Source organism: Capricornis sumatraensis, chromosome 3 (genome assembly GCF_032405125.1).
Source record: "Capricornis sumatraensis isolate serow.1 chromosome 3, serow.2, whole genome shotgun sequence".
NCBI classification, from domain to species: Eukaryota; Metazoa; Chordata; class Mammalia; order Artiodactyla; family Bovidae; genus Capricornis; species Capricornis sumatraensis.
In genome coordinates this window covers 26,789,846-26,861,934 of record NC_091071.1, presented here as the reverse complement: position 1 = coordinate 26,861,934, position 72,089 = coordinate 26,789,846, and the positions used below count along the sequence as shown (strand labels likewise).

Here is a 72,089-nt window from a genome sequence, read left to right as displayed (position 1 = left end):
CCTATTAGACACAGTAACCATGAACTCTAATTATTCATCATGATTCAAACAGAGAGGGGAAACGGAGCCAAAAGTCTATGATCATCACCCACAGGTGTGCCTGTGATGTCTACTGGGGTTGTTTTGTCTTTTGAAATTCCAAAGACACTGGCTTCTCCTTCATCCCACACAGGGTGGAAGGGCCACTGACCCTTTCCGTCTCTCTCGAGGACTCTCACAGGCCTGATTTGGATCAGCTCTATGCTTCTCTGATCACTCTCCTGTGTGTCTTTCTTCATGGAATTAGATTAGCTTAGGGAGTACCTCTGGTGGCTCAAGTGTAAAGAATCTGCCTTCAGTACAGGAGATGTGCAAGAGACCTAAGGTTCAATCCCTGGGTCAGGAAGATCCCCTGAAGAAGGGCCTGGCAACCCGCTCCAGTATTCTTGCCTCGAGAATTCCATGGACAGAGGAACCTAGTGGGCTATGTTCCATAGAATCACAAAGAGCTTGACATGACTAAAGTGACTGAACACACAGGGAGTACCTCATTGTCTGGCAAGCTCTGTCCACAAAAAGTAAAACCTCAGTTTTTTTCACTTCCTCCAATCCACGAGACAAAGTTGTGTTCATCAGATTGTTGGTGAATCTTTAAGGCAGCCGAGGATGTTCATGTGGCAATTTTTCCAAATCCATGCTGGAAAATTACACATTCCTGCTCCTAAATAATGCCCTCTGACCCCTTGCCATTGGGAACGTATCACTGACATATTTCTCAGCTTCCCTGAGAGCTCAGTTGGTAAAGAATCTGCCTGCAATGCAGGAGACCCCAGTTCAATTCCTGGGTTGGGAAGATCCACTGGAAAAGGGATAGGCTACCCACTCCAGTATTCTTGGTCTTCCCCTGTGGCTCAGCTGATAAAGAATCTGCCTGCAATGCAGGAAACCTGGGTTCGATCCCTGGTTTGGGTAGATCCCCTGGAGAAGGGAAAGGCTACCCACTCTAGTATTCTGGCCTGGAGAATTCCATGAACTGTATATTCCATGAACTGTATAGTCCATGGAGTCACAAAGAGTCAGACACGACTGAAGGACTTTCGCATGTTTCTCAGCAGGCTCCATTTTCCCACCTGTTACTCAGTACCCTTTGCTTCTTTCTCCCTCTTTTTCTCTACATATTCATCTCGCTCATCCCACATGGAGGACTTCCCACACAAAAGCAGCCCATTAAGTATTTTCCTAATCAAACATGGTTCCAACATATGAGGGTCTCTGGTGCCCACTGTTAAAAACAGTTCTTATTCCACAAAGTGGAGGAAACTCAGAAGTACAAAGGTCTTTCAGACTCCAGGTCAAGCCCACCATATAAGGTTTATGAGTTGTGCAGTGCACAAAGGTGTCTGGCTGAGAAAGTAAGTAGGGGCCAAAAGGTAGCCAGTTCTCCACTCTCCAAGCTGTGTGTCCCATGATGTTGGGGTACTTCTCCCTAAGTCAACCACTGAGGTAGAAATAGCTGTTTCTAATTTTCTCCCTGGGTGGGGACGATGGGTAGGTGGAAATTGTTGTGGTGTATTCTTTTAAGTTATCAGTCTCGAGGGGCTCCATTTTCTCATTCTCACAAAGGTCCATGTTAGCAGTGGCCTTGCTTGAAGTCAGGACATTGGTGATCAAGTTGGGTAAGTCAGAGTCCAGGATTGAAGTAGAGCAGTGTCAGTAACTGAGTGAAACGGCGGCGGGGCTGTGTCATTTTGAGGGAAAGACATCTGCAGTTCTCCCCAAGCTGTCACTGGGAGGTATCATTTGCATATTAAACAAATATTTAAAATTAGTGATGCAGCAAACAATCAGAAGCTGCCTTTACAGACATCACTCCTTCAAAGCAACAGCAGGCAAAGAAATATACCTCTAGGTGTGCTCATCTGGATGGTGGTGGTGTGACTTAAGCCTGGATAAAGTTCTATGACAGGTGACATTTTCAAGTATGAAAGGGAAAATAAAATGAAATAAAATGACATAAAAACCATAAAATAAATAAAACATCAACTCCTTTATACTCCAATGGCTATGTTGTTGATCAGCCATTAAATCATGTCCAACTCTTTGCAACCCCTGAATGGCAACATGCCAGGCTCCTCTGTCTTCCACTGTCTCCCAAAGTTTGCTCAAATTCACGTCCATTGAGTCAGAGATGCTAGCTGACCATCTCATACACATCCACAACTGAATGTCATTTCCACTTTGGCCCAGGTGCTTCATTCTTTTCTGGAACTATTAGGAATTGCCCTCCACTCTTCCCCAGTAGCATACTGGACACCTTCAGAACTGGGGGAGCTCATCTTCCAGTGTCATATCTTTTTGCTTTTTCATACTATTCATGGGGTTCTTGTGGCAAGAATACTGGAGCAGGTTGCTATTCACTCCTCCTGTGGACCACAGTTTGTCAGAGCTCTTCACTATGACCTGCCTGTCTTGGTGGCCCTGCACAGCATGACTCATAGCTTCCCTGAGTTACAAAAGCCCCTTGGCCACAAGGCTATGATCCATGAAGGGGATCTTGGTTGAGAGTTAAATGTGGTGATGAATTTAGAATAGTGGCTAACCATGGTAAATACTCAATAATGTGAGTCAACACTCATTATTCCAGAGGTGACAGCCAACATACTTGTAAATGGACCAATCAGAATGGATGACACCTGTGGAAAATCAAATTTGGCCTTGAAGTACAAAATGAAGCAGGTAAAGGCTAACAGAGTTTTGCCAAGAGAATGCACTGGTCATAGCAAACACCCTCTTCCAACAACACAAGAGAAGACTCTACAAATGGACATCACCAGATGGTCAACACTGAAATCAGATTAATTATATTCTTTGCAATCAAAGATGGAGAAGCTCTATACAGGCAGCAAAAACAAGACCAGGAGCTGACTGTGGCTCAGATTATGAACTCCTTATTGCCAAATTCAGACTTAAATTGAAGAAAGTAGGGAAAACCACTAGACCATTCAGGTATGACCTAAACCAAATCCCTTATGATTATACCATGGAAGTGAGAAATAGATTTAAGGGATTAGATCTGATAGACAGAGTGCCTGATGAACTGTGGACATAGGTTTGTGACATTGTACAGGAGACAGGGATCAAGACCATCCCCATGGAAAAGAAATGCAAAAAGGCAAAATGGTTGTCTGAGGAGGCCTTACAAATAGCTGAGAAAAGAAGAGAAGCAAAAAGCAAAGGAGAAAAGGAAAGATATAAGTATCTGAATGCAGAGTTCCAAAGAATAGCAAGGAAAGATAAGAAAGCCTTCCTTAGCGATCAATGCAAAGAAACAGAGGAAAACAACAGAATGGGAAAGACTAGAGATCTCTTCAAGAAAATTAGAGATACCAAAGGAAGATTTCATGCAAAGATGGGCTCGATAAAGGATAAAAATGGTATGGACCTAACAGAAGCAGAAGATATTAAGAAGAGGTGGCAAGAATACACAGAAGAACTATACAAAAAAGATCTTAATGATCCAGATAATCACAATGGTGTGATCATTCACCTAGAGACAGACATCCTGGAATGCGAAGTCAGTTGGGCCTAGAAAGCATCACTACGAACAAAGTTAGAGGAGGTGATGGAATTCCAGTTGAGCTATTTCAAATCCTAAAAGATGATGCTGTGAAAGTGCTGCACTCAATATGCCAGCAAAGTTGGAAAACTCAGCAGTGGCCACAAGACTGGAAAACCTTAGTTTTCATTCCAATTCAAAAGAAAGGCAATGCAAAGAATGTTCAAATTACCACACTATTGCACTCATCTTACATGCTAGTAAAGTAATGCTCAAAATTCTTCAAGCCAGGCTTCAGCAATACGTGAACTGTGAACTTCCAGATGTTCAAGCTGGTTTTAGAAAAGGCAGAGGAACCAGAGATCAAATTGCCAACATCCGATGGATCATGGAAAAAGCAAGAGAGTTCCAGAAAAACATCTATTTCTGCTTTATTGACTATGCCAAAGTCTTTGACTGTGTGGATCACAATAAACTGTGGAAAATTCTTAAAGATATAGGAATACCAGACCTCCTTACCTGCCTCCTGAGAAACCTGTATGCAGGTCAAGAAACAACTGTCAGAACAGGACATGGTATAACAGACTGGTTCCAAATTGGGAAAGGAGTACGTCAAGGCTGACGTACTTATATAAGTACGCACCCTGCTTATTTAACTTATATGCAGAGTACATCATGAGAAACGCTGGACTGAATGAAGCACAAGCTGGAATCAAGATTGCCAGGAGAAATATCAATAACCTCAGATATGCAGATGATACCACCTTTTTGGCAGAAAGTGAAGAACTAAACAGCCTCTTGATGAAAGTGAAAGAGGAGAGTGAAAAAGTTGGGTTAAACCTCAACATTCAGAAAACTAAGATCATGGCATCCCATCCCATCACTTCATGGGAAATAGATGGGGAAACAATGGAAACAGTGACAGACTTTATTTTGGGGGGCTCCAAAATCACTGCAGATAGTGACTACAGCCATGAAATTAAAAGATGCTTGCTCCTTGGAAGAAAAGCTATGACCAACCTAGACAGCATATTAAGAAACAGAGGCATTACTTTGCTGACAAACGTCCATCTAGTCAAAGCTATGAGCTTTCCAGTAGTCATGTATGGATGTGAGAGTTGGACTATAAAGAAAGCTCAGTGCCAAAGAATTCATGCTTTTGAACTGTGGTGTTGGAGAAGACTCTTGAGAGTCCCTTGGACTGCAAGGAGATCCAACCCGTCCATCCTAAAGGAGATCAGTCCTAGGTGTTCATTGGAAGGACTGATGCTGCAGCTGAAACTCCAATACTTTGTTCACCTGACGTGAAGAACTGACTCTTTGGGAAAGACCCTGATGCTGAGAAAGATTGAAGGCAGGAGGAAAAGGCGATGACAGAGGATGAAATGGTTGGATGGCATAATCTACTCGATGGATATATTTGAGTAAGCTCTGGGAGTTGGTGATGGACAGGGAAGCCTGGCATGCTGCAGTCCACGGGGTTGCAGAGTCGACACGACTGAGTGACTGGACTGGACTGAACTGAATGGAAAATCAGATTTAGTCACTATTTGACCTGATTTTTCCCACTTGATCAAAATGTATAATTCAAATAATAGTTCAGTGATTTTTGAGTAGGCTAAAAGTGTTACACATTTCATTTTATTTAATACTTGTGATAACCTCATGTAGCAGGGAATAGCATTATCCCCACATTACAGGTGAGGAAACCAAGGCAAGGCGAAATTAAACAAGTTGGCCAAAGTCACACCTCCAGCATTGAACCTCACACCACAGCTTGTTCCCATGACCATCTGCCATACTGTTCCTGTCATTCCATTCCATTCTGCTCAAGGCACTGTATAGGAACACGTCCATCTTCTTTGATTTAGCAGGTAAGGCTTTTTGGTGATGTAGTCACTGTGCACAAATAAGGTTTTTAACCACTCTATGCTTTTCTCTATTTTCCAGTTTCCCACAGTTGTTCTAGTATGTTTATAATAGGACAAAGAGTGGTAAATAAAAGCAAATGGTAGTTAAATTTAAAGGAGAAGATAAATTTATGCTTCCCACTCAACCAAAGGGACTATGGATTTGTGTCATTAATTAAAATGCTTTCTTCAACACAGATACTGCATCCCCATTAGCTCATCTTGTCTTCACACTCTGTGGGAGGGGGAGCTTATATCCATCTTGGAGTGAGATCAAACATCCCAGAGGGAAGTGGATGCAGAGAATGTAGTGACAGGCAGCCTGGATACTGGAGCCCCAATCCTCTAGGGCCTAAATCATTCATGTTGGCCGTGTTCAGATGCCCCTCATATATAGGCAGAGCAGGTACAAGCCACTTCTGTGATCTGAGACTACTGTTTATGCTTTCTCCAACTAGAACAACATTTGGTTTTAATTTACTGAGCATGAGAATTATGCAAGGGTACTTGTTAAAAGTGTAGACTCTCCCACTAAGAAATATTACTTTATTCCAGCAAGAGCAATTCCAGGACCCTTCATCCCCAAGAAATACTTTAGAAGGTTCAGCTGAGAGCATTCCTTCCACTTTGCTTTGGGTGGGAAGTGGTTATGGCCATGGGACACTTTCTCTGGGTCATGTCTGGACTAAGCATTTCAAAAACACGTTCTCATTTCATCCTCATAACCACCGTCTTTAGCACCATTTTACAAATGAGTAAACTGAGACTTAGAGAGTTTAACCCAGACTTATCAGTCCCCAATACTTTGGCCCCTTGAGCTGACTCACTGGAAAAAACCTTGATGCTGGGAAAGACTGAGGGCAGGCAAAGAATGGGGTGACAGAGGATGAGATAGTTGGATGGCATCACTGACTCAATGGACATGAGTTTGAGTAAGCTCCAGGAGATAGTGAAGGACAGAGAAGCCTGGAATGCTGCAGTCCAGGGGTCACAAAGAGTCAGACACAACAATAAATCAGCCCCCAGGGCCCTCCCTCTTGTCCAGCATACTAACAACCATTTCCAGATCCAGGTCTACCAGCTGGTCCCATCATGGTCACTAAGATTTTTGTTAAAATACATATTCCCAGGTTCACCCTAGAATCACTGAAGCAGAACCCGAATTAAGGGCCCAGATTCTGAATTTTTAGTAAGTATTCCAGGAGGTGTGTGATGTGCAGACAGGCTTACACTCTCTATTTCTGTCCACGCAGGGCTGCTGGTGTACCCTGGCACACTAACCTAAGTCGGTGAAACATCAGTGCCTCTCCATCCTGATTGGTAGAAGTGTGCTCACCCCAATCTCTGGTGCCCCAGCCTCCTCCTGCACCATTCCAGCCACTCAACCAGAACTCCAGCTAGTAGAGGGCTGTTCCCAGCTCACTCAGGGTCTTCAAGGGTCTGCTCCAACGCTGAAGCCATTGCATGTCCTAATTTGTGGTGATTGAACATACAACAAATTAGGTGTTATCAAGGATTTTGAATATCACCATGTACATGAATACATCTCCCTCTTGAGATCATCTGCCCTGGAAGTCAGGAAAGATGACTGACATGTCTTTCCATTTTAAACGGGACCCTATGCATAGTCAAATATTCATTGAATTGAGTTTCGTGTTTTTTTTTAATCCCAACTGTATGAGTTTTATTCTCATATGTGTTGGAAGAAGGAGCCTACACAGACAGGAAACAGAGTAGATATGACCCAGAACCAATTCCTGGAGGTGGTGCAGCAGGGTGGACTTTGGGAAGTCTGGGACCAACTTCCAGGGACTCAGGAAGACAAGAAATCACTGCCATTGCAGAAAGAAAAAACGGGGTGCTCAGCAGACTGGGTCCTCTAAGAGACATTTGTTCAATGTTAGGTGAGTGAACATAACAAGAGAATTGCAACTAGGCTCATTTTTCACATAATCTAAAGAGAAGAAAGGACCCGCGGGTAGAAGTATGTCATTTTCAATTCCATTGTAGCCACCACATGTGGAAAAGGCATTAAATTCTCAGGAAGGAACCCATTAAGTGAAATAAACGTCACAGTAGCCAAATATTATTGGCTCCCTGACTTCCACAGATAACTTTAGAGATGGGTTATTTCCTTACTTGAGAAATCATGGCCAGGTATTTCCAATGGAAATGAGTTTCGAAACCTCTAACATGTTCGAGGAAAAGAAATATTTTTGACACTCCATTCCAATAATAGATAATGCAGAATAATCTCTCGGGTAAATCAGCAAGGTGGAACAATTTGCTTCATCACGGGAAGGCTGGCTATCCCCCCACCCCCACCTTTCCTTTCTGGAATGTCTGTATCATCTCCCATGCTGCTCTCAGGCTTCAGGAAAGCAATAAGAAACTCAGGGTAATACACTAAATGTGTTTGTAGCAGAGAGCTGCATTTCTGTACCACTGGCACACCCACTAGCTCCCTTGGCACCCGGTCAAGTCCACTGACCAGGGTGTTGCAGCACAATCTAAGAATGTCTAACTAATTGACCCCTGATTATGGAAAAACGAGGTTTTTAATAGAGGAGAGTGTGCCAAGGCTTCATCTGGGAGACGGAGAGGAAAAATAAAAAGTCAAACTGTAACCAAGCCAGCTCAGAGCATGAGAATGAGAGATCAGCAAAGAATGCAGATGCAAGCAACCAGACTATTCCCAGAGTCTCGGCTGCAAGATTTCGAAGTTGAGGTCAGCTTTGAAAATAAATTCTTCTACTTGGCTATTCAGGGCAAATTTTAAACCATCCAGGAGCCTCCTGGTTGGAAAATGGATGCAATGGCTATTCTTTGTTGTAGGGGAAAAAAAAGTGAAAGTGAAAAAGTGTTAGTCTATCAGTCCAGTCTGACTCTTTTTGACCCTATGAACTCTAACTCACCAGGCTCTTCTGTCCATGGGATTCTCCAAGTATGAATACTGGAGTGGGTTGCCATGCCCTTCTCCAGGGGATCTTCCCAACCCAGGGATCAAACCCAGGTCTCCTACATTGCAGGCAGATTCTTTACCATTTCAGCTACCCAGGAAGCCCTCATACACTGTAGCCATCTTTATTGTGGAGCTGGACCCCAAGGCAGCCTCTAGACCCTAAGGAACAGCAGTCTTGGTAGAGAAAAGTCATTGATCCCCTAGGTCTCTGCTTCCTGTGTTTCCACTTTCACTTCTTGGTGGAGAAAACTAAAAGACAAAAATATTTTACAATAAGGAAGCCTTTCCATTCCTTGTGAACCCAATATTTTCACACAATAGTGAACCCAATATTTTCATTCTTTCCACAGCAGTGAGTTTTCGGTAGAAAATGAAGTCATAAGGTTTGCTGATGTTTTAGAAATCACTCAAAGGGATTTCTCAACAAGAAGTCACCGTAAGTGTCCAGAGCAACTGATGTCAGGGAGCTATTAACTAAAGATAAAATATATTATATATTTATTAGAGATGAGTTTGATCCCTGGGTCTGAAAGATGCCCTGGAGGAGAAAATGGCATGCCTCCAGTATTCTTACCTAAAGAATTTCATGGGCTGAGGAGCCTGGCGGGCTACAGTCTATGGGGTCAAAAAGAGCCAGACATGACTGAGCATGAAGTGAAGTCGCTCAGTCGCGTCCAACTCTTTGCAACCCCATGGACTGAAGCCTACCAGGGTCCTCCCATGGGATTTTCCAGGCAAGAGTACTGGAGTGGGTTGCCATTTCCTTCTTCAGAGGATCTTCCCCACCCAGGGATCGAACCCAGGTCTCCCACATTGTAAGCAGACGCTTTACCATCTGAGCTACCAGACTGAGCATAGCACAGTATATATATATATAGATAAATAAATATATATGCAGAAGCATACATATATTTATATATGCCAAAGAGATCAAGAACAGAGGGAAAGAATGCACAAAAGAACTGTATTAAGCATCTTAATGAACTGGATAATTACTATGGTGTGGTCAGTTACCCAGAGCTAGACATTCTGGAGTTTGAAGTCAAGTGGGCCTTAGGAAGCACTGCTGTCAATAAAGCTAGTGGATGTAATGGAATTCCAGGAGAGCTGTTCAAAAGTCTAAAAGATGATGCTATGAAAGTGTTGCACTCTAAAAGATGATGCTATGAAGGTGTTGCACTCAGTATGTCAGCAAATCTGGAAGACCCAACAGTGGCCACATGACTGGAAAAGGTCAATACTCATCCCAATCCCCAAGAAGGGCAGTACTAAAGACTGTTCAAACCATCCGACTATTGCACTCATCTCCCATGCTAGTAAGGTCATGCTTAAACTCTGGCATTCAGCATTGTTCGAACCAAGAACTTCCAGATGTCCAAGCTGGGTTTAGAAAAGGCAGAAGAACCAGAGATCAAATTGTCAACATTTGTTGGATCATAGGAAAAGCAAGGGAATTCCAGAAAAACATCTACCTCTGTTTCATTGACTACACTGAAGCCTTTGGCTGTGTGGATCATAACAAACTGTGGAAAGCTCTTAAAGAAATGGGAATTCCAGACCATCTTAACTGTCTCCTGAGAAACCTATGTGTGGATCAAGAAGCAACAGTTAGAACACTGTATGGAACAAAGGACTCGTTCAGGATTGAGAAAGGAGTACGGCAGGGCTGTCTGTGTCACCTGTTTATTTAACCTATATGCTGAGCACGTCATGAGAAATGCTAGGGTGGATGAGTTACAAGCTGGAATCAAGATAGGCGGGAGAAAGATAAAAAACCTCAGATATGTGAACAATACCACTCTAATGGCAGAAAGTGAAGAGGAACTAAAGAACCTCTTGATGAGGGTGAAGGAGAGTGAAAAAGCCAGCTTAAAATTAAATATTAAAAAAAAAACTAAGATCACGGCATCCAGCCCTATTACTTCATGGCAAATAGAAGGGGAAAAGGTGGAAGCAGGGGCAAATTTCCTCTTCTTGGGCTCTAAATTCATTGTGGACAGTGACTGCAGTCAGGAAATCAGAAGACAATTGCTTCTTGTCAGGAAAACAATGACAAATCTAGACAGTGTGTTGAAAAGCAGAGACATTACCCTGTTGACAAAGGTCTGTGTAGTCAAGGCTATGGTCTTCCCAGTGGTCACGTATGGTTTTGAGAGCTGGAGCATAAAGAAGGCTGAGCACCAGAGAACTGATGGTTTTGAACTGTTAGAGAAGATTCTTGAGAGTCCCTTGGACAGCAAGGAGATCAAACCAGTCAATCTTAAGGGAAATCAACTCTGAATACTCATTGGAAGGACTGATGCTGAAGACGAAGCGCCAGTATTTTCATCACCTGATGCCAACAGCAGACTCATTGGAAAAGCCCTGATGCTGGGAAAGATTGAGGGAAGAAGGTGTCAGAGGAAGAGATGGCTGGATGGCATCACCGATGCAATGGACATGAACTTGAGCAAGTTCCAGGAGATGGTGAGGGACAGGGAAGCCTGGTGTGCTACAGTCCATGGGGTCGCAAAGAGTCAGACCCAACTGGGTGACTGAACAACATCATATATCTATTTCTTTCTTCTGTATCCAGCTCCCTCAAGTGCTATGGTTTTCTATCTTAGAATCAGCAAACAGTTTGGAGTTTGGACCATCTGAGTTCAGATCTCAGCTCCTCTCTCTTGAATGAAGCTGAGCAAACTTCTTACTCTTTTCTGTGCCTCCACAGTCTCAACTGTAAAATGGGACTGATCACTGCTGACTGAGGATGCTCTAGAGAGCTCAGTTCAGAGGAAGGGAGGATGGTCCTCCTCCAGCTCTACTTTACACTTTGTCATCTGCTCCCAAAGGACTCAGAACCCATGAAGTCTAAAGACAAGGCAGTTTGTAAACTTCGAGCTCAGAGCAGAGAAGAGCAGTCCCAGAGCCAGGGGAAGGGAGATACCACGCAGGCCCTTTCATGGTTGTTCCCTTTCTCCCTTTGATGGAACAAAGTCCTGGCCCCCAGTTCTTCCCTGATGATAAAACAAAAACCTCCATGTATACCAATGCGTGCACGTGTGCTAAGTCACTTCAGTCTTGTTCAACTATTTGCAACCCTACGGGCTGTAGCCTGCCAGGCTCCTCTGTCCATGGGATTCTCCAGGTAAGAACACTGGAGTAGGTTGCTGTGTCCCCGTCCAGGAGATCTTCCCAACCCAGGGATCTAACCCACGTCTCTTGCATCTCCTACATTGGTAGGCGGGTTCTTTACCACTAGCCCCACATGGGAAGCCCATGTAAATCAACACGTGAACATAAATTTCTAAGGAGAAAGAAAAACAACATTCTGTCTGAGCATGGTTGGCCAAAACACCCCAACCCTTTATAAAACCCACTTGCGAACACTGTGATGCCTGATTATTGACATTATGGTTAAAAAGACATTCCTCCCCCTTGCTTTTGGCTGAAGACTGGAGCAGAACTTTCAGAACAAAGAAAATGACCTTCTTCAGAAAAAGTTAGCTTTTTTTCCCCCAAGACTGAACACAGAATGAATATGAACATATTTTCACAGTGAATTTTATAACAGGAATTACCAGACCAACACAACACTATGCTGATTGGACTGGAGACTTAAAGAGTGATCTTTCACACCTGGCTACACATTAGAAACATCTGGAGAGCTTCAAAATGAATAGCCACCCCCCCCACACACACACACACACACAGTGTCCAGGCACTCTCCCTACCCTGAGATTTTGACTTCTTTGGTCTGAGAAGTGTGAAAGTGAAAGTGCTCAGTTGTGTCTGACTCTTTGTGATCCCACGGACTGTAGGCCACCAAACTCACCAGGCTCCTCTGTCCATGGAATTCTCTAGACAAGAATACTGGAACGGGTTGCCATTTCCTTCTCCAGAAGATCTTCCCGACCCAGGGATCAAAGCCATTACAGGAAGATTCTTTATCATCTGAGCCACTTGGGAAGCCCAAGCATCTATTGGCTTCACGGCTCCCATGGAGACTTAAACATGAACTTCAGATTTGGGCACCACTGTTCTAAAATTGTTTCCTTTGGGGCTTTTTGTGGCTGCCAATGCAAAATAAACACCAGAGATTGATGTTTATGTGAACGTAGACACCTTACCCTTTCTGACTCTGAGTTCCAGCAAAAGCTAGCTAAGGTGTCCTGATCCCCAAGGAGTACTGGGTGTGGTCTCAGATTCAAAGAGAAGAAAAAAAAAATCATCATAAACTCATTTAACAAATGCAGATTCACTGGGAGAAGGTTTCTAATGGGGTACCTGCCACTGGCCACAGCTGCATTCTCTGGTGGGATAAAAAGACTGAAAGAGACTTGTTCAACAAAGAAGAGGTGAAACTGGCAAGGAAATGCAACCACTCTGTCTCACTGCATGCTCACTTTAAGAAACAGACCTAAGGCAGCCAGCGTGGCGGAGAGAAACCTTCTGAGCTCAGACTTAACCACCTGTTCTGCTGGCTGTGCTTGGGCCATAGTAAGGTGACCGGCGAATCCTCAGAATCAAAAACCATCTATCAATCAAGACTAACATTACACCTTAAACTAGGAATTTTTTAAGTGGCCTGAGCACAGTTTTGATTGATAAGGAGTGGGTCTTTACACTGGGAAACTTTCCAAGTAGCCATGGCTCATCTGCCTATGTTCATCAGGGTCTGAGAAAAGCAACCTCTGCCCCTCAGCCCCTCTTCTAGTCTCTCATACACAAGGCCACTCTATGGGCCCCTCCGCATTGTCCTTATCCAGTGACAAGGACACTGTATCACAACTTGTTTCTCTCATGGGCGGCAGATCCTTACATCACTATAAGGCAAGTTTTATCTTTGGGGCTTGTAGTAGATTTCATTATTGGTCTTAATTATGTCCTCCTTCGGAACAGTATTTAGACACCCACCTCCTTGCCACGATTTCCTGGTGGACAGTGTTTCCCTACCATCTGTCTTCAGGTTTGGTCATGTGACTTGCCTTGGCCAGCGGGGTGAGAAAAAGTGCCGGCAGAGACTTGAAACGTGCTTTTCTGATTGATTACACTTGCTGTCTTGTGCTTTTGTCATCGTCATGACATACACCTGCCCTGGCTCACCTGCTGGTCCACAGAGAATGAGAGATGTGTGGAGCTGACCTGAGCCCAGCTTCCAGCTTGCAGCAGAGTGCAACCTAGAACAGAGGTCCCCAGCCTTTTATGCATCAGGGACTGGTTTTGCGGAAGACAGTTTTTCCACAGACAGGGGATGGGGAGATGGTTTGGGGATGATTCAAGCACTTTATGTTTAATTGAGCACTTTATTTCTATTACTATTATATCAGATCATCAGGAATTCGATCCCAGAGGTTGGGGACCCCTGGCCTAGTTCGTCTATCAATCACCACTAACATTGCACCTTTACTAGTTTGTAACTGGTATAGCTAGCTGGCCCACAAATCTCTGCATCAGAAGTAAATACTTGTTACTGAGTTTTAGCGTTGTTTGGGATGTATTGCTATTTTGACATTAACTATATATTAAGCACATGGCCTTCAACTTTGGGCCTTTTCCGTTGTTGTTGTTCAGTTTCTAAGTCGTGTCTGACTCTTTGCAACCCTATGGACTGCAGCACACCAGGTTCCCCTATCCTCTACTATCTCCCAGAGTCTGCTCAAATTCATGTCCATCGAGTTGGTGATGCTATCCAGCCATCTCGTCCTCTGCTGCCTCCTTCTCCTTTTACCTTCCGTCCTTCCCAGCACCAGGGTCTTTCCCAGTGAGTCAGCTCTTCACATCAGGTGGCCAAAGTATTGGAGCTTCAGCTTCAGCATCAGTCCTTCCAAGGAATATTCAGGGTTGATTTTCTTTTGGATTGACTGGCTGGATCTCCTTGCAGTCCAAGGCACTCTCAAGAGTCTTCTGCAGCACCACAGTTCTACAGAATCCATTCTTAGGCACTCAACCTTCTTTATGGTCCAACTGTCACATCTGTACATGACTATTGGAAAAACCATGTGTGAAAGTCACTCAGCTGTGTCTGACTTTTTGCGACCCCATGGTCCGTTCATGGAATTCTCCAGGTAAGAATACTGAAGTGGATTGTCATTCCCCTCTCCAGGGATCAAACCCAGGTCTCTTGCATTGCAGGCAGATTCTTTACCATCTGAGCTATCAAGGAATCTATAGCTTTGACTATAAGAACCTTTGTCAGCAAAGTGATGTCTCTGCTTTTAATACACTGTCTAGGTTTGTCATAGCTTTTCTTCCAAGGAGCAAGTGTCTTTTAATCTCGTGGCTGTGGTCACCATCCACAGTGATTTTGGAGCCCAAGAAAATAAAACCTGTCACTGCTTCCACTTTTTCCCCTTCTGTTTGCCACGAAGTAATGGAACCAGGTGCCATGATCTTGGCTTTTGGAATGTTGAGTTTCAAGCCAGCTCTTTCACTCTTCTCTCTCACCTTCATTAAGAGGCTCCTTACTGCCTCTTCGCTTTCTGCTTTGATACAGAAAAATCATCCTTTGCTGCCATTTCATCGTTTATGGTCTCCATTCTGAATCAGTGTCTTCAACCTGCTTGCTCTCCTTGCTGACATGTTCTTCATCTTCCCCACCTTTGTTCCTTGACTGTTGATGGCCTTATCGGCTCCATGGAAATTGTGCTCTCGGCTGCCTCTCTGATTTGCCTTCTGCTCCCTTCTGGCATGAATTTTTTGGTCTCAGTGCTGGCTTTGGTTATGCATCATTTGTGAGTGCTGGGATTTCACAAAGACACTCCGAGCCTCAAAGGCAGATCCCTACTGGGCTCACCTATTCCTGTGAGTGTGGTCTAGACACGTTTTCATTTTCTTCCAAGTGCACAGTGGAGAAACAGTGCAACCTACTGGTTAAGGTACAGGCCCAGGAGCCAAAGTGTGTGAACTTGGGCGACCATTTTCATGTCTTTACCTACAAACTGAGGAGGGAAATGCCTGCCTCCTAGGATGGCAGTGAGGATTCATTCCTGGAAAGAACTTAACTCAGAACCTGGCACAAAGCAAGAGCTCTGTAAGTTTTTGTTCTGATTATCATAATCATTATCCTTCATCTTCCTCAAATTACTGCATTTTACATCCAACTCTCAACATTCTACTCTGTGACTGACATGATACACATGAACAGTCAACCACGCATTGACTTTCTGAGATGTAAGTGGTGTCTTAATACTTTAGCACCAGGCTTCTCAAATTGAAGTGTACATGTCCCTTAGTATACAGTTCTGCTAACAAGCACTCAGAAGCCATGGAATAAATGTGGTGCAACTTTCTCAAATGTGAATTTTGCTTGACAGTGTTATTAGAAACACTACTTTTATGTACTGAAGTTACTTTTTTTTAATCTTATTAGCTTGAATAGAATTTCTCTTAGAGAAGAAATTCCTGGGGTAGAAAGTGAGGACCCTGAAGTAAAGAGTCAAAACAAATATAAAAATGAAGGATATTTTTGCTTTCAAGTGACAGAAAAATGAACTCAAATTGGCATTAAAAACAGAAGGAATTTATTACTTCTTATACCTAAAAGTCAGGAAAATTTGGTTTCAGATAAGGCTCTATCTTCAAATAATTTTACCAAGGACCCAGATTTTGTGAATATTCTTTGCTTTCTTGCCTTTTGACTAAGATCAAGTGTAGCGTGGGGGCTTCCCAGGTGGCACAGTGGTAAAGAATCTGCTTGTCAATGCAAGAGACACAAGAGACTCATGTTCCATCCCTGGATTTGGAAAATCCCCCTGGAGGAGGAAATGGTGGCCCACTCCAGTATTCTTGCATGGAAAATTCCATGGATAGAGGAGCCGCTACAGCGCATAGGGTTGCACAAAGTCCGACATGACTGAGGGACTGAGTTTGTATTCGCGCGGGTGCACACACACACACACTTTACTTTCCATGGTGTCTGGCTTCATCCTCAAGTTCTGGTAGTTTCTCATCCCCTAGTTCTGAGTTCTCTCCTTAGGATAATAAAGAGGCTGAAGTAGTTCCTATCTCAAAATACATTGTCCAGAGAAAAGGAATTTATCTCTTCTAATATCACCTCCTTAAGACCTGGGTTTCCTTCTCTTTCATTGGCCTGCATTAGGTTGTGTTCAACTCTGAACCAGTCACTGTAGCCAGGAAGCTGGGACACGCTGATAGGCTAAGTCTCTCAGAGCCAATCCCTGTAGCTGGGGAAGGGTTCATTCTCTCATATAAAACCGAGACTGGAGGAGGGGCGCATTTCACATTGAAAATGTAATAGGCTGTTGATGGGGAAAGGGACATGCATGTTTGGGTGGTAACCCACAAACACCCAATATCTAATAAAGTATTAGTTGCTCAGTCATGTGGGACTCTTTGCGACCCCATGGATTTTAGCCCGCCAGGCTTCTCTGTCCATAGGATTCTCCAGGCAAGAATACTGGAGTGGGTTGCCATTCTATTCTCCAGGGGATCCTCACAACCCAGGGATCAAACCTGCATTTCCTGCATTGCAAGCAGGAAATGCCATCTTTACCATCTGGAAACCCCAATAAAAGAGATGTTTAAATAGCTCTGCAGAAGATAAAGAAAGCAATTAGTTTTTGTACCTGATAGGGAGGGAGAAGAAAAATTAACTATTTTTGAGGTGAGAGAGTATATACACACACACACACACACACACACACACACACACTCACTATTCAATGTGTTTATATTATTATGGTGGGCTGCTAAATGTTTAACAACTAGCTCTCTGGGGAAACATGTAAGCTTATTCAAATCTTTACTGATATGAAGGATGTATAACACACAATTTACAAATGAGAACAAAATATAGGCTATTCTTTCCCATCTAACCACTTGATTCTCACAAAATGCGTTCACGAATTTTGTAGAATTCTTGAATCTCTAGCTGATCAATGGTTGCAATTCAACCATGATTTGACAAAACCAGGCTAAAAATAAATACTTGATTACAAGTGTAGTTCTGACATGAATATTGGTTGATATTTTCATTTATGTTGATGAATAAGATGGAAGTGAAACAAAGGTAACAGCCCTGTCAGAACTTCACTCATTTGTCAATGACATGAGTGACTACTTTGTTGACACAGGTAATAGTTTTCAAATATTGACAAAAAACTTCTTCAGCCTTTTATGTGACTCACACATACAACACATTTTAAGTTTAATTGACCTTATTAATATCATCTTCATGAATTTTTAAATCTAGATAATGAACAAGATTTGATTTATTGAATTCACCAATTTATGTGGTATAAAGACTCTCACCATGGCCAATTTCTTTCTACCAATGTAACTACTAAACATAGGATTGGGAAAGGATGTGATAGCAGCTCATTTTATAATATTTCTGCCACCCAAGTATAGTAGACAACTTCAGTGGTATAGATAATAATAAAATGTAGTGAAATGAATAATAAGTAATGTGTTTGGGATAGTTTATTTAATTATAAGTTTATATAATTTAATTTTAACTAATGACTTTGTTTACCAACCAGATTGCAAAAAATCCTGAACATTTAATAGCTGACTCTTGTGAGCCTATATGAGACTGCTCCTGCACATCACTCTCCCTCCTCCCTTCTATTTTGCCCCTGTTCTTTCCCAAATAATCATTATTAGAGTATACTGTACAGACCAAAATCTTCTGAGAATTAATTTTAGTGGAAATCAAATACTTTCCATGCATCAAAATGTAGAGATGATGCCCACGGAATGGTGAGAGGGTCCAGAAATGAATTTAGTGGAAGAAGGAATTTAGAGCCTGGAGATGAACCTGAGGCTATAAGTACCCACCCTTACGCCACCAGGGATTTTTAGAAATCTGAGGAAAGTCTGTATATGTGCCTTGGCTAGAGCATGGGCTATTCTAGGAAAGGTAGCATATTCTGGAGCCAGCTAATATCTGGGATATGAATATACATGCATATATACATATATATGTATATATGCACATGAATATATGCATATATGTATATAATTCTTATTATTAAAGTAGAATCCTAAATTATATCATTTGTAGGATAAATGAGAACGTTTCAAAGAAATTCCCCTGTGGGAATGTCTAGGCTCAAAGTTCCAACCTCTTGGGAGTATGTTTCATTCTTCTCTGCTATTTGAGACACGTAGTGTGTTTCTCTTCCCTAAAAGCTTGTGTTTTTCATCTACCCTAGGCATTTTAGAGGGCTTCCCTGGTGGCTCAGACAGTAAAGAATCTGCATGCAATGTGGGAGGCCTGGGTTCAATCCCTGGGACCGGAAGACCCCCTGAAGAAGGAAATGGCTACCCACTCCAGTATTCTTGCTTGGAGAATTCCATGGACAGAGGCCGCTGGTGGGCTACAGTCCATGGAGTCACAAACAGCTGGACACAACTGAGTGATTAACGCTTGACATTTTAATCAGATGACTCCCTTGTCTGACTAGTATCAGAATCTGCCTGGAAGCATTTGAAAAAATACTGATTCCAAGACCCTATTCCTAGATGCTGTGATTCAGCAGATGGAGACTTGGGATTGACAGTCTGAATTCTGAACACCTTATCCCAGTGACCCAGCCACATGGGATAGGGAAATCACAGGACGGGTCCAGGTCTAGGGTTGAGTCACAGTTCTACCCTTCGTTGGGTCAGTTGGTGGGTCACATCTCCTTCTGGGATGGTTTATGTTTCAAGCTCTGACGTTCAGGAAAGTGCTGTGAAGCATGGTAGGGCAAGGGGGCCTCTCCCATCCCTGCTGGTGGGAAGGTCCTTCCCACCTTCACAGCAGCCCAGCCCTGTCTGCATGGCTGGCTACCCTTTGATGGGGAGAAAGGATTGTGTTCCTCCCTTAAAGTGGCATGTCCGGATTACAATCCACTTCTAAAGTTTCTCTCTGACAAGGAAAACGTTCACTCCCATTTAATTTGCCTGGACCAGAGGGGCTCTGCATGTCAGACTTCCTTCCAGATGGAAAACAAAAAATTGGTGTGAACTCTTAAATCAGTTTTAAAAAAATTATTATTAATCTGCCTCATGGAATACAGCATGCTCTGACCAAAGGCAGGAGGAGTCAGGGAGCCCCCAAGTATCTAATTTAACACCTGAAAATTCCCAAGGATGATTATACCATGGAAGACATATTGAAGATTGTAAGAAAAGGTTTAATAAAAAAAAAGTAAATGGAAAGGCCATAAAATTCAAATGAGGCTCATTCCCTGGGTTATAACAAGCTCTGTGCACAGACCTTGTTAATAGCTCTTTTTAAAAAAAAATAATTTTATTGTAGCTTCTATTTTTTTCTGTCGGTGTAATTAGAGCTCAATTAATTCCCCCCTAAAGGGGAAAAAGAGGACAAAATGGTATTTGATCTGAGACATGTAGAGCGGGCAAAGCAATTAGGATCAGCAAGTTACTTTCTGTTACCCTTTTTTCCTAGTTAGGTCTTCTGAGAGGCAGAAGGCTTTGGACAGAGACTCCAAGGGTCTGTCCCTGGATCAGACACTCAGCAGTGCCAGGACATGCAGTAGGCCAAAAGGTTTTATTTAGACACAGATCATTCAATTAAATATATATACACACACAACTGCAAGAGCCTGCTGCATCAATTCTCTGGTAATAGGAAGGGTTAGTTAAGTTCTGAATGTAAAACATAGTTCAAAGTATCAAAACCATAGCTTGTGGAGGATATTAGAAAGAACAGGAGTTTGGTAATAACTTAGCACTGAGATGAAATCCCAACTCCAGCACTGAAGCTGTGTGACTTTAGAGACCTCTCTGGGCCTTAGTTTCTTAGAATCTGTAAAACAAGAAGAGCCATGAATACCATTGTACCTAATGGATGGGCTGATTATGGGAAGAAAAGGAAGCCATGTAACGAAAAGCATCAGAAGTAAGAAATTGCTAAGTGACAGTATGATTTGTGTGTGAGTGTGTGTGCCCTGATTTCACAATACAGTTTAGTGGAATTAGTCTTGAGCCCTTCCCAGTGTTAGAATTAATTACCCTGAGCTTTCATGGCAAAGGCTTATTATAGCGAGCTTGTTAATGCGACCTCTGGTGGCCTCATGGGCTCAGGAGAAGTCTCCGGGAGCTCAGGGGCACTAGCTAATTAGAGAAGAAATAACATGCAGGACCCTCCGTCAGTTCACACAGTGTGTTGGAAGCCAGGTGCTTGTGGGACTCTGTGAGCAGCAGAAAGTGATTTAGGGTAGGGGGTGTCACAAGAGGAAAGGGAAAGAGACATTTGTCTTCCAAAAGCAAGCAAGCCAGCCCCTAGCTCACTCCCGCATTGCTGGAGCCTCCAAGGTGATGACGCAAAACAAAGCCAAGGAGTAGCTCCTGCTGCACACATTCTGAGATGAAAGCCTGGAGGCAGAGCTGAAGTGTGCTTTTTGCTTCCTGGCCTCTTTGCGTGTTTAGTTTCTTCTGCCTGGAGTGCTCCCCTCACCTGCTTCATCAGTGAGCCCCTCCTCTTTCTTTCATATTTCCTCTGGGCAACTACTTCTGATGCCAACCGCCTTCTCCCAACATATTAAATCCAAGACAGTTGTTATAAACTCTTATCTCCCCCTGCAAGCACTTTGTAAATAGATAAGTTTATTTGATTAAGCTCCACTAGGGTGCAGATTGTTTTGTTGTTTATTTTTGTTCACCTCCATATCCTCCATTTCCAGCCCAGTTTAAGACTTTTTAGGCAACTTCTGGTGGTTTCCCACAGACCTTGGCTTGTGACTCCATTGCTCCAACAATACATCTTGTCTGACTCTGACCCTCCTTCCTGCCCAAGGACACTAGATCCACCAGGATAATCCAATATCACTCATCTTAGGATCCTTAACTTAATCACATCTACAATGTCCCTTTTGCTGTGTAAGGTAACATATTCACAGGTTAAGATTAGAACATGGCTGACTTCTTGGAGGGTCATTATTATACCTACCACACTCTCTAAAATGATCTACAGTGGTTTTTTTAATATAAATATATTTATTTTAATTTGAGGTTAATTACTTTACAATATTGTATTGGTTTTGCCATACATCAACATGAATCCACCACAGGTATACACGTGTTCCCCATCCTGAACCCCTGTCCCTCCTCCCTCCTGTACCATCCCTCTGGGTCGTCCCAGTGCACCAGCTCCCAGCATCTAGTATCATGCATCGAACGTGGATTGGCAATTCATTTCATATATGATATTATACATGTTTCAATGCCATTCTCCCAAATCATGCCACCCTCTCCCTCTCCCACAGAGTCCAAAAGACTGTTCTATACATCTGTGTCTCTTTTGCTGTCTCGTATACAGGGTTATCATTACCATCTTTCTAAATTCCATATATATGTGTTAGTATACTGTATTGGTGTTTTTCTTTCTGGCTTACTTTACTCTGTATAATAGGCTCCAGTTTCATCCACCTCATCAGAACTGATTCAAATGTATTTTTTTAATGGCTGAGTAATACTCCATTGTGTATATGTATCACAGCTTTCTTATCCATTCATCTGCTGATGGATATCTAGGTTGTTTCCATGTCCTGGCTATTACAAACAGTGCTGTGATGAACATTGGGGTACACGTGTCTCTTTCGATTCTGGTTTCCTCGGTGTGTATGCCCAGCAGTGAGATTGCTGGGTCATAAGGAAATTCTATTTCCAGTGTTTTAAAGGAATCTCCACACTCTTCTCCATAGTGGCTGTACTAGTTTGCATTCCCACCAACAGTGTAAGAGGGTTCCCTTTTCTCCACACCCTCTCCAGCATTTATTGCTTGTAAACTTTTGGATTGCAGCCATTCTGACTGGCGTGAAGTGGTACCTCATTGTGGTTTTGATTTGCATTTCTCTGATAATGAGTGATGTTGAGCATCTTTTCATGTGTTTGTTAGCCATCTGTATGCCTTTTTTGGAGAAATGTCTATTTAGTTCTTTGGCCCATTTTTTGATTGGGTCATTTATTTTTCTGGAATTGAGCTGCAGGAATTGCTTGAATATTTTTGAGATTAGTTGTTTGTCAGTTGCTTCATTTGCTATTATTTTCTCCCATTCTGAAGGCTGTTTTTCACCTTGCTTATAGTTTCCTTTGTTGTGCAGAAGCTTTTAATTTTAATTAGGTCCTGTTTGTTTATTTTTGCTTTTATTTCCAATATTCTGGGAGTTGGGTCATAGAGGATCCTGCTGTGATTTATGTCGGAGAGTGTTTTGCCTATGTTCTCCTCTAGGAGTTTTATATGGTCTTACGTTTAGATCTAAAATGATCTACAGTGTTAATTCATTACTTATCACTATCAAAGCTGGACTTTTTTCAGGAACTTTCAAACTAATATGAAAATTTGTGTATCCTAGAATAGCCAAAACAATTTTGAAAAGAAGAACTAAGTTGGACTTACTGTTGTTGATTTCAAAACATACTTCAAAGCTACAGAATCAAGATAGTGTGGTATTACATAAGGTTAGACATATAGATCAAGAGAATAGAATTGAGAGTCCAAAAATAAGCCTTCACATTTGTGGTCCATTGATTTTTGACAAAAGTACCAAGACAATTCAATGTGGGAGAGAACAGTCTTTTCATCAGATGATACTGAATACCTGGATATTCACAAGTAAAAGAATGACGCTCTGTCCCTACCTCACACCAAAAATTAACTCAAAACATTTCAAATTACTTGTAAGAGTTGTAAGTATAAAACCACTAGAAAAAATAGGGGTATATCTTTGTGATCTTATGTTGGCAAAGCCTTTTAGATATGACATTAAACAAAAGTGACCAAAAAATAATTAGAGAAATCAAACTTCATTGAAATAAAAAAAAAAAATTCTGCTTTGTAAGACAGCATGAAAAAAGGTTAAAAGGCAGTACTCAGATTAAGAAATATTTGCAAATCTTATATCACATAGGGACCTTGTGTCCAAAATAATTAAAGAAGTCTTACAACTCAATATTAAAAAAAATTTTTTTTAACGAGGAAAGGATTTCAACAGACATTTGTCCAGCAAAGATAAGCAAACGGCCACTAGGTACATGGATGGGTAGATGCTAAATACCATTAATCATTAGGGAATACAAATCAAAATCATAATGAGATACCTCTTCATACCTACATCAATGGTTATAATCAAAGGGACAGACAATAATGAGTAGGTGAGGATCTGGAGTAATGAACCTTAACATATTGTTGGTGAGACTGTAGAATGATCCAGCCACTTTGGAAGACAGTTTGCTAATTTCACAAAATGTTAAACATATTTACTATATGATAGCACTTCTACTCTTAGGTATATCTCCAAGAGATTTGAAAACATACAGCCATGCAAAAATGTGTATATAAACAATGATAGCAGCATTATTCACATTAGCCAAAAAATTGAAATAATCTGAGTGTCTATTAATTTATGAAAGCAGAAGTAAGACGTGGCATATCTACACAATGTAATGTTTTCCTGTTATAGAAAGGGCTGAAGTATAGATATATCCTATCCCATGAGTGAACCTTGAAAACATTATGCAAAGTGAAAGAACCCATCACAAAAGGATGCATATTTTGTGATTTCATTTATGTGAAATGTTCAGAACAAATGAATGCATAGGGACAGAAGGTAGAGTAGGGGTTGCCTCACGCTGGGGGTAGTAAGCAGCGTGCAGTGACTACATCATGGGTTTTGGCTTTCTTTTGGGGATGATGACAATGTTCTGGAATTAGACAGTCATGATGGTTGAACAATTCTAAATTTACTAAGACCTACTGAGTTGCACACTTTAAAAGACTGAGTTTTATGGTATGTGAATTACATCTCAATAAAGCTGTGATTTAGAAAATGAAATCATAAAAAATGTTCAATTAACCCAACAAAGGGAAGAAGCAGAAAGGAAATAGATACAAATGGATCAAATAAAAAATGGCAAGATGCTAGACATGAACTTAACTATATTAATAATTATATTAAATTTAAGTGGCTTAAGAATCCTTATTAAAAGGCAAGAAGATCAGTTTGGATTTTTTTAAAAAGACCTAATTATATGCTGTAAGTACAAGAAATGTTCTTTAAATGTAGATACATAAATTGGTTAAAAGTAAAAATATAGAAAAAGATATAAAATGCTAACCCTGTCTTTATAAAAAGCCAGAGCAATTTTATTATTATCAGACAAAAATAGAGCAAAGAATACAGAAGTTTACTTTGTAGTACCAAGGGGGTCGATTACTCCAGAGGACATACATGTTTATGCACCCAATAAACAGACCTAGAAAAGACTCAAAGCAAAAATAGGAAAGTGCAAAGAGAAATAAAGAATTCCACAATTATAGCTCGAAAAATAAAACTCTCTCTCAATAATTGATAGAGCGAATAAAGGGGAAATCAGCAAGGAAATAGAAGATTTGAACAGCACGGAACTAGCATTACTGAATTAACATTTCCAGAACATTCAATAGTAGCAGAGCTCATGTTCTTTTCATTGTTTTCAATGTCCACACAGAACCTTTAGCAATATAGACTCTACCCTAAACCAAACACAAGTCCCAGTATGGTTAAAAGGATTCAAGTTATTCAAAATATGTTTTCTGACTCTCTTGGAATTAAATTAGATATTGACAGAATAACAGAAAGATCTCTGGAAAACTCTAAGCACTTGGAAATTTAGTAGCATACATCTAAATAACCCATGGGTCAAAGAAGAAATGACAACAAGGAATTAGAAGGTATTGGAACTGAATGAAAGTGAAAACAACATATGGTAAGATATTTAATATTGTTAAGGCAGTAGTTAGGGAGAAATCTGAAGTATTTAAATGCCTTCATTAGAAAGCTATGACAGTCTTAATCAATGAACTCAGTTTCCATCTTAAAATAAAAATGCAGAGCAAGTTAGACACAAAGTAAGCAGAAGAAAGGAAGTAATAATATGAGAGCAGAGACAAATTAAATAGAAAACAGGAAAAAAAAAAAGGCGGGGGGGGGGTGGGAAACCAATACAACAAAAGCTGATTCTTTGAGGCCATCAAATATTTGATAAACATCTAGCCAGACTGATCAAGAAAAAGAAAGAAGACACAAATACCACTATCAGGAATGAGAAAAGTGATCTCATTACAGATTCTATAAGAAGGTGAAGATTATGAACAGTTTTATGTCCATATGGTCAACAAGTTGGTTGAAATGGACATATTTCCTGAAAGATACCGACTAGAAAAGCTCATTCAAGATGACGTTGATAACATAAATAGTGATATCTATTGAAATGAAATCATAGCTTACAACTTTTTCATCTGACTTCCCTGGTTGTACAGGAGATAGGAGTCTGCCTGCCAAGGCAAGGGACATGAGTTCGATCCTTGGTCCAGGAAGATTCCACATGCTGTGCAGCAACTGAGCCAGCTGTGGGCCGCAATTACAGAGCCCACTCTCTAGAGCCCTCATGCTGCGACTGAAGCCCCAACTCCCTAGAACCTGTGCTTTGCAATGAGAGAAGCCACCACAACGAGAAGGCCACTCACCACAACTAGAGAAATCCCATGCGCAGCAACAAAGACCTAGTGCAACCAAAAATAAAACTAATTAATTAATTTTAAAAACTTTTTCACAAAGAAAACTCTAGACTCAGATGTCCTCACTGGTGAACTCTCCTACACATTTTGGAAGGAAGCAATATCAACTCTGCACAAAGTCTTCTGAAAAGTTTAAGAACACTTCTTAATTCATTGTATGAGTCCAATATTACCCTGACATCAAAACTTTATCCAAGACATTACAAGAAAACAAAATCACAGAGTGAGGTTCTAGTCACTCTCAAGACAGAGTCTGAATGTGAAAATATGGGGGACCAACCTGGATAACTAGTGACTGCAGCCGTGAAATTAGAAAACGATTGCTTCTTGGCAGGAAAGCTATGACAAACCTAGACAGTGCATTAAAAAGCAAAGACATCAATCACTTCACCGACAAAGGTCTGTATAGTCAAGGCTATGATCTTTCCAGTAGTCATGTACAGATGTGAGAGCTGGACCGTAAAGCAGGCAGAGCACCCAAGAATTGATGCTTTTGAACTGTGAGAGTCCCTTGGACAGCAAGGAGATCAAACCTGTCAATCTTAAAGTAAATCAACCCTGAATACTCATTGGAAGGACTGATGCTGAAGCTGAAGCTCCAATATTTTGGCCACTTGATATGAAGAGCTGACTCACTAGAAAAGATGGTGATGCTGGGAAAGATAGAAGTTAGGAGGAGAAGGGGGATCACAGAGGCTGAGATGGTTGGATGGCATCACCGATACAATGGACATAAACTTGGGCCAACTCTGGGAGATGATAAGGGACAGGGGAGCCTGGCATGCTGCAGTCAATGGGGTCACAGAGTCACATATGACTTAGTGACTGAAAAACAACAGCAATCTGGATAAAAATTCTATGAGACAATGATTAAGAGGGATCATGCTGTCAGCCCAGTCTAAGTTCAAAAGTCCTTCTCTGACACTTCCATCTATGTGACCTTGGACAAGTGCTTCACCTCTCTGATCCTCAGTTCCCTTATCTACAAAATCAAGGTAATAACAGCACCTATGGCTAAGGATTAGAATGAAACTTCAATTAGATATTATTTTCCCAGCACCCTCAAACAGTGCCTGGGACATAGCCGGCAGTTCAATAACTATTAACTGTAACAAGATAATATTCTTGTTAAGATAAAGGAGGCTTGTGCCTTTTGTAGTGGGAATAAATGTTTGCAGCCGGTAGTTATTTTCTGATCAATGAAGCCATTTCAAAATTATTGTTTTCCTTTGCATTTAAAGGAAGAATTCGAATCCTCTATAGCTATATAGCTTATATGACAACATAACTTATCTCTTAAATAGCAATGGCCCATCTTTTTTTTCTCCCTTTTTTTCCTTTCTCTCATTAGTAGAAGGAAGGATTTTCTGCTCCAATCTAATGTAAAAATTCCTCTTGACCATTTATATTTCTGCTAGCTGAGGAAGGACTTGACTTCTCCGGATAGCAGTCACAGTTCAAGCCGAGACAAAGACCAAGGAAGTCTGCCTGGCTGGAATCTGCTGGTTTCCCCTAGCCCATGAAGATTATAGCCTTGCTTGAGAAAAAGCTTGTTTGGAGGAGAACTTTAACTGGCTCTGCTCAGAGCCTTGCCTTCCCTGGGGCCTGGGGAATAAAAACAAATAAATAACCCCGAGTATTTATCTTTCTTTATGCCTCACCCCAAAGTCACCAAGACACCCAAATGCAAGGGATTCAAATGCTTTCCTCCCTCTGCTCCAGGTTAATGAAAACTGACATGAAGAGGTGGGACCATGAGCTTTATCCACAGTATAGTTTCCATGAGCTTCATTGATGGTTTGCACTCTTCCACTCCCATCGTCACCCAATCCTCATCATTTGATAAAACTGTATTATAGAAAGTGGCTTAGATAGGGGCTCATGGACCCCCCCTCCCCAAATCTAAACCCTGGAAGGGACACGACTTCTGTGTATGGAAGCAAAACATACCGAACAGACTTGGAGTCCACACTCACAGACACCAGGCTCCTCCCTCATCCGCCGTCTTCCGCAGTGATGCCCTGCTTCTTGTTTTCACTGCAGGGGTCAGCAACGGGACTGGAGAAAGAAGACTTACTGCGTCTGGGGGCAGATGAGACCAGAGGACCTAGACAGTCTGGCTCTTGGTTTTGAAACTTCTCGAGCCCAAAGACCCTGCCTGCTTATTAATGTGCCTCGATAATTGTCCCATAATCTGACAAACAGGGTTACTCGCTCCCTCCCATGGAAAGGACAAGTAAATCCACACAGAGACTGAAATTATCAGGGTATGTTTTTCCCTCCTGCAGCATTGCTGGCATTTTGGACCAGATAATTCATTTATTGTGGGGTCTGTTCTGCCACTGTCAGATTGACCTCTACCCACAAGATGCCAAGAGTACCCCCTCCCCGAGTCATCACAACTAAAATGCGTCCAAACAATGCCGAATATCCCCTGGGCAGGGAGGGCGTGCAAAACCCCCTGGGGGTCGAAAACCACTGACCTCTGCAGAACCGTGGGAGTAAAAGCATTTCTCATGAGCTCTCACTACAGCTTTCTCTTAGAAAAATGGGAGAAGGAAGCAAATTCCTGAAGTTCACACAGCAAATCAATGGATGACGAGAGAGGGAAAAAATGGGTTTGCAAATGCTGCTTGGGCAGTTAACTGTTTGGGCCAGACTCTGTCCAAGTAGGAAATAAATCACCAATTGATTTAGTCAGAAAAATACCAAAATTGTTTTGCAGGACTCTCCCAGTGAGGGCTGAGCTAGCAGATTCAGGATGACTGGACAATATTTCTTAGCATCTTACCTCACCTACAATGTGGGATGTCGAGGAATGCAACCCAGGCCAGCAGCGCAGAGTCTGGTGGAGTTAAAGGAAGAGCACATTAGCCTTGAAAGAAGTTCTCTCCCTTCAAGCAAGAGATCCTCACCCCTTAGCAAAACTTGGAATGGGCCAACCAGAGAAACAAAATTTGAGAAAGGAGACAAGGTCCCTCCTCTGCAACAGCGTTCACCATTCATCTGTGATGCAACAAAAATGGGCTGAGGCCAAAAAAATCCAAGCCCATGATGGTAGAAGCATAGAACCATGGTCCAACTGAACAGGGTCCTTCTAAAGATATTTACGTCCTCTTCCCCGGAAACTGCATCTTACCTTATAAGGCAAATGGGATCAAGTAAAGGACCTTGAGATGGAAGATCATCCTGGTGAAAGTGAAAAGTGAAAGTGTTAGACAGTCACATCTGACTCTTTCGAGACCCCATGGACTGTAGCCCACCAGGCTCCTCTGTCCATGGGATTCTCCAGGCAAGAATACTGGAATGGGTTGCCATTCCCATCTCCAGGGGATCTTCCCAACCCAGGGTTGAACCCAGGTCTCCTGCATTGCAGGCAATATTCTTTACCATCTGAGCCACAAGGGAAGCTCTGGTGAGCCTGATACAATTACAGGGTCTTCAAAAGAGAGGTACAGAAGAGTCAGACAGAAAGTCATATCATGATGGAAACAGAGGGAGAGAGAAAGAAAGGATTTGAAGATGCTACACTGCAGGCTTGAAGACAGAGGAAGAAGATCATGAATTAAAAAGATGCAAAAGAACCTTGGAAGACAAAAAGGTCAAGGAAACAGGTTCTCATGGAGCCTCCAGAAGGAACATAGCCCTGAGGACTCATTTCAGACTTCCAGCCTTCAGATCTGTAAGCTAATGAATGTATTTTAAAGTCACTAAGTTTGTGATAACTGGCTAGAGTAACCACAGGAGACAAACATGGAACCCTCCAGAGAATCTCAGAGAATTCAGATTTAGAGACCAAAGCTTCACACCAGCTTAGCCCCGGAGGTCTCAGCGTCTCTCAGTCTCTTTCGCTCCTCTGTAAAACAACAGATCACTACACTCTGAAAACATTCAGCCAGTTCTCGGGGGGAAATCTGGAGTGAGAGAAAGGAAGAGTGATGGTGTCAAACTCTGCCCTGGGGGTATGATTATAAAGAAGGAAAATCTGGTCTTTGTCTCTGATTCCTGGCACAGAGCTTCAAATACCTTTGGAATTTCCTAAGTGGTAGGAGAAGCTTGTTATTCATAAGGAGCCCCTTTTGAGTGCACCTGAGTTTATGTAAAGAGGTAATTCATGGAGGATAGTTAAGTTTCAAGGGAGGATCTGGCCACACAAGAAACACTGTGTATGAGATTAGAGGATTGGAACTTCTAGCCCCTCTCTGTTGTTTTTCTTTTATTAAAGTTTATTTAATTTAATTTAAAACTCTAGTACTTTGGCCACCTCATGTGAAGAGTTGACTCATTGGGAAAGACCCTGATGCTGGGAGGGATTGGGGGCAGGAGGAGAAGGGGACGGCAGAGGATGAGATGGCTGGATGGCCTCACCGACTCGATGCACATGAGTTTGGGTGAACACCGGGAGTTGGTGATGGACAGGGAGGCCTGGCGTGCTGCGATTCATGGGGTTGCAAAGAGTTGGACATGACTGAGTGACTGAACTGAACTGAATTTAATTTAAAATGCTGGGTTAGTTTCAAGTGTACAGCAAAGAGATTCAGTTATGTGTGTGTGTGTGTGTGTGTGTGTGTGTGTGTGTGTGTATTTGTTACCAGATTCTTTTCCATTGTAGGTTATTATAAGACATTGAGCATAGTTCTCTGTACTTCATAGTAGGTCCTTGTTTGTTTACTTGTTGTTTACTACTTTAGTGTAATAGTTTGCATCTGTTAATCCCAAATTCACAATTTATCTCTTCCCCCACCACTTGCTTTTCGTAACCATAAATTTGCTTTCTAGGTCTGTAAGTCTGTTTCTGCTTTGTAAATAAGTTAGTTTGTATCATTTTTTAAGACTTCACATATAAGCGATATTGGCTTTCCCAGGGGGCACTAGTGGTAAAGAACCCTCATGCCAACACTGAAGACATAAGAGACGTGGGTTCAGTCTCTGGGTTGGGAAGACCCCTGAAGGAGGGCATAGCCACCCACTTCAGTATTCTTGCCTGGAGAGTCCCATGGACAGAGCAGCCTGGTGGGCTACAGTCCACAGGGTCACAAAGAGTTGGACATGACTGAAGCGACTTAGCATGCATGCCCATAAGTGATATTAAATGATATTTATCTCTATCTATCTGACTTAATTCACTTTGGATGATAATCTCCAGGTCTATCCACGTTGCTGCAAATGGAATTTTTTTCATTCTTTTTTGTGGCTGAATAATATTGCATTGTGTGTGTGTGTGTGTGTGTGTGTGTGTGTGTGTGTGTGTATGTATAGGCTTCCCAGCTGGTAAAGAATCTGCTTGCCAATGAAGCAGACCCAAGAAACATGGGTTGGATCCCTAGGTTGGGAAGATCCTCTGGAGTAGGAAATGACAACCCGCTCTAGTACTCTTGCCAGAAAAATGCCATGGACAGAGGAGCCTGGCGGGCTACAGTCCATGGGGTCACACATAGTTAGACATGACTGAGTGACTGAGGACCCATTTATACACACACACTCACACACACACCCCCACATCTTCTATATTCATTCATCAACAGATGAATGAATGCATATTGAGGTTGTCTTCATGTCTTGGTTATTGTAAATAAAGCTGTTATGAACATTGGAGCGCATTTATCTTTTCAAACTAGAGTTTTCTCCAAATATATGCTCAAGAGTTTCAGCCCATTCTGCTCAGACCTCCTTGGGAGGGGAGATCTGCTGAAGGTTGAGTTCAGTCACATGGTCAATGACTTGATCAATTGTACCTAACTAATAAAACCTGGACAAAGGCTCTGAACAAAGACACAGAGGTTTCCAGGTTGGCGACTTGTGGCTGCGCAGGTAGGACGGTACCTCCCCAGACTTCACAGATACAGAACCTGCTGTACTTGGGGTCTCCTCAAACTTTGTTATCTTAGGAGTCTCTTCATCTGGCCATACATTTTTATCCTTTATATTAAAATAATAATCACAAATGTGTACTCCTTGGATTCTTTGAGTCCTTCTATTAATAGGTGATCATCGCACCTGAAGGGGGATCATTGCTGTTGTTGTTCCATTGCTAAGTCATGCCCAAGTCTTTGTGACTCCGTGGACTGCAGCACACAGACTTCCCTGCCCTTCACAGGGGATCATAAGGACCACCAAATTTATAGCCACATTGGTCAGGGAGATATGTGGGTGGCTCTTGGGACTTGTGGCCGGCATCAGCAGTTTGAGCAAATTCCAAGCAGTTAGTATCAGACTTGAGTTGAATCACTGGATACCCACTTGCTGTCAGAGAATTGGTGTTAGAGTGTAGCCCTTGACTGGTTGAGTGGCCTTGGGCCTAGTTTTCCTCATGTAAGTGAAGAGATTAGCAGAGTTTATGAATCTGAGCAGCAAAGTATCTTTTTCTCTAGATAATATCTTATCCTGAAGCCCACATGCTAGCAAGGTAATGCTCAAAAATCCTTCAAGCTAGGCTTCAATGGTACATGAATGGAGAAATTCCAAATGTACAAGCTAGATTTAGAAAAAGCAGAGGAACCAGAGATCAAATTGCCAACATCCATAGAACAACATAGAAAAACAAACAGAGTTCCAGAAGAACATCTACTTCTGCTTCATTGACTACACTAAAGCCTTTGACTGTGTGGATCATGACAAACTGTGGAAGTTTCTTAAAGAGATGGGAATACCAGACTACCTTATCTGCCTCCTGAGAGATTTGTATGCAGGTCAAGAAGCAACAGTTAGAACTGGGCATAGAACAATGGTCTGGTTCAAAATTGGAAAAGGAGTATGTCAAGGTTGGATATTGTCACCCTGCTTCAGTTCAGTTAAGTCGGTCAGTCGTGTCCGACTCTTTGCAACCCCATGGACTGCCACACACCAGGCTTCCCTATCCATCACTACAGGAGCCTGCTCAAACTCATGTCCATTGAGTTGGTGATGCCATCCAGCCATCTCATGCTCTGTCGTCCCCTTCTCTTTCTGCCTTCAGTCTTTCTCAGCATCAGAGTCTTTTCCAGTGAGTCAGCTCTTCACATCAGGTGGTCAAAGGATTGGACCTTCAACTACAGCATCAGCCCTTCCAATGAATATTCAGGACTGATTTCCTTTAGGATTGACTCCTTTAATTTCCTTGCTGTCCACAGGACTCTCAAGAGTCTTCTCCAACACCACAGTTCAAAAGCATCAATTCGTCAGTGCTCAGCCTGCTTTATGGTCCAACTCTCACATCCATACATGACTACTGAGAAAACCATAGCTTTGACTAGATGGACCTTTGTCAGCGAAGTAATGTCTCTGCTTTTTAATATGCTATCTAGGTTGGTTATAGCTTTTCTTCCAAAGAACAAGCATCTTTTAATTTCATGGCTGCAGTCACCATTTACAGTGATTTTGGAGCCCAAGAAAATAAAGTCTGTCATTGTTTCCCCATCTATTTGCCACAAAGTGATGGGACCAGATGCCATTATCTTTGTTTTTTGAATGTTGAGTTTTAAGCCAGCTTTTTCACTCTTCTCTTTTACTTTGATAAAGAGGCTCTTCAGTTCCTGTTCGGTTTCTGCCATAAGGGTGGTGTCATCTGCATATCTGAGGTTATTGATATTTCTCCTGGCAATCTTGATCCAGCTTGTGCTTCTTCCAGCCCAGCGTTTCTCATGATGCACTCTGTGTATAAGTTAAAGAAGCAGGGTGACAATATACAGCATTGACGTACTCCTTTCCCAATTTGGAACCAGTCCATTGTTCCATATCTGGTTCTAAGCGTTGCTTCTTGATCTGCATACAGATTTCTCAGGAGGGGGGTAAGGTGGTCTGGTATTCCCATCTCTTTAAGAATTTTCCACAGTTTGTTGTGATCCACACAGTCAAAGGCTTTGGCATAGTCTATAAAGCAGAAGTAGATTTTTTTTTTCTGGAACTCTCTTGCTTTTTATATGATCTAACAGATGTTGGCAATTTGATCTCTGGTCCTCTGCTTTTTCTAAATCCAGCTTGAACATCCGCAAGTTCTCAGTTCTTATATTGTTGGAGCCTGGCTTGGAGAATTTTGAGGGTTACTTTGCTAGTGTGTGAGATGAGTGCAATTGTGTGGTAGTTTGAACATTCTTTGGCATTGCCTTTCTTTGGGATTGGAATGAAAATTGACCTTTTGCAGTCCTGTGGCCGCTCCTGAGTTTCCCAAATTTGCTGGCATATTGAGTGCAGCACTTTCACAGCATCATCTTTTAGGATTTGAAATCGCTCAGCAGGAATGCCATCACCTCCACTAGCTTTGTTCGTAGTGATGCTTCCTAATGCCCACTTCACTTCAGACTCCAGGATGTCTGGCTCTAGGTGGGTGATCACACCATCGTGGTTTTCTGGGTCATTAAGATCTTTTTTTTGTATAGTTCTTCCATGTATTCTTGCAACCTTTTCTTAATATCTTCTGCCTTTTTAGGTCCGTACCATTTCTATCCTTTATTGTGCCTACTGTTGCATGGAATGTTCCCTTGGTATCTCTGATTTTCTTGAAGAGATCTCCAGTCTTTCCCACTCTATTGCTTTCCTCTATTTCTTTGCATTGATCACTGAGGAAGGCTTTCTTATCTCTCCTTCCTCTTCTTCGGAACTCTGCATCCAGATGGGTACATCTCTCCTTTTGCCCATTGCCTTTAGCTTTTCTTCTTTTCTCAGCTATCTGTAAGGCTTCCTCAGACAACCATTTTGCTTTTTTGTATTTGTTTTTCTTGGAGATGGTCTTTATCACTTCATCCTCTACAGTGTCATGAACCTCTGTCCATAGTTCTTCAGACACTCTGTCTATCAAATCTAATTCAGATGAAGCATAAGGTGGAATTGAGATTGCAGGGGAGAAATATCAATAACCTCAGATATGCAGCAAAGAAGGCAATGGCAACCCACTCCAGTACTCTTGCCTGGAAAATCCCATGGATGGAGGAGCCTGGTAGGCTGCAGTCCATGGTGCCACTAAGAGTCAGATATGACTGAGCGACTTCACTTTCACTTTTCACTTTCATACACTGGAGAAGGAAACAGCAATCCACTCCATCGTTCTTGCTTGGAGAATCCCAGGGATGGGGGAGCCTGGTGGGCTGCTGTCTATGGGGTCACACAGAGTCAGACATGACCGAAGCAACTTAGCAGCTGCAGCAGCAGATATGCAGATTACACCAGCCTTACGGCAGAAAGGGAACAGGAACTAAAGAGCCTCTTGTTGAAGGTGAAAGAGATGAGTGAGAAAGCTGGCTTAAAACTCAACATTCAAAAAGCAAAGATTATGACATCTGGTCCCATCACTTCTTGGTAAATAGATGGGAAAACAATGGAAACAGTGACAGACTTTATTTTCTTTAGCTCCAGTATCACTGTGGATGGTGACTGCTGCCATGAAATTGAAAGACATTTGCTCTTGGAAGGAAAGCTATGACAAACCTAGACAGTGTATTAAAAAGCAGTGACATTATTTGTCAACAAAGGTCCATATAGTTAAAACTATGGTTTTTCCAATAGTCATGTATGGATGTGAGAGTTGAACCATAAAGTAGGCTGAGCGCCAAAGAATTGATGCTTTTGAGCTGTGGTGTTGGAGAAGACTCTTGAGAGTCCCTTGGACTGCAAGGAGATTAAAGCAGTCAATCATAAAGGAAATCAGTCCTGAATATTCATTGGAAGGACTGATGCTGAAGCTGAAACTATAGTACTGTGGCCACCTGATGTGAAGAGCTGACTCATTGGAAAGACCCTGATGCTGGGAAAAATTGAAGGCAGGAGGAGAAGGGGACAACGGAGGAGAAGGGGACGACAGAGGATAAGATGGTTAGATGGCATCACCGACTCAATGGACATGAGTTTGCCCAAACTCCAGAAGATGACAGAGGATAGGGAAGCCTGGCATGCTACAGTCCATGGGGTTGTAAAGAGTTGGACATGACTGAGTGACTTAGAAACAAAGCCCAATATGTATACACCTGACCCTCAAACAAAGCAGGCTGTAGAGGTGCTGACCCCCACACAGTCGAACATCCACATACAGCTTTCTAGTCCACATACATCCATGGTTCCGTGTCCACCGGTTCAACCAAACACAGATCACATAGTTTTTTAGAATTTATTTCCTGCAGGAAAAAAAAAAAACACACACACACACACATTTAAGTGCACCTGCACACCTTAAGCCTATGCTGTTCAAGGGTCAGCTGTGTGTATAATAAAGCAAATTCCAGGCCCCAACTGTCTTCCAAAGCTTCCTTCTCCTTATCCCTGAGATGCCTGTGTGAAAACCTGGGGGTCTGGTGAGTAATTGGAGCGTCAGTGGCCTAGGTGATCTGAGGTCCCCTTTGCTCTCAGGAAACCCTATTACATACTCTCCAAGTCTAATAAGCATGAATGAGATTTCCCCGAGGCCTTGGATGCCGCTTCAGGGGACCCCTTCCTCTCTCAAGAGGCCCCCAGGGGAACTGATGACAGATGATGCCCGCTTCTCAACTGAGTTGGAAATGAGCCCACTCTCCTGCTCAAGTCCCCTGCCGGGGACCAAGGTCAAACCTGTGTGGTCGCAGATCCCAACTCTTTATTATCAGAAATAAAGTAAATTCTACACTTCTCTCCTCCCCCACGCAAGGCAGCAGCAGGCTCTGGCCCTATCTCTGGTAATATCAGGTTTATAAGAACAGTTTCTCACTTTTATTCATTTGAGAATTGAATTAGCTTTCACATTGGCCTCCACAGCTTCAAAGAACATCTCCCAGCCATCATTTACCACACTATTAAATCGAGAAGCATTTGTCGGCACATCTGATAATTTGATTCTGAGTGATGTTTGTGTTGTTGCAAAGGATTTTAGCCAGCAACAATAACGTTACGGATGTGTGGCTGGGCCTTTTAACTACTAACTCAAAAGAGATTTCGACAACTGGCTATAGCACTGGTAATGAAGAGACTAGGTTAGTTTGAAAGTTATTATGTTTCAATAGGAGGAACTGGATTCAATTTAAAGATACTCCCAGGTCTGGCCACGGTAACATCTTCAGTTCCTCACATGAAAAACTAGGTAAAAAGTCTGCTGTTGGAGCAGTGGGCGATCTTCAAGGCCCAGCATGCTAAGTAGGTTCGGGATTGTTACTGTCAAGTTCCCTGTTTAGTTCTTCCTTGTTGGTAAGAACTGCCAAGAGTTTATAGCCTCAATAGTAAGAGCAGAGGGTTTCGACCTAAAAGACTGAGGTTCAAATTCCAGATCTGGTACTTGGGCAAATAACATATTTATCAGATTTCTCTTTAGTCTAATCAGGAAAAAAATAATAATAATGTTGTCAATGGGATTCATTTAGATCAGAATTTCTCACCCTTGGCACTGTTGACTTGGGGATGGACTCTTTGTTGTGAGGGTTTGTCTGGTGTATTACGGGATGTTTAGCAGGATCCCTGGCCTCTCCCACTACATACCAGCATCAAACCCCTCCAGAGTGAGAATCAAAATTGTGTCCAGACCTTGCCCATAGTGCCTGGAAGCAAAGTCACTCTGAATAAGACCCACTGGTTTGATAATGTTGTCAAGGCTCTTAGGTGGTGCCAGACTCATAGGGCTCAGTAACTGTTTTTCAGATTACTTTTTAAAAAGTATCTGAGCAGCCTGGACCCTTCTCACTGATAGTGGGTTGAATGTGTGCTCGTGGGTCTCTGCTGTACCTGCTAGACCAGGATTGTCTGTGGATCCAGGTTAGGAGACCATCTAAGGAGATGTGAATTCTGGTGGCTTTTGTGTGACCCGACAGCCTAAATTCCCTAATCTGCACACTCACAATAGTCAGTGTAATCACACATCTTGCTCACAGCAGGATAAGATACCTCTGTGGACAAGTGAGGCTGACCAGCACAGTATGTCTCATATCTATCCATCCTTTTTTTAAATAAACATTTGCGTGCATACTAAGTCACTTCAGTGTGTCCGACTGTGTGCAACCCATGGATTACAGCCTTCCGGCTCCTCCATCCATGGGATTCTCCAGGCAAGAATACTGGGGTGTGTTGCCATGCCCTCCTCCAGGAGATCTTCCCTACCCGGGGGTCAAACCCACATCTCTTAAGTCTCCTGCAGTGACAGGTGGGTTCTTTAAAACTAGTGCCACCTGGGAAGCCCAATAAACATTTATTCAGAGTCTATTATATGCCAAGTTATGCCCTGGGCATTTGGGATACAATGAATAAGTATTGGTCTTGGTCTTCTAGAAGTTACAGAGTGGCAGAGAATACACACAGAGAGAAAAATGAATATGGCAAAGAATGATAGAAAAAAAGAAGCAAAGAAAAAGATAGAAAGAAGAAAAGGAAGGAAGAAAGGAAAGGCCAGAGTAGAACTTGGCCACCCAACACAACCTGGAATATCGGAAAGACTCCTTTGTGAGACTCAGAGTTTTGAAAATTTAGGACCTAGTTTTTCCTCTCCCAAAACTGGCTGTAAGGATTTATTTCATATTTAATCTTTTTACTTTTCAGACTAGAAAATTTGAGGACAAAGAGATAGTAACTCTTGTTCAAAGAAATCTGGTGAGTCTTCCCAGAGTTCAGAGTTTCTTTATGCTATAGGTCTCGTGTGTGTGTGTGTGTGTGTGTGTGTGTGTGTGTGTGTAGGTTAAGTCACTTCAGTCATGTCCAACTCTTTGTGACCCTATGGACTGTAGCCTGCCAAGCTCCTCTGTCCATGGGATTCTCCAGGCAAGAATACTGGAGTGGTTTGCCATGCCTTCCTCCAGGGGATCTTCCCAACCCAAGAATCAAACCCATGTCTTTTGTCTCCTGCATTGGCAGGCGGGTTCTTTACCACTAGCACCACCTGGGAAGCCTATAGGCCTCCTAGGAGGCAAATAAATACAATAAACTGAATGTGGCTGACAAAATGCTTTATTCACCAGAGGAAAATAAAGTGGTTTCTCAGTTTCTAGTACTGCATCCTGGCCTCTGTGTGTGTGTTTGTGTGTGTGTGTGTGTGTGTGTCTGTCTGTGTATATGTATGTGCATCTGTGTGACTATTGAGACATTGGCAATATCTATTGTGATATTTGCCCATTGCTGGCTGTTTCAAAGAGAACAGACTGCTCGACAGGGGTAGTCATGGGCTTGAAATGGTCTAGAAGCTGCTGTTCGCTGGCAAGTGGGGTAAGAGTTTCTCTAGCAGAGACAGAAAAGTGTGAGAGGAATGTAGCCACAGTAGGAAGAGGAATCTTTCCTTTACTCTAAACCAAGAAAATGAGCGTGACCTGACAGGTAGTGCTCTAACAAGTGTTTAGTGTTTGAATGAATTAATGCATAAGGGAAGTGAGTAAAACTTGGAACAAATGAGTTCTTCCTGTATTTACTTCCAGAAGAGAAGGGTGAATTCCATCTTTGGTTTTGTCTGGCCAGCCTGGCTCTTTTTCGCCAAATCATCCCTCCACCTACAACATCCATTTGTTTTCATTTAGAGGGACTGTGTTCTCAAACGACCCTGCATCTCCTGTCACTGGTAGCTGGTCCAGGAGCAGACATCTGATCCAGAATGGGCCCATCAGAGCATACTTCTCTGCACCAGAAACAGCTGAGTGACCAAAGCAGGGGTCCCTGACTTCTGCTAAGCCAGTGAGTCCATTCATGAGGCCATTTAGACTAGCATTGTGGGAATGAGTTCAGTATCTCTAGAATGACTGACATCATAAATAGAACAATCAGGAGTTAGCAGGAGCCATTTTTTTAAACAACTGATTATCAATTTATTGGGGGCTTCTCTGGTGGCTCAGATGGTAAAAGAATCTGCCTGCAACATGGGAGACCTGGGTTTCATCCCTGGGTTGGGAAGATCCTTGGAGAAGGCAATGGCCACCCATTCTAGTATTCCTGCCTGGAGAATTCCATGGACAGAGGAGCGAGAGTGGCAGGCTACAGTTCACAGGGTCGTGAAAAGCCAGACACAACTGGGCGACTAACAATTTCACTTCTCACTTTCACTTTATCAATTTATTAAAAAGGTTAATTTAAGCATCTGCAATGGTGACTTCAACCTCAACTCCTGACTCAGTGATGATAGAAGTGATCTGTTTGACAATCTCAGAATGTGCAAGCCAATGTTGCTTGTGGATCCTTGCCTGGAAACAATTCCAAGTCTTAGAACCACCTTTTCCAAGTCCTCCTTGTATCCTTGTAGTTATTCTCAGAGTCTCAGTAGGTATCTGAACCCATGCTTTCAGTTTGAGATTGTTCTCCTTCACATCTCCGGTCAGCTCAGCACTAACCTTCTCCAAAGACTTCATGTTGCAGCTGAGGGTGATTCTAATCTGGTGAATCACCACCACTGGCTCCATGGAGTAGTGTGTGTGTGTGTGTGTGTGTGTGTGTGTGTGTGCGTGCGCACGTGTATGCATGCGTGTGTGCGTGTGTGTTCAGTCACTCAGTCATGCCTGAGTCTTTACACCCCATGGACTGTAGCCCGCCAGGCTCCTCTGTCCATGGAGTTTCCCAGGCAAGAATACTGGAGTGGGTTGCCAATTCCTCCTCCAGGGATCTTCCCAACCCAAAGACTGAACCCATGTCTCCTGCATTGGCAGGCAGATTCCTTACCACTGCACCAACTTACAGTATCTTTCAAAGCCACAGGTGAGGTGAGGCTTCCTGACCAATTTGTTCCTGGGGAGAGTGAACAGTGGTGGGTCAGGAACAGGAGCGGGTGGCCTTGGGGCTCCACTGAAGCAGCAACCTGCATTTTTCTCAAAGAGCAGGAGCTGTGTTTTTTGCTGTGTAGCTACAAACCATGTACAATGAGAGAGAAGAAAAAAAGGAAACAAGCAGACAGATGCTATAGGAAATGGAAGAAAAATCTCAGTGTGTCTGTATCTTGGTTTTATGGATCCTGAAGTCTCCCTGCATTCCTGCCTTTTCCTGGGCTTGATTCACCAGTTCTTCACGAGATCTCTCCAGGTCCTTTTAATTCCACTTTTCCTTAAACTGTTTTGAATTGTGCGTCTGTCAGTTGCAGTCAACAGAGTCCTGGCTGAACACACAGGCCAGGCATCAAGATAAGTTCATTCCCTTTGCCTGATTTGTAACTTCTGTGGATCATATCAGGCAGGCGTACACCACCACACTGTGAATCATCAACACAAGGCCCTTAGTCTGTAATAAAGCAACATTCTCCTTCAAATGCATTCAATACACCTTCATAAGAGTAATAGCTCAGAAGTCGCTTTGTAACAAAGATGCCGATATTATAGAAACTCAAGATGGAGAATTTACTGGAGAGAGAAGAGCAGTCTATTGACCTGCTACAAATGTTCTGGCTCTGTCGTTATTCAAATATTTCTACTGCCTGGACTCCTGAATTTTTTCCTCTGTCTTCTGAACATGGGGGAGACTTTCTCCTAAGCCTTTCCTACCTGTACGACTTTGAATTAATGCTTATCTGTGGAAATGGCAGTCCATGGTGTAACAGTTTGTGGCAGCCAATAGCCCAAGCTGCCAATGAATCCACATAATCTGGAAGCCTCCATTCAGAGAGGAAGGAAAATCACCCTTTATCCACTGCTGACCACTTTTCTAGGCACTGTCCACTTGTTATTATCTGTCATAAAATAGCAAATGTGATGCTCACAGCCACACAGCAAGGATTGGTACCCTATTTTAGAGGAAGCTGAGGCTCAGATTAGTTAAGGAAGTGGTCCAACTGATCAGCTATGGGGCAGGGCTTGGAATTTGGATTTTTCTGCTTTTTCTGGCTTTATAGCCCATGTTCCCTCTTTATTGAGATCTTTGAGAGACACAGAGAGACTTCCCAGGAGAAATTCCTGACTGCCCAGAGTGGAAGGAAGTCCTGGCTCATTCAAACCAGGCTCTTCTCCTTACTGAAATATGAGTGCCTGCAGTCTATAGGACCTGCTGCATCCCAGGACACTTCCCTCTTTTTAACATGGGAACGCCATGTCGGAAACCTACCATTTTTGTAAAATAACAGAAGAAAATGCTCAACTACCTTTCGTCCCGAAATTCTTGTTCCTGGCTTCTTCTCCCCTCTGCTGCTAATATGGCCACTCTCCTTCCCACTCAGCTGGGTCCAAAGCCTCGGAAATAGTTTGCTGACTTCTTTCTTTACCAAATTTCTATTTTGCACCCCAGAGCAAAAATGAGGCCTGAGAAACTGCAAATCTGCCTGGTGTCCCTACTTTGCTTCTTGCACTGTTGGAGGGAATGTAAATTGATACGGTCACTGTGGAGAATAGTATGGAGATTCCTTTAAAAAAGTAAACATATAAGCTGAGGTGTCCACTTGGCCATTTTCCAGAAGGAGCTCTGGTCTGAAGGGCTGGGTGCAAGGCCTCTGCATGAGCAAGTGAAACCAGACTAAGCATTAAAGAAAAAAAAAGAGATCATGCCCTGAGCCTTTGGACTGGGCATGCTGACTCCAAGACCCTAGACTACCAGAGAACTAACCCTAGGGAGTATCAAATAGTGAGAACTCACACAAAGGAAACCACTTGAACACAAGACCCAGCATCACCCAACCACCAGTAGCACCCTGTGCAGGATGCCTCATCTAAACAACAAACAAAACAAAAAATATAAACCCAATCATCAGCAGACAGGATTATCACCTCACTCAGCCTTGTCCTTCAGAGGAAAAACAAACAAATATACAAAAAATTCAGCACAAATCTCACCCTATACAAAGTTTACACAAACCACTGGACCAATCTTAGAAGGCCAGAAACCAAATGGAAGAAAGAATTCAACCTTGAAGCCTTTGAAAAAGAGACCTCAAACACAATAAGTTAAAAAAATAATGAAAAGGCAGAGAAATATTACACAAATGAAGGAACAAATTAGAAACATAGAAGTCCAAATTAAAGAAGAGGAAATAGGCAAACTACCTGGAAAAGAATTCAGAATGATGATAGTAAAGATGATCAAAAACCTTGAAAACAAAATAGAGAAAATACAAGAATCAATTAACAAAGACTTAGAAGAATTATAGAAACAACACAATTACTGAAATTAAAAATACTGTGGAAGGAATTGGACTTCCCTCATAGCTCAGATGGTAAAGAATCCGCCTGCAATGCAGGAAACCCCAGTTCAATTCCTGGGTCAGGAAGATCCTCTGGAGAAGGGATAGGCTACTCACTCCAGTATTCTTGGGCTTCGCTTGTGACTCAGCTGGTAAAGAATCCGCCTGCAATGTGGGAGACTTGGGTTTGATCCCTGGGTTGGGAAGATCCCCTGTAGAAGGGAAAGGCTACCCACACCAGTATTCTGGCCTGGAGAATTCCACGGACTGTATAGTCCATGGGGTTGCAAAGAGTCGGACACGACTGAGTAACTTTCACTTTCTGGAAGGAATCAATAGCAGAATATCTGAAGCAGAAGAACGAATCAATGAGCTGGAAGATAAAATGGTGGAAATAACTTCTGAAGAGCAGAATAAAGTAAAAAGAATGAAAAGAACTGAGAATAGACTCAGAAACCTCTGGAACAACATCAAACGCACCAACATTCAAATTATAGGGGTCCCAGAAGAAGAGAAAAAGAAAGGGTATAAGACAAAATTTAAACAGATTATAGTTGAAAATTCCCCCAACATGGAAAAGAAAATAGTAAATCAAGTCTAAAAGGTGCAAAGACTCCCATACAGGATAAACCCAATGAGAAACATGCCAAGACACATAAAAACTAATCAAACTAACAAAGACTAAACACAAAGAAAGAATATTAAAAGCAGCAAGTGAAAAGCGACAAGTAACATACAAGGGAAACCCTATACATTTAACAGTTGATCTTTCAGCAGAAACTCTGCAGGCCAGAAGGGAATGGCAGGATATATTCAAAGTACAGCAAGGAAAAAATCTACAACCAAGATTACTATACCTGGCAGGGATCTCATACAAAATTGATGGAGAAATAAAAAAAATTTCTAATTGATTTTTTTTAATTTAAATTGTATTTTTTTACTTTACAATACTGTATTGGTTTTGCCATACATTGACATGAATCCACCATAGGTGTACATGAGTTCCCAACCCTGAACCCCCTTCCCACCACCCTCCCTATATCTAAGACAAGCAAAAGTTAAGAGAATTCAGCACCACCAAACCAGCTTTACAGCAAATGTTAAATGGACATATATAGTCAAGAACTACAAGAGAAGGAAAAAGGTCTACAAAATCAACCCCAATTAAGAAAATGTCAGTAGGAACATATATATCAGTAATTACTTTAAATGTAAAAGGATTAAATGCTCCAACCAAAAGACACAGACTGACTGAATGGATACAAAAACAAGACCCACATATATGCTGTCTACAAGAAACCCACTTCAGACCTAAAGGCACATATAGACTGAAAGTGAGAGGATGGAAAAATATATTCCATGCAAATGGGAAGCAAAAGAAAGCTGGAGTAGCAATCCTCATATCAGACAAAACAAACCTTAAAATAAAGAATATTACAAGAGATAAGGAAGGACACTACACAATGTTCAAGGGATTAATCCAAGAGGAAGACATAACAATTGTAAATATTGTTGGGTGCATAGGCACCCAACATAGGAGCACCTCAATACATAAGACAAACACTAACAGACCTAAAAAGAGAAATTGACAGCAACACAGTAATAGTAGGAGACTTTGACACCCCACTCACACCAATGGGCAGATCACCAAACCAGAACATTAATAAGGAAACCCAAGTCTTAAATGATGCATTAGATGAGATGGATCTCATTGATATCTTCAGGACATTCCATCCAACTGAAGAAGAATGCACCTTCTTCTCAAGTGCACATGGAACATTCTCCAGGATAAACACCATCTTGTATCACAAATCAAACCTCAGTAAATTTTAAAAAGTTGAAATCATATCAAGTATCTTCTCTGACCATAATATTATGAGACTAGATATCAATTACAAGAAAAAACTGTAAGAAACACAAACACATGGAGATTAAACAATATGTTTCTAAATAACCAACAGGTTACTGAAGAAATCAAAAGGGAACTCAAAAAATTTCTAGAAACAAATGACAATGAAAACACAACAACTCAAAAACCTGTGGGATGCAGCAAAGTCAGTTCTAAGTGGGAAGTTTATAGTAATATAATCTTACCTCAAGAAACAAGGAAAACATCAAATAGACAACCTAACTTCACACCTAAAACAACTGGAAAAAGAGGAACAAATAAAACCCAAAATTAATAGAAGGAAAGAAATCATAAAGATCCAAGCAGAAACAAATGAAAGAGAAATGAAAGAAACAATAGTAAAGATTAACAAAACTAAAAGCTGGTTCTTTGAGAAGATAAGCAAAATTGACAAACCTTTCACCAGACTCATCAAGAAAAAAAAAGAGAGAAAAATCAAATAAAAAACACCAATACAGTATACTAACACATATATATGGAATTTAGAAAGATGGCAATGATGACCCTGTATGCAAGACAGCAAAAAAGACACAGATGTATATAGTGAACTTTTGGACTCAGAGGGAGAGGGAGAGGGTGGGATGATTTGGGAGAATGTCATTGAAACATATATACTATTATGTAAGAATCGAATCACCAGTCTATGTCCGATGCAGGATACAGCATGCTTGGGGTTGGTGCACAGGGATGACCCAGAGGGATGTTGTGGGGAGGGAGGTGGGAGGGGGGTTCATGTTTGGGATCGCATGTACACCCATGGTGGATTCATGTCAATGTATGGCAAAACCAATACAGTATTGTAAAGTAAAATAAAGTAAAAAAAAAAAATTTAAAAACAAAATTAGAAATGAAAAAGGAGAGGTTACAACAGACAAGATAGAAATACAAAGGATCATAAGAGACTGTTATGAACAAATATATGGATAAAATGGATAACCTGGAAGAAATGGACAGATTCTTAGAAAAGTTCAATCTAAAAAAAAAAAAAAAAAGAAAAGTTCAATCTTCCAAGACTGAACCGAAAGAAATAGAAATTATGAACAATCCAATTACAAGTAATGGAATTGAAGCTGTGATCAAAAATCTCTCAGAAAACAAAAGCCCAGGACGAGATGTCTTCACAGGAGACTTCTATCAAACATTTAGAGAAGAGCTAATGCCTATCCTTCTAAAACTCTTTCAAAAATTTGCAGAGGAAGGAACACTTCCAAACTCATTCCATGAGGTCACCACTACCCGGATACCAAAACCAGACAAAGACAACACAAAACAAAAAAACTACAGGCCAATATCACTGATGAACATAGATGCAAAAATCCTCAATAAAATTTTAGCAAACAGAATTCAGCAACACATCAAAAAGGTGATCAAGTTGGGTTTATTCCAGGGATGCAAGGATTCTTCAATATACACAAATCAATCAATGTGATACATCATATTAACAAATTGAAAGATAAAAACCAGAAGATAATCTCAATACTTTGGCCACCTGAAGAACTGACTCATTTGAAAAGACCCTGATGCTGGGAAAGATTGAAGGTGGGAGGAGATAGGGACAACAGAGGATGAGATGGTTGGATGGCATCACCAACTCAATGGACATGAGTTTGAGTAAGCTTCAGGAGTTGGTGATGGACAGGGAAGCCTGGCGTGCTGCAGTCCATGGGCTCACAAGGAGTCAGACATGATTGAACAACTGAACTGATCATCTCAATAGATGCAGAAAAAAACTTTGACAAAATTTAGCACCCATTTGTGATTAAAACTCTTCAAAAAATGAGCATAGAAGGAACCTACCTCAACATAGTAAAGGCCATATATGGTAAGCTTACAGCAAACATTAATCTCAATGGTGAAAAACCAAAAGCGTTGCCCCTAAGATCAGGAACAAGACAAGGGTGACCACTTTCCCCACTTTATTCAACATAATTCTGGAATTCCTAGCTACAGCAATCAGAGAAGAAAAAGAAATAAAAAGAATCCAGATCAGAAAAGAAGTAAAGCTCTCACTGTTTGCAGATGACATGAAACTGTACACAGAAAACCCTAAAGATAGTATTAGAAAATTACTAGAGCTAATCAGTGAATTTAGCAAAGTTGCAGGATACAAAACCAATTCATAGAAATCACTTGCATTTCTGTATACTAACAATGAAAAATCAGAAAGAGAAATTAAGGAATCAGTCCTATTCACCATTGCAACAAAAAGAATTAAATATCTAGGAATAAACTTACCTAGGGAGATAAAGGAACTGTACACAGAAAATTATAAGACACTGATGAAAGAAATCAAAGACAACATAAACAGATGGAGAGATATTCCATGTTCCTGGATAGGAAGAATCAATATTGTGAAAATGACTATAATATCAAATGCAATCTACAGATTCGATATGATCCCTAGCAAATTACCAATGACATTTTTCACAGAACTAGAACAAAAAATTTTACAATTTATATGGAAACACAAAAGACCCTGAAAAGCCAAAGCAGTCTTGAGAAAGAAGAATGGAGCTGGAGGAATCAAGCTTCCTGACTTCAGATTATACTACAAAGCTACAGTCATCAAGACAGTATGGCACTGGCACAAACTCAAATATAGACCAATGGAACAAGAGAGAAAGCCCAGAAATAAACCCATGCTCCTGTGGTTAACTTATATTTGACAAAGGAGGCAAGAATATACAGTGGGGCAAAGACAGTCTCTTCAATAAATGGTGCTGGGAAAACTGGACAGCTACATGTAAAAGAATTAAATTTGAACATTTCCTAACACTGTACACAAAGATAAACTAAAAATGGATTAAAGACCTAAATGTAAGACCAGAAACTATACAACTCTTAGAGGAAAACATAGGCAGAACACTCAATGACATAAATCAAAGTGAAATCCTCTATGACCCACCTCCTAGAGTAATGGAAATAAAAACAAAAGGAAACAAGTGGGACCTGATTAAACTTAAACGCTTTTGCACAGAAAAGGAAACTGTAAGCAAGGTGAAAAGACAACACTCAGAATAGGAGAAAATAATAGCAAATGAAACAACTGACAAAGGGTTAATTTCCAAAATATATAAGTGGCTCATACAACTCAGTACCAGAAAAACAAACAACCCAATCAAAAAGTGAGAAAAAGACCTAAACAGACATTTCTCCAAAGAAGACATACAGATGGCTAACAAACACATGAAAAGATGCTCAACATCACTCATTCTTAGAGAAATGCAAATCAAAACTACAATGAGCTATCACCTCACACTGGTCAGAATGGCCACCATGAAAAAGTCTACAAACGATAAATGCTGGAGAGGGTGTGGAGGAAAGGGAATACTCTTGCAGTGTTGGTGGGAATGTAAATTGATACAGCCACTATGGAAGATGGTACGGAGATTCCTTAAATAACTAGGAATAAAACCACATATGACCCAGCAATCCCACTCCTAGGCTTATACCCTGAGAAAACTAAAATTGATAAAGACACATGTATCCCATTGTTCATTGCAGCACTATTTACAATAGCTAGAACATGGAAGCAGCCTAGATATCCATTAACAGATGAATGGATAAAGAAGCTATGGTACATATACACAATGGAATATCACTCAGCCATAAAAAGGAATGACTTTGAGTCAGTTGTAATGAGGTGGATGAACCTAGAACCTATTATACAGATTGAAGTAAGTTAGAAAGAGAAAGATAAATATCATATTCTAATACATATATACAGAGTCTATAAAAATGGTACTGAAGAATTTACTTACAGGGCAGCAGTGGAGAAACAGACATAGAGAATAGACTTATGGATATGGGGAGAGGCGAGGAGAGGGTGAGATGTATGGAGAGAGTAACATGGAAACTTACATCACCATAAGTAAAATAGATAGCCAATGGGAATTTGCTGTGTGGCTAAGAAACTCAAATAGGGGCTCTGTATCAACCTGGAGGGGTGGGATGGGGAGGGAGATGGAGGGAGTTTCAAAAGGGAGGGGATATGTATGTATGTATGTATGTATGTATGTATGTATGTATGTATGTATATATATATATATATCCCTATGATTGATTCATGTTGGGTTTGACAGAAAACAGAAGAATTCTGTAAAGCAATTATCCTTCAGTAAAAAAAATAAAATTAAAATTTTTTGAAAAGTAAACATAGAACTACCACAGTCCACATGGTCACGAAGAGTTAAACATGACTTAGCAACAGAACAGCAACAACAGAAGAACTACCATATGATCCCGCATTCCCACTACTGGGGATATACCCTGAGAAAACCATAATTCAAAAGTACAAATACACCCCAATGTTCATTGCAGCATTATTTACCATAGCCAGGACACGGAAACAATCTAAATGCTCAAGGACAGATAAATGGATAAAGAGGATGTGTTACATATACACAATGGAATATTCCTGAGTATCTGAAAGGAATGAAATAAGGACATTTGTAGATACATGGATGAACTTAGTGTCTGTCATACAGAGTGAAGTAAGCCAGAAAACATATATTAATGCATATATATGGAATCTAGAAAAATGATACAGATGAACCTATTTCCAAGGCAGGAATAGAAATGCAGACATAGACTGTGGACACAGCTGGGGAATGGGAGAGTGGGACAAATTGGGAGATTGGGATTGAGAGATACACACTACCATGTGTAAAATAGATAGCTGGTAGGAACCTGCTATAAAGCACAGGAAGCTTGGTGTTCTGTGAAGACCTAGAGGGGTGGGATAGGGGGAGTGGAAGGGAAGTCCAAGAGTAAGGGGATATATGTATACTTATTGTTGATTGATTCTTTTGAACTGTGGTGCTAGAGAAGACTCTTAAGAGTCCATTGGAGGAGAAGGCAATGGCAACCCACTCCAGTACTCTTGCCTGGAGAATCCCATGGATGAAGGGGCATGGTAGGCTGCAGTTCATGGGGCCGCTAAGAGTCGGACATGACTGAGCAACTTTACTTTCACTTTTCACTTTCATGCACTGGAGAAGGAAATGGCAACCCACTCTAGTGTTCTTGCCTGGAGAATCCTAGGGACAGAGGAGCCTGTTGGGTGCCGTCTATGGGGTCGCACAGAGTCAGACATGACTGACATGACTTAGCAGCAGCAGCAGCAGCAGATTATCTGACTCAGCTGCTATACTTGAATATATAAATTGCATTTATTTTAATAAAGTTTGTAATTTTGTCCTTAAGCTATTAAAAAAAAAACTACTATTAAATGCCAAAAAAAAAAAAAAAAAAAGAGTCCATTGGGGAGCAAGGAGATAAGACCAGCAGTCCTGAAGGAAATCAACCCTGAATATTCATTGAAAGGACTGATGCTGAAGCTGAAGCTCCAATATTTGGGCCACTTGATTTGAAGAGCTGACTCATTGGAAAAGACTCTGACAATGGGAAAGACTGAAGGCAAAATGAGAAGGGGGTGACAGAGGAAGAGATGGTTGGATGGCATGACTGACTCAGTGGACATAAGTTTGAGCAAACTCTGGGAGACAGAGGACAGGGAAGCCTGGCATGCTGCAGTCTATGGGGATGTAAAGAGTTGGACACGACTGAGTGACTGAACAACAAATGGTTGATGCATGTCATTGTACAGCAGATAGTAACACAACATTGTAAAGCAATTATATTCCAATAAAAAAATAAATAAAAATTTAAGAAACACTTTCCTCTGTAGCTTATCCTGACCCTAAGAATAAGGTCTAAAATCCTGAGCCATGGTTTACAAGGCCCTCCAGGATCATCCACGTCTTCTCTTGCCTCACCTGCCACTGTTAAGCTTTGCTCTTGCCCACCCCAACCCAATTATATTTTCTTAATTCCCTTCCTTCTTACTCTCACTCATCTACCCCAACCCCTTTCACCCCAGAGATCTGAGCATCAAGGGCTTTCCCACTGAGAAGTGTATTCTGATCCTTGAGACCAGATTAGGCACCTTCTCTGTGCTCCAAGGGGCACCCTCTGCTTCCCTTTCTAGCGTTTCATTAGGACTGGTTTTCCATGTCCGTCTTCCTCACTAGACTGCAGAATGATGGGTACATGGCTGTCATATTCTCAAATACAGCCCAATACTTGGTGCCTATAATCACCTAATTCTTCTTCCTGTGGAGAACATCACCTTCCTTGGCGTTCTTTATTTCCTTTCCATTTATCATTATCCCAAATGTTTTAATACAATACAGTTGGTTCCTGGGTCTCCTCACTCCAGTTCCTCTTGTGCTGCATGGCCCATTCAACTTCTTATAACACATTGCTTTGAACTTAAAGCATCCTTGCTCTGAAATGTTCATTGGCTTCTTATTGCCTACACACCAAAAGAGCAAAATAATATTCATAGCTCTTCACATACAGTCCAAATTAGATTTCCAGCCTCAATAAGCCCGATTTCTCTTGTGATCCCAGTCTAACAAGAGTTTCTTCCCCTTTCCTTTCTGTTCTCTACTTCCTTTGCTTCTTCTCCTTGTATCCTTTCATCTCTCCCCTTCTTCCCCCTCCCTTCGATCACTTCCTCTCTATGTCCATCCCTCCCTTCCATTCAGTAAGCAAAGATTTCAGCAATGGTCACCTGCTTCTGTGATTATCAACCCCTACTTCACAAGAGATTCGGTTGGGAAATTTTCTGTGTTTTATGGATGCCTGGATCTAAATCCCTTCACCTCATCCCCTCAGAGATTCCTATTTAGTATGGGGGTCAGATCATGATTATATTAATAATTTTTAGAGCTCTCTAAGTGAAATGCTGGTATTGAAAACCAAATAGATACATTTACCAGGCATTGGATTGGTTCTTTCCTGCTGGAGTCTATAGGATTAGACTGTACAGTGGCGGTTTTCAATGGGGGGCTATTTTGGTCCCCACCCACCCAGGAGACCTGGAGTGATGTCTGGAAATATTTTTGGTTGTTCCAACTAGAGTGGGAAGGGTGTGCTCCTGTTACCTAGGGGGCAGAGGCCAGTTGTTGCTGTTTTTCAGTTGCCCAGTCATGTCTGACTCTTTGTGACCCCGTGGACTGCAGCACGCCAGGCCTCCCAGTCCCTCACCATCTCCCAAAGTTTGCCCAAGTTCATGTCAATTGGGTTGGTGATGCCATCCAGCCATCTCATCCCCTGACACCCTCTTATCCTTTTACCTTCAATCTTTCCCAGCATCGGGGACTTTTCCAATGAGTTGGCTATTTGCATCAGATGACCAGAATACTGGAGTTCCAGCTTCAGCATTGGTCCTTCCAATGAGTTTTCAAGGTTGAGGGATGCTGGCAGAGGCAGGGATGCTGCTGAAGATCCTGTAACACTCATGGCAGCCCCTTCCCCCACACACAACAAGGAATCATCTGGTCCAAAATGTCAATAGAACCAAGACTGAGAAACTTGCTGTAGAGTGCAGAGGCATTGATGAAATGATCACTCAAGTGAAGTTCTATTTACTAACTGAAATAAGGGCAATAATGATAAATACTCATTGACACTGAGTGTGCATCACAGGGGGATCTGAACTGGCCTGGCTGGAGTGGTCTTCCTTAGCCAGAGATCTGAAGGTAGGCTGTAAATTAATCACCACACGAAGGGTGGAGATGAAAGCATTTCCCCAACATGGTGGCCTCCCCAGCACATCTGAAGTTTTGGAGAATTCATATAACTCAGAGATCATGGTGGACTGGAGTGCAGAGAGAGGAGGCAGGAGAAAAATTTTAGCCTAGAGCAATGGGAGACTTATTGGAAGGCAAGTAGGGTATGTCATCAACAGATGAAAAAAATCATTCTAGCAGACATGTAGAGAATGGCTTAGAATGGAGCAAAAGTGGTTGCCCCAGGAATCTGGGTGAGACATTAGGCTGAGTGGGAGGTGGGAGAAATGGGGAGAAATAGATGTAAGAGATATTTAGGAGGTAAACTTGACCATCTCTCTTTGCACCTTGTACTTGTCAGCCTCTAGGTGTTTGATAACGCCATTGTCTTTAACGAGAAATACACTGTCTATTTGAAACCTTATGGTCTTCACTTAAACCCCAAGCCAAATAAATACCATAAGGAACTTCCTGCTTATCTCAGCCGATATCACTGCCTTTGAAACTGAGGTTCTCTGTGCTTCTGGAATCAACTTTTACTTGTGATGTACAATTTGCATACACTGGGTTTTAACTTTCTTATAAAAAGATAAGGTCCTTGACAGCTGAAATTTGTCTTAATAATTTTTATTTCCCACATATTTTTCTAGATATTTAGTCAAGGGCTGTTTGATGACAAGAAACAGAAACCTATTGGACTAACTTAAAACAGGGGGTTTGTTTTGTTTTGTTTTGTTTTTTTGGTAGAGACACTAGGATATGGCAGAGGTTCCCTCTTTTTGCTGCCCAGAATCCATGTTCTGGAAGAGCACCCTAATGTCCTTTTGAGTGGCATCCCTTTGCATTCTTTCCCTTAGTCCTCATGGTTTGGGTGGGTCTGATTCACCTCATGGTGAGTTCTAAAGATGGGCTGATGAGTTAACGTATAACTCAGTGTCAGTGTCTTGTTTTCCTGGTGGTTATGAACAAAACCATCCAATGGGCATCAGCTCCCCAGTTTTTCTAAACCTCCTGGGAATGTGAGCAGTTCCTCCATTGCCATTTCTCAGCCAGAACATCTGGGAGCTTTGGGTGAGCCCACCAGAGAATGAAGGCTACCTCGAGGAAGGCAGACCTGAAAGCTGGGGAAGGAGCACCCTGATGGCAACATCCTGGTAACTGCAGCCCTCGTGCCTGGTCTTTGCAGCTCCATAAGCTAATAGCCTCCTTGGATGCTTGGGTGAGTTTGAGCTGTGTTTCTGGCACTTGCAAGCAAAGCAACCCTGACTAAACTGGCAGGGCATCATTCAGGACTAAGAGCAGGAATTTCAGCCATGTCTCCAGGTGCCTGTCTCCCCTGGATGGGGACCTGAGTGTCTCACCCTGTGTCTTTCTGCAGGCTTCTCTGCTTCATGCTTCTCTTTCCCTCTCTGGTAGCAGCTGTGTCTTTCTGAGGCAGGTTTCAGAATTGTGTGGCTCTTCATCCAAGTGTATGACAGCAACAATGCAGAGCTCCTGAGCCACATGCTGTTTTAAAAAAATTGAAATATAGTTGATTTACACTATTATATTAGTTTCAGGTGTACAGCAGTGTGATTCAGTATTTTATAGATTACACTCAATTTAAAGTTATTACAAAGTAATAGTTGTATTTCCCTGTGCTGCACAATAGATTGTTATTGTTTATCTACTTTATACATAGTAATTTGTATCTCTTAATCCCATGCCTTATCTTCCCCCTTCCCTCCCCTACATTGGTACCACTAGTCTGTTTTCTGTATCTGTGAGTCTGTTTCTGTTTTGTTACGTACATTTGTTTGTTTTATTACTTCGACTGAGCCGCATACTCAATCCCCAAGCGATGCTGGCATTATCCAAATTTAGACTTAGATTTATGTCTACCCTTGGCCCAATCTGTAGTCAAGGGGCAGGATGCAAGGGTCATTTTCCACTCGGCAGGCTGCGTGGAAGCTCACCAAGAAATGGAGTTGGGGAGGAAGAGCACACCGAGTGGTCAACATTAGGGTTACATGAATGACTCCAATTCACCATTAGTAAGTACAGGTGGGAAGGAAATCACACAGAGTTGCACCAACTTCAACTCCAAACCTGACAGGTTGGAATGTCAGGTGACCTTTCTAGCAAGAAAGCAGGCTGTATTCTGACATTTTTTGTGGCCCAAATGTTGAGTCCTTGGCAAAATCCAAGGATATCTTCCTTTTGTCTTATCTAAGTAAGACCCAAAGTTTCTTCCCCGTCTGTCCACTGAGATGTGTATAAAAAGAAAAGAAGACAAGCAGGATTCCTAAAAACGGTGCTTTGACCGAGGTCTACAACCTGGTGTATCCTTAATCTGTCCCCAGTGGAGATATGTGGGCTCCTGCTCGGCAGGGGTGCAGCAAACCTTGTCCTGTCTCAGCTTAACAACATTTCGCACAGTCTAATGGTCTCATCTGTTCCCTTGAGGGAAAGATAATTATGGCACTGTGACAGAAACCCTTATAGCAGATTTTCCCAAGAGTCTCCCATAATAGTTCTCTAGAGCTCAGAGTGAGACCCCACTATAGACTAGGAAGGTTAAAGGCACAAAGCTCCAATATGCTGCCCCCAGTTCCAATTAGCAGCTCTATTTTAATTTTGTCCATGTAATCAAAGCAATGGTTTTCTCAGTAGCCATGTATGGTTGTGAGAGTTGGACCATAAAGTAGTGTGCGTGCTGAAGAATTGATGCTTTCAAATTGTGGTGCTGGAGAAGACTCTTGAGAGTCCGTTGGGCAGCAAGGAGATCAAACCAGTCAATCCTAAAGGAAACCAGTCCTGAATATTCATTGGAAGGACTGATGTTGAAGCTGAAGCTCCCATACTTTGGCCACCTGATGCAAACCACTGACTCATTGGAAAAGATCCTGATGCTGGGAAAGATTGAGGGCAAGAGGAGATGACAGAGGATGAGTTGGTTGGATGACATCACTGACTCAATGGACATGAATCTGAGCAAATTCCTGGAGATAGGGAAGGCCAGGGAAGCCTGGTATGCTGCAGTTTGTGGGGGTCACAAAGAGTCAGACATGACCTATTGACTGAACAGCAACTTTCATTTTGTAGATTGGGTTTTTGTTTTTTAATCTATAGAGACACAAACACCTGGAGTAACAGACAAATTTGGCCCTGGAGTATGGAATGAAGCAGGGCAAAGGCTAATAGAGTTTTGCCAAGAGAACGCACTGGTGTAGCAAACACTCTCTTCCAACAAGACAAGAGAAGACTGTACACATGGACATCACCAGATGGTCAACACCAAAATCAGATTGATTATATTCTTTGCAGCCAAAGATGGAGAAGCTCTATACAGTCAGCAAAAACAAGACCAGGAGCTGACTGTGGCTCAGATCATGAGCTCCTTATTGCCAAATTCAGACTTAAATTGAAGAAAGTAGGGAAAACTACTAGACCATTCAGGTATGACCTAAGTCAAATCCCTTATGATTATACAGCAGAAGTGAGAATTGTATTTAAGGGACTAGGTCTGTTAGAAAGAGTGCCTGATGAACTATGGATGGAGGTTCATGACATTGTACAGGAGACAGGGAAGCAAAAAAGCAAAATGGCTGTCTGAGGAGGCCTTACAAATAGCTGTGAAAAGAAGAGAGGTGAAAAGCAAAGGAGAAAAGGAAAGATATAAGCATCTGAATGCAGAGTTCCAAAGAATAGCAAGAAGAGATAAGAAAGCCTTCCTCGGTGATCAATGCAAAGAAATAGAGGAAAACAACAGAATGGGAAAGACTAGAGATCTCTTCAAGAAAATTAGAGATACCAAGGGAATATTTCATGCAAAGATGGGCTCGATAAAGGATAGAAATGGTATGGACCTAACAGAAGCAGAAGATATTAAGAAGAGGTGGCAAGAATACACAAAAGAACTGTACAAAAAATTTTTCATGACCCAGATAATCACAATGGTGTGATCACTCACCTAGAGCCAGACATCTTGGAATGTGAAGTCAAGTGGGCCTTAGAAAGAGTCACTATGAACAAATCTAGTGGAGGTGATGGAATTCCAGTTGAGCTGTTTCAAATCCTGGAAGATGAAGCTGTGAAAGAGCTGCACTCAATATGCCAGCAAATTTGGAAAACTCAGCAGTGGCCACAGGACTGGAAAAGGTCAGTTTTCATTCCAATTCCAAAGAAAGGCAATGCCAAAGAATGCTCAAACTACTGCACAATTGCACTCATCTCACATGCTAGGAAAGTAATGCTCAAAATTCTCCAAGCCAGGCTTCAGCAATACGTGAACCATAAAGTTCCAGATGTTCAAGCTGGTTTTAGAAAAGGCAGAGGAACCAGAGATCAAATTGCCAACATGCGCTGGATCATGAAAAAGCAAGAGAGTTCCAGAAAAACATCTATTTCTGCTTTATTGACTATGCCAAAGCCTTTTGACTGTGTGGATCACAATACACTGTGGAAAATTCTGAAAGAGATGGGAATACCAGACCACCTGACCTGCCTCTTGAGAAACCTGTATGTAGGTCAGGAAGCAACAGTTAGAACTGGACATGGAACAACAGACTGGTTCCAAATAGGAAAAGGAGTACATCAACGCTGTATACTGTCACCCTGCTTATTTAACTTATATGCAGAGTACATCAAGAGAAATGCTGGGCTGGAAGAAGCACAAGCTGGAATCAAGATTGCTGGGAGATATATCAATAACCTCAGATATGCAGATGATACCACCCTTATGGCAGAAAGTGAAGAGGAACTAAAGACCCTCTTGATGAAAGTGAAAGAGGAGAGTGAAAAAGTTGGCCTAAAGCTCAACATTCAGAAAACTAAGAGGCATGGCATCCGGTCCTATCACTTCATGGCAAATAGATGGGGAAACAGTGGAAATAGTGTCAGACTTTATTTTTGGGGGCCCCAAAATCACTGCACAGATTGATTGCAGCCATGAAATTAAAAGACGCTTACCTCTTGGAAGGAAAGTTATGACCAACCTAGACAGCATATTCAAAAGCAGAGACATTACTTTGCCAACAAAGGTCTGTCTAGTCAAGGCTATGGTTTTTCCAGTGGTCATGTATGGATGTAACAGTTGGACTGTGAAAAAAGCTGAGCACCAAAGAATTGATGCTTTTGAAGTGTGGTGTTGAAAAAGACTCTTGAGAGTCCCTTGGACTGCAAGGAGATCCAACCAGTCCATCCTAAAGGAGACCAGTCCTAGGTGTTCATTGGAAGTACTGATGCTGCAGCCAAAACTCTAATACTTTGGCCACCTCATGTCAAGAGTTGACTCATTGGAAAAGACCCTGATGCTGGGAGGGATTGGGGGCAGGAGGAGAAGGGGATGACAGAGGATGAGATGGCTGGATGGCATCACTGACGCAATGGACATGAGTCTGAGTGAACTCTGGGAGTTGGTGATGGACAGGGAGGCCTGGCATGCTGCGATTCATGGGGTCGCAAAGAGTCGGACACGACTGAATGACTGAACTGAACTGAAACACATTAAACAGACTAATGGATCCCGGGGCTGGGAGTGGGAGATGGGCATGAGGTTTCCTTTGGGAGTGATGAAAATATTTTAAGCCCTACAGGAGAGATGGTTACACAACACTGTGAATGCACCAGCTGCTGCTGGATGGACCCTGTGTGCTGTGCTTAGTCACTCATTTGTATTCGACTCTCTGCAACCCCATAGACTGTAGCCCACCTGGCTCCTCTGTCCATGGGATTCTCCAGGCAAGAATACCAAAGTCTGTTGCCATGCCCTCCTCCAGGGGATCTTCCTAATGGTTAGCGGTTAAGTTTATATCATGCCAATTTTACCTCAATAAAAAAAGCTGGAAAACTGCTAGTATAAATAATCTTGGTTATAAGTGATTTGTTAGGCTGTGTGAATCTGTTTACCTCCCTCAGTCTCAGTTTCCTCATCTTGAAAAGGGGTTAATAATTGTGCCTATATCTTGGGTTGGATGTAAGATTGAAATGAGACAGTGATTTTGAAGGCCTTCATTAAACGTAAGCATGTCTCCCCTGCCTACCTTTTTGTCCTGATATTTCATGATTCCACTTGATTTGTAGATCACAGGGAATGTTGTTGGGATTTTAACAGGGATGAGATATGATGCCAGTGTTTTGTCCTCCCTTTGCACTGAGCTGGAGAATTTTGCTTGCCTTCTTTTTCCCTGCTCCCAGAGTCTCTTTGGAGGTCCTGCCTGTAGAGGCCACATTTTTCTCTCCCAACTTGCTTCAGAGACTGTCAAAGAATGTTGATGGAGAGATGCAGAAGCAGGGATGAATTGCCAGGCTCTAAAGTCGATACCTGTTCAGAGGCTACCCTGAAAGTGAATGATTACGGGCAGGGAGAGTTTGCCGAAGTGGGCTGATGAATTGGGACACATACAGTCACAATAAAGATTGCGATGCTGTTAGGAGACCAGATTAGAATTTTTCTGGGCTACAATAGGCTGCAATCATCTTGTTATGTCAGCTTGTTTATTGTTTTGGGTCCTGACTTATTTTCGAAGCACAAGGTGTTTACAAAAGAACTCTGCTGTAAACACTCAAATAATTTGGGTAGCAGACATTTAATCCCACCAGTGTTCCCCATTAATTAGCAGAATGGGTCACCTGCCCTAGGGGTACAGTGACCCTATATTGTTCAGGAATGCTTTCTCATGGTGGAAATTTCACACCCAGTAAATTGCTAATGAATATGTCATTTTGCTGTTGAGTTTATCTGACTATTCCTCTTGCCATTGCCATTAGAGATAGAATTACTGTCAAATCGACTACAAAACACAGAATTGATTTTTGATTAGACTTCCTAGAACTAAAGGTTAAAGATGGTTTAAAGAAATGGAGCTGGGGCTTTCTCCTTGCATATCCCCAAGATTGCTTCCTTACTTTGTTGAGAAGCCAGAGCCCTCACCTGCAGAGAGGATGCTCCATAGTTAACCCTTCATACTTTCATTGGAAACAGGAACGTGAACAAATTCCTCTCCATCCCTGGCTCCAACCCTTTTGCAAGTCAGTGGTGTCAGAGTGTCAAAGGAGAACAGATTGCTTTAGTTTGTGTAACAAGAGTTGCTGAAATTGCAATCTTACCTTCGCAGACAATTCGGGGAAGGCTCTGATAACCTCATGCAGGCGTTTCATATACAAGCAATTATAGGGAGATAGATTAGAGTGTCCAGAAGAATCATAACTTCCCTTTGCCTGATTTATAAGCCATATCCTAATTTTTTACAATACCATTTATAATATCAACACCATCTAGACAGCTGTCTATGGGAGTTGGTTCCTCCAAAGCATTTGCTGGTGCCCGGCTCACACAGGAGATGAGATCCTAGAGGCAAACTCCCTGGGAAAGCTGATCTCATGGAGAAATCCCGAGCTTAGGTTCTGGGATCAGGGCTGGATGTGAGCCTGAGCTCTGCCACTCGTGAGCTGTGTGATGGTGGGCAAGTGGCTTAACCTCTGTGAGATTTGGTTTCCTCTTCTATAAGTACAGGAAACAATAAATCCTACATAGTGGGACTGTTGTTTGTAGTAAGTAAGCTGAATCTTATAAATGGATTAGCATAGTAACTGACACAGAGTTGTTGTTGTTCAGTTGCTCAGTCATGTCCAGCTCTTTGCAACTACATGAACTGCAGCACACCAGGCTCTCCTGTCCTTCCCCATCTCCTGGAGCTTGCTCAAACTCATATCTGTTGAGTCGATGATTCCATCCAACCATCTCATCCTCTGTCGCACCCTTCTCCTCCTGCCTTCAATCTTTCCCAGAGTCAGGGTCTTTTCCAATGAGTCAGCTCTTCAGATCAGATGACCAAAGTATGGGCGCTTCAGCTTTGGCATCAATCCTCCCAATGAAGATTCAGGGTTGATTTCTTTTAGGATTGACTGGTTTGATCTCCTTGCAGTCCAAGGGACTCTCAAGAGTCTTCTCTAGCACCAAAGTTCAAAAACATCAATAGTCAGACACATAGTTAGCATTCAGTAAATATTAGCTACCATGAGGAGGGGGGAATACAGTGTTGGAAGTAAGACTTAAAACTCTGGGGAGCTCTGCTTGTAATTCATTCTCCCAAATAGCTGTTGGTTTGTATGATGTCACTGGACACCCACGGCTCGCGTTACCTTCAGATAGTCTCAATTATCTTTGCTGTTGTAGGAAAAACCTCTTTACATGGTCTGGCTTCTCTTATTTTTCATGTTTTCCAGTTCTTTCCCTGTGGCCAGGCTGAGTGCCCACTGGCACATTATCTCCAGTCTGCCTTTTTTCACCCTGATGCTCCAGCCACAGGAAACCTGGTCCCCAGGGACACCCTCCCCTTAGTCCTCAGTCTGTGAAGCTGAGAATGAGTAATTGAAGAAGACAAAGGATCTCCACTGCCCTGAGCATTTGTGATGGGAAGCCTGGATGCCCTGGAGCAGCAGAAATCCGGTTAGAGGCTCCACCTGCCCTTTGGCTAGCTTCCCATAGGAAGCCAAGACTCGCCCCTGCCTGATAAGTTCTTTATACTTTAAACAAAAGACATTATTGGAAGGAAGGACACGAGTGTCTCAAAGTGGTATTTTGGTACTAAAGGGTGTCTTAAAATAGCGTGCTTACCCTTTCCACTGGGGCAGGAAGGACCTGAGGAGAGAGAACATTAAGTCTGGAAAAGCCAAAATGATTGCCAGGCATTATGGTCCCCTGATGGGTAAGAGGGCTCTCTGTGAGAAGTGGCAGTGTGCTTGGATGATGGGCTTCTGGGAGAGGAGAGGGCCCCGTGATTGAGTGGAGGCTGGACACGCCCTCTCAAAGGACAGTATCAGGGAGACCCAGCAAGCTGGAGCCCACGTAGGCAGTAGGAAGAAGAGAAAGGTGATGAGTCTGTGTCATTCCTTCCAAGCCTGATTGGAGACCCTGCAGACGCTAAACAGGGAGGCTGTACCTGATGACTGCTACCCTCTGGTACCCAAGCCTCCACTTCTGCATCCCCTATCTCTGTTTTCAGATGCATTCATTGAGTGCCCCCCACCCCTCCACCAAACAACCCATAACTCACAAGTCTCAATGGCCAACACAATAAATCCCCTACATATGAACACTCAAGTTGTGAACTCTTAAAGATACAAACATGCCAGCCCCTGTGTGCCAGCTGTTGTACTGCACTAGTGTACTTTTCAAGGTATTGTAAGGTTAAAACTGTTTTCTTTGTTTTTTGTGTTTGTTTTTAATGTATTATTTGTGTGCAAAGTATTATAAACCTATTGTAGTACAGCACTATAAAGCTGATCGTGTTAGTTGGGCACCTAGGCTAACTTTATTGGACTTACTAACAAATTGGACTGACAGACATGCTGTTGGAGTGGGTCTTGTTCACATGTAAGGGGCTTACTGTACAGTCATAACACAGATTCCCTAGGGGACAGAGATGGTGTTACATGGTACGCCTATTGTAGACAACTTCAAAATCCATGATATATATGTCTACTCCCCAAATTCTGTCTCTGATGGAATCTTTCTCTCTCCTACATCAGAGATGAATAAACTTCTTCTTCAGTGACCATCTATAGTAAATAGGCTTTGCAAAGAAAGAGGTAAAATCGAAGCTATTTCCTGGGTACTTATATAGTCATTGAAATGTAACCATTACAAAAATGCAAAACTCACTCATAGCTCAAGGTCATGAAAATAGAGCTGGATTTGGCCTGTGGACTAGTCTGCTGACCTCTGTCCTACATAATTCTCAAATTTCAGGCTCACTGATTTGCCTTAATAGTTCTGTAGCACTTCAGAGCCTCTGCCAGCTCATATCCTGAAGCCAAACCCAGTTTACAGAAACAAATCCAGTTTACAGACGCCACGACAGTTAATGGACTCTAAAGAGTTAACATGGAGCAGGAGCTGGCAACCCATCCCGTATTCTCGCCTGGGAAATCCCATGAACAGAGATAGTGGGCTACACGACATGGGGGTTGCAAAAGAGTCAGACGTGACTCAGCAACCAAACAAAGACTTAATAGGAACAAACTTGTTTGAAAATGATCAGGCTATGGGTAGGTTGTTTTATTTATTTTTTCCCCTGTCATATGAGAAAAAATTGAGGACATTGGTGAAAAGGGACCAGAATCTCAGGATTTCTGCCCGTGAGTCAGTAAAATTAGGTCATGTTTCAAAGCAAGGGTAATGCCTCTTGGTCTGCTCTGAGGAGAACTGGCCCAGTGATTTGTGTAGAAGGAGCCTGCAATTGCTATATCCGTGTTTATGTCCAGCACAAATACAGGGTACATACATCCATTGGGCAAGATAAGACTCCTTAATACCGGACTTATTTTTCTTCAGAAGCCATCAAAGACAAATCACCCAGCTACCAAAGGACACAAATTTCTCCAGATGCAGCAGTCAGCAACACTCAGCTGTCATTTATTCACTCTCTTGTTCAACAAACATTTATTAAACACCTACCCTCTTCAAAGATTTAAAAAAAAAAAAAAAATGAAGCCAATGACCATGTCAAGTCAAGGTAGGCGAGAGAACTACAGAAATGGATAAGTTGCAGCCCATTTAGTCCAGAAAAATTGCAAAAATACTGGGAGAAAGATCTGCCCAGACTAAAATGGGAGGGTACGGGAGTATGTGAGCAGGGGCTTGGGGGGACACCTCCGCAGATTGCGAAGGACAGAAAAGGGCTTCAAAAAGGGGACAGTTGGTCCAGGGAATCCAGAAGGTGGGAACGGTACTGCAACAGAGTGGCAGAAGATTAGGCTGACTTGTTAGAAGAAAATGAAAGGCCCTCCCGGCTTTACTTAGTGTTTATCTTTTATGCTTAAAGCAAGAAGATGCCTTTGGGAGACTAACAGAAAAGTGTCCAGATTTGCGTAGATGGAAAATGCACAAAACCTGTGGCCCCAGTGGCCATCAGAAGGAAGGTCAGTTCCTAAGCATGCATTTCAAGATCCTTTACAACCTGACTTCTCTCTGCCTTTCCAATTTATCTTCTTTGCCTTCTTTCCATCCCCCTCTGCTATGCACCCCAAATACTAGACCCACTAGACCATCTCCTCTTTCCCTCAACATGTCATTGGTTTTGTATTAGTTAACTTTTGCCGCATAACAAATAGTCTAAAGCTTAGCAAAGCTTAAAACACAAACACTTATTACCCCAGTGAATCTCCAAGGGTCGGGAATCCCAGGCTGACTTAGTTGGGTGAGTCTGGCCCGGGGTCTTTCAAGAGAGTGTCATCAAGATGTCAGCTGAGGCTTCAGTTACCTGAAGGCTTGACTGGGGCTGAAGGACCTAATTCCAAGATTGCTCACTCCAAAGCAATTAACTAGGTCCCCAACTCCTCACTAGCTGTAGGCTGCAGGTCCCATTCCTCACTGGCCATAGGGCTGCCTATGTGTTCTCCCGACATAGCAGGCAACCTCCCCTAGAGCACGCATTTTCAGGGAAGAAAGAGGATCCCAAAGTGCCTTCTATAACTAACCTCATATGTCCCTATGATGTCCACCATATTTCCATTTCTGAGAAGCAAGTCACTAAGTTCTCCCCACTCTCAGGAGGGTAGGAATTAGGCTCCAACTCTTTAAAGGAAGAGAATGAAAGATATGGGGAACATGTTAATATCTTAAGGCTTCACCTACTTTCATGCTGGTGTCCTTTTCTTTAAGTCCCCGATTGGGAGACTTTTGCCAGGGGACACGTGTCAGCATCTGGAAAAGATTTTGGTTGTCACAAGCGGAGGGGAGTGTGCTACCGGCAGCCCAAGACGAGAGGCCATGGATGCTGTTAAACATACTACAGTGTAGAGGGCAGCCCCTCCCCACCACAAAGAATTCTCTAGCCCAAAGTATCAGTAGTACTGAGGCTGAGAAACCCTGGAATAAGCTGTTAGCAGTTGTGTGTCTGGGCTAATTAGTTGCTCATTCTAAGCCTTGATTTCCTCAGTGGTAAAATGGGGACACAGTGTAATCCACCTGGTGGAAAAATGAAATGATGCATCCAAAGCTGCTGCTGCTGCGTCGCTTCAGTCGTGTCCGACTCTGTGCGACCCCATAGACGGCAGCCCACCAGGCTCCCCCATCCCTGGGATTCTCCAGGCATCTAAAGCAGGGGTCCCCAAATTTCAGGCTGTGGACCAGTACCTGCTGTAAGGTCAGTGATGACTTTAGATTAGAAATAAAGTGCACAATAAATGTAATGTGCATGAATTGTCCCATAGCCATACCCCCAAACCCCAGATAGTGGAAAAATTATGTTCCACAAAATCGGTCCCTGGCACCATAAAGGTTGGGGACTGCTGCTCTAAAACACTTATGTAGTCAGTCAAAGGAGCACCTTCTCTGTGCTAGGACCCCCAGGCTAGATCCAGGGAACTTGGAGATAAACTAGCCAGGCCTGGTCCCTGAGCCTAGCATTTTGTGTTTGAAGCCATAATCAATATGAGTCTGCGTTTTAGTATAATTTATCATGCAGAGGTCATTTTTTTCCATTGTGAGAAAATCTTGGAGAAAGAAGTGGTCCTCTTTTCAGGTCCAGCCCACCTAGGTGCCTAGCAACATGCTTTGCACAGAAAAGATACTCAATCAATGCTTGTTGAATTGAATTCCACCTGCTTGCTTCATGAAACGACTACTCTGTACAATTTTAATGTGCTAAAGATTTTAAAATGTACAATCTATTTAATAATATCTTTCAATTTTGTTAGAAAGATTTGAGGAAAAAACCTCTATTAACTGTTTTTTTCCATTGTTAAGATACATCCTGATTTGAAAACTGCTAAAATTTGAAAAAAAAAAAAATAAGCATTGCAAAATTGAGGAAATACGGTAATATTTGCATGTTGTCGTTTAGTTGCTGAGTTGTGTCCGACTCTTTGCAACCCCATGGACTGTAGCCCACCAGGTTCCTCTGTCCGTGGGATTTCCCAGGCAAGAACACTGGAGTGGGTTGCCATGTCTTTCTCCAGGGGAATCTTCCCGACCCAGGGATGGAACCACGTCTCCTGCTTTGGCAGGCGGGTTCTTTAACTACTGGTCCACCAGGGACTAATCTACTAATTTTGAGTGAAAGGAGACTGTGTGGTCCTCTATTATTCTTCCTATGGGCATGGTTTTAATGTCAGTCTACTAGTTTTCTGCTGCTGCTGTGACCGTACCTCCAGCTATAGACTTAGCAGCGCTTTCCCTTGTAGCTCAGTCAGTAAAGAATCTGCTTGCAATGCAGGAGACCTGGTTTGATCCTTGAGTTGGGAAGATCCCCTGGAGAAGGAAAAGGCAACCCACTTCAATATCAGAGGAGCCTGGCAGGCTACAGTCCATGGGGTTGTAAGAGTCTTACAAGTCTTACAAGACTTAGTGACTAGACCACCACCATCACTACTACCACAGACTTAACACAAATTTACTATCTTACAGTTCTATAGGTTAAGAGCCCAGAAAACGTCAGCGGGCTAAAATGGAGGTATCTACAGGGCTGCCTTCCATTCTTTCAGGGAGATTCCATTTTCCTGGTCTTTTCCAGCTTATAGAGGCTGCCAGCATTCCATGGCTATGGTCCTCTTCCTCCAACTTCAAAGCCCCCAATGGAAGATCAAGTTCTTTGCACAACACACTCACTCTGCCCTTCTTCATAATCACATCTCTCTCTGGCTCTGTTCCTCTGCCTGCCTTCTACTTTTAAGGACACTTGTGATTATATTGGGCCCATCTGCAGAATTTAGGCTAATCTCTTGGTCATAAGCTCATAAGGCCAGCTGATAAGCAACTTAATTCCTCTACAATCCTGATTCACTTTTGCCATGTTTCCTCACATAAATTTCATGCTTCCTTGGCAGCTCAGCTGGTAAAGAATCCACTTGCAATGCAGGAGACCCCAGTTCAATTCCTATGTCAGGAAGATCCACTGGAGAAGGGATAGGCTACCCACTCCAGTATTCTTGGGCTTCCCTGTGGCTCAGCTGGTAAAAAAAATCTGCCTGTAATGCAAGAGACCTGGGTTCGATCCCTGGGTTGGGAAGATCCCCTGAAGAAGGGGAAAGGCTACCCACTCCAGTATTCTGGCCTGGAGAATTCTTGGGGTTGCAAAGAGTCAGACATGACTGAGTGACTTTCACGTCCACCTCCTCACATAATTATAGGTTCCGGGGATTAAAACTAGGGCATCTTTGGGAGGACTGTTACTCTGCCAACCACAGTCAGTGATACCAAAGAAACAACAAAATCCTTCTAGACTTGTAAAAGTAACCCAAACCACATCTCATCATATAGAAAATCTTGAACATGAGTTACATTTTCCAATTTGTTTGGAATGATTCCAGCCACTGCTTTCAAATGCCAGGATCCAGAGAAATATTGCATTCCCATGCTCCTTGCCACTGGATGAAATGCGACTCAATCCTTTTCTACATAAGCAAATGGAACCTATAAACCTCAATTTGGCTACTCCACTGTTCCAACATAACATGGTTCAGTGTCATGAAACGTGACTCCTCAAAAACCTATTATGTGACAAGCCGGGTGGTTTATGACACAAATATTGTATTTTGCACACTTCATTTGCAGTTAAATTATTGAACATCTGACAACACAGGCCATGTTCTGTTTCTTAGTGCAAATCCATTGGAAGGTATTTTTTTGGTTGTTGCTGTTAAATTAGGGCTTTAACATTTCCAGACATGAAGAGTGAATTTATTTTACAATGATTAAAAATCATTTTGTAATTAGATTTGAATGAACAGGGAGTTATTGGGAAAGTTGAGCCTAGCATTCAGCTTCTAAAGGAACAATTCCAATGCTCATGCATTGATGATACTTACTGTTGTATCACTTGGCTATTTTATAAAAGAGGAAATTAAGGCCAAAGAGAAAATGACCAATAAGGGTTGAGACCAGGGAAGTAAGTCTCCAGGAAGATTTCAATTTCCACATTTTGAGATAGGTCAATCTTTGATTTTTTTTAAATCATAGACTATTTTATCTACCCTGTGATTAGATCATTATTGCCTACATCATAACATCAAAGTCTGTTACTGCTAGGTGGTTAAAGAGAATGAGAAAAAATACTACTGGTGCACTAGAGAAGAGTGAGGAATGTGGAAAATTGGAAAGTATATGTCCTGATAAATAAGTAGCTGCTCCTCAGCTCTTCCTGATTTTTCCAGAAGGGTATGGGAGATCAATCCTTCCAAATTTTCTAAGTTTTTACAAGAAAATAAAATTCTGGATTATTGTGTAAAATCTGATTTCAAATATAGACCATTAATCCAAAAACATTTTTAAAAACTATTCAGGGTGAATAAAACATGGGTACAGTTCCAGTAGAGCCCAGAGATCATTCGTTCTAGAATTCTGGATTCTATTGTGCCAGCTAGCCTATGTGCAGGAACTGTTTCAAGGCCCAAACCCTGAAGTGAGCCGTGTAAGGGCAGTATAATGAGATACTAAACAGCCTAATAATGGAATTGCTTGTTTCAGCCTCACCTAGCTCATGTTAATGACCTTGGGCAAGTCACTTATTACCTCTATCTCCATTTTGGTTTCTTGTTCATATAAATTGGAAATAATATCTATCTCATAAGGTTCTTGTGAAGATCTAGGGTTAATGTCTGCTTAATGTCAACAGTGACTGGATTTTAGGGAGTGCTTGTGTGCGGTTGCTGTTGTTACCGATAAGGACTCTAAGCGACTTATTTATGCTCAAGGTCACATAATAAGTATGACTCTGTGCATTGCCTCTTATGTGTTGCTACTGATGCAAATGTCAACAACTGTCATAATTTGTTTAAAAGTGGGAAAAAATTAAGTCCATAATTCGGATGCTAAGATTCCCAAAGCCTGTTTCATTAACACTTGATAAATATACCACGTGAATACAAATAAATGCTCTGAGCCTCTGACTCAAGCTGAATGCCTTGCTCTCTTGTTGCTAGAGTTTGGACTGAAAACAGAATCATATCACTTATAATCCTTCAGTGATACCCTATGACCTTAAGATAAATCTCGATTATTTAGCATGGCTTCAGGGACCCTTGATAGTCTGGTCTCTCCTTACAGTGCTCCAGCCTGACTGAACTCTTTTGTGTCCAGAATGCATCACATTCTCTTTCACCTCTGGAAACTGTACTTGTATTATACTTATTCTCTCTGCCTGCAACACTGTATTCCCATCCTTCCCCAACCCTCCCCCCCCCCCCGCACTCTTTTCTTGACTGATTGTTTATTGGATCCCAGGAACACAGAGCTGAATTAATCATATTCTCTAGCCCATGGCACATCATCATACTTGGTCAATGGATGGCCCCCGTCTTATTGTATTATTCATTTATTTCTTCCCTTGCACACCTAGTCCCCAATATCATTTGCCTCTCTCATCTGTTTGATAGATATTTGTAAATATTCTAAAATATGCAGAGTTATTTTGATTGTGAATGTGTTTTTAATTAGCATAAATAGCATGGTGTTATAACCCACATCCTGAGGCTTTCTTCACTCAACACTGTTTTAAGATCTATCTATATTGCTTGCTATATATTTAGCTTGTGAATTCCTTGTGCTGTATGCTTTTTTTGTCACGTGCATTTATCACATTTTATTTACCCAAGCTCCTAATGATGGACACCTGGGTTCCCTCCAATTTCTTGGTAGTACAAACAAACCTGATGCTATAAACTCACCCCTTTATGAATCTATGTGAGAACTCTCCCAGGGTGTACACACAGGAGACAGATTCACAGGTGATAGGCCACATGCCTACATTCACCAAATCCCACCAGACAGCTTTGCTGAATGGTTTTGCCAGTTTACATCCCCACCAGGAAGGAAGGAGGGTTCCCAGCTCCATGCTCCTCAGCATTTGACTCCTGTCTTACTGCACTGCCCTTCTGATGGATAGGTGGCAGCTCATGGCTTCAGATTGCATTTCTCTGGATGGGAAAGTGTCTGAGCTCTGCTTCCAATCACAGAGCTATTCAGGTTTCTCATTGTCTGAAGCCTCTGTTCATGGGCTTTCTTTCTTTCTTTGCATCTTTGCACTGGGTTCCCTTTTTTGATTCTGGATGTTGTCAGTGCCTCTCCAGGTCTCATCCTCACCTCCCTCTTCCCGAGGCTACCTGACTCCAGCTCTCCTGGGTTCTCCAGGCTCAGCCTAGACATCCCTTCCTCCACAAGGCAGTGCCCAAGCTCCCTGGAGTCCATGTTATCCATCTTGTGTTCTCTCCTCCAGCCCCCTATACTCTCCTGCCTTCATGCCTATCACTCTATCCTAATTGCCTGTTGGAGTCCCAGTCACCCTACCATGATGCTGGCTCCCTGAGGCTATAGGTCATGTCTTGTTCCATGAAGCATCTTCAGCTCCTATTTCAAGGGCTTAAGATGAAGAACCAGGACAAATATCTGTTGAATCAGTGAGAAACAAACTCATTTGTGAAATACTTTCTGTACATCAAACCCTCATCTATGAGTGTGGTAGGCAATGATCCATTGCTGCTGCTGCCGCTGCTAAATCGCTTCAGTCGTGTCCGACTCTGTGCGACCCCAGAGACGGCAGCCCTCTAGGCTCCCCCATCCCTGGGATTCTCCAGGCAAGAACACTGGAGTGGGTTGCCACTTCCTTCTCCAAATGATCCATTAAACTATCCCAAAGTGAAGTGAAGTGAAAGAGTTAGTCGCTCTGTCGTGTCCGACTCTTTCTGACCCCATAGACTGTAGCACGCCAGACTCCTCTGTCCATGGAATTCTCCAGGCAAGAATACTGGAGTTGGTAGCCATTTCCTTCTCCAGCGGATCTTCCCAACCGAGAGATCGAACTCTGGTCTCCTGCATTGTAGGCATATTCTTTACTGTCTGAACCACCAGGGAAGCCAATAACCCCGAAACAGAGGCTTTGTTATCCCTGTTTTACAGATGAGGAAACAGAGGTGATGTGTGGTAAGTATGGTAGGGAAGATGGATAACCACAGTATTTGCTATTTTCCACACTCATTGTGTATATACAATCCCATCACTCAAGCTGCCAAATTAGGGTTTCAAAAGTTCTTGCCCAAAGCCTAATCATTTATTTGCCTTCAAATATTTCATTTTTGCTCAAGGTGGCTATGAGAATCTGATGGAGTGTGCCCCGCCTCTTCTCTCCAACTTCGTCTCTACCATCACCACCAATTCTTTCTCTCCAAGTTCTAGGAACACCCAACCTTCTCTTCAGAGCAGCACTTCTCAGACTTCAGTGCAAATATAAATCACCTGGGGATCTTGTTAAAAACTTCAGATTCTTATTTACTGCATCCAGAAAAGGGCTTGCAATTTTGCATTTCTAACCAATTCCCAGGTGATGCTGCTGGTCTGAAGACCACATTTGGAGTCGCCAGAATTTACAGCACTGTTTACTCAGCTCTCCCTTCATCTCCTGACTATTCATGCTTCAGAGCTCAGCCTAAATATCACCGCCTCAAGGAATCCATCTCTAACCAGACTAGACCAGGAAACATCCCCATAGCTCTCTGTCCTTATTTTTTGAAGCTCTTCACACCATCATATTAATGAGTCGCCAGGTGAATCATTTAATGTCTGTCTAACTCACATGCAAGCTCCATAAAAGAGGGAGCATCAGTCTGATGCCCCATAATAGTCCTTGCACCTGACCTGGACTCCCCCATAGGAAGAATTAATATCTGTTAAGGTAAAAAAGGACTGGATGGAGGTAAATGTCCTAACATCTGATTGAGGGACCCCACAACAGTTGGTTTTTAACCTTTTAGGGGCTACAGATCACCTTGAAAATTTGAGGAAATATAGCCCCAGGAAAAATCTCTCCTAAGAAACTGGAGCATTAAAAATGAACTTTTGCCTAACATTGTATTGCATTTCAGGAGGTGAAGAATTACTGTCCTATGTAAATATAATCATGGTACATCTCTTCCAAGGAGCACCAGGTACCCATGGGATCTTTCCTCCTCTCACTTCAATCTCACACTGGAGCGCACAGTGGGAACTCCTGGTATCCTTGTGGTATCTTCATTCTAAAGTCACTCCGCCACACAAACAGTGGCCAAGGGCAGGTAAATATGGCCAGAACAAGGCAGGTGTGTGTGTATGTGCTGCTGGGAGAAGACCAGGCTTTGCCAAATGAACAAATGAATCAGCTAGCCCTGAATTAACCGAGACGCATCATGAGCTAGAAATTGCTTCACCCAGAAGTGGACTAATTTTTAATGCAGTTCAGTTCAGTTGTTCAGTCTTGTCCGTCTCCTTGCGACCCCATGGACTGCAGCACGCCAGGCTTCCCTGTCCATCACCAACTCCTGGAGGTTGCTCAAATTCATGTCCATTGAGTCAGTGATGCCATCCAACCATCTCATCCTCAGTCCTCCCCTTCTCCTCCTGCCTTCAAACTTTTCCAGCATCAGGGTCTTTTCCAATGAGTCAGTTCTTTGCATCTGGTGGACAAAGTATTGGAGCTTCAGCTTCAGCACCACTCCTTCCAATGAATATTCAGGGCTGATCTCCTTTAGGACTGACTGGCTTGATCTTGTTTCAGTCCAAGGGACTCAAGAGTCTTCTCCAACACCGCAGTTCAAAAGCATCAATTCTTTGGCGCTCAGTTTACTTTATAGTCCAACTCTCACATCCATACATGACAACTGGAAAAACCATAGCTTTGACGAGACAGATTTAATCCAGGGACTGCAGCAAATGAACCTGATCCTGAAGCATCTCAGAGACCTAC

General features: G+C 42.3%; 1 protein-coding gene across 1 annotated transcript; it reads right to left on the bottom strand.

Moving 5' to 3' along the window:
• Window positions 1–39,886: 39,886 nt before the first annotated feature.
• LOC138075308 (small ribosomal subunit protein uS10-like) lies at window positions 39,887–40,213 on the bottom strand. The gene has a single exon (XM_068966984.1). It carries the CDS (start codon window positions 40,211–40,213, stop codon window positions 39,887–39,889), a length of 327 nt encoding a protein of 108 aa, XP_068823085.1.
• Between the last annotated feature and the right edge of the window lie 31,876 nt (window positions 40,214–72,089).

Bases quoted from the DNA above. Each gene is read 5' to 3' on its own strand.
- LOC138075308 (XM_068966984.1), bottom strand. From the start codon at position 40,213: ATGGAGCCAGTGGTGGTGATTCACCAGATTAGAATCACCCTCAGCTGC.